We start from the raw sequence: 69,217 nt of genomic DNA, 5'->3' as shown, positions 1-69,217 counted from the left end.
GATGAATACAACAGGTGTAGTAGACCTAACCATGAAATGCTGAATACAACAGGTGTAGTAGACCTAACCATGAAATGCTGAATACAACAGGTGTAGTAGACCTAACCATGAAATGCTTACTTACAAGCCCTTAACCAACAATGCAGTTAAAATAACAATTATGTGGGTACCAGTGCCGAGTCAATGTGCGGAGGTACAGGTTAGTTGAGGTAATTTGTACATGTAGGTAAGGGTAAACTGACTATGCATAGATAATAAACAGGGGGGGGGGGGGGGTCAATGCAAATAATCCGGGTGGCCATTTGATTAATTGTTCAGCAGTCTTATGGCTTGGGGGTAGAAGCTGTTAAGGAGCCTTTTGGACCTAAATTTGGTGCTCCGGTACCGCTTGTCGTACGGTAGCAGAGAGAACAGTCTATGACTTGGGTGACAATGTTTTGGGCCTTCCTCTGACACTGCCTGTCATATAAGTCCTGGATGGCAGGAAGCTTGGCCCCAGTGACGTACTGGGCCGTTCGCACTACCCTCTGTAGCACCTTACGGTCAGATTCTGAACAGTTGCCATACCAGGCGGTGATGCAACCGGTCAGGATGTTCTCGATGGTGCAGCTGTAGAAATTCTTGAGGATCTGGGGACCCATGTCAAATATTTTCAGTCTCTAATTAACCTGCCATTATTTTTTGAGCCCATGTCCTGTGAGACACATGGTAATATCTCACCAAGGATATCATCACATCTCCATGTTCCATTGATCTCACATTATAAGTTACTAGTAGGCACACTGATCATTTGAAAGGATAAAAATGATGTACTTCCACACACAATAATGTACAGTAGTAGATTATTATTAAAAAAATACATTGGAAAATGTACTTACTTGTTTACTCAGCTGGTTTGCGGTAATAGTCATTGGCCTACTGCTTGACATTTCCACTAAAATTAATCTTGACACTGTTTTCCCCAATTTTGTTAGAAATGTTACATTTAAGGTAAGTCTTGTTTTTCTAAGGGGGGGGGACAGCACTTTTCAAAATTGACTGACGTTCATCCTCTAGTGGTCATTTGGTACAAATACAGTTTCAAGAGAAACCTGACATCCATTGACACTGGGATCATTTAACCCCCAGATAGGTTTTCTCCCTGTCTCTCTCATACTGTGATAATTAACCAAGTAAAATATTATCCACAGCAGTATTTTTGGCCCGTTTACCATTGTACATTTATGCATCACTTTCTCATAGAGAGGGAAGGATTGGGGGACAGGGCAGTGTCAGTAAAGGAATAGAATGAGAGATTGTGTAAGGCTGCTGAAGAGCTTTTCCTTTATCCCGGTGCTGATTTCTCTCACAATATGGAGCCTATATCCTATGGTACATTAATAGCAAATTCCTCAGAACAAACCTCTGCCCTCCACTGATTGTTTTAAACTGTTTTATTTCATACAGGCTGCAGTTTAATTCATGCAGGACATTTTCTAAATCTGATATAATTTGTCAGTTTGTGAATGGATCTGTTACTTGTATTTTCATGCTAAGAGTGAGTGTCAAGGTGAGGTGTTCAGATGGGAGGCACCCTATGTTTTCTGAAACAGACCTTTGAGGGGTAACTGTTAGTCCTGTGGCCCATATCACTCTGCTCCTACCAACTCACCCGACCTAAAACAAGAGCTATGTTGTGAGGGGCCCCCCTTTCATAGTAATATAAGTAAATACCACGTAAAGCATCCATCGTGTCAACCAGGGTGAGTCTCCATTCTGTGTCTAAGATAATGAAGGACCACACGCTCCTATATGCCACAGCTATGAGAACCATGTGAAACTGCTTAATGTCATGTGACCAGACCAGGCAGACAGGCAAACTAGAATAAAGCATGTGACACTGCGTTAGCTAACCCCATACACAAGAAGTCACTGTTTCAGATAGAAAGGGGGGTGAGGGTTTGGGGTGGATTGCTAGGCCTCCAACTTGAATTGACAGTCCACTATATCAAATCAAAGTTTATTTGTCACGTGTGCCGAATACAACAGCCGAATAAGTGAAATGCTTACTTACAGGCCCTAACCAACAGTGATCTTTAAGTAAAAAATAGGTATTAGGTGAACAATAGATAAGTAAAGAAATAAAAAAACAACAGTAAAAAGACAGTGAATAATAACAGTAGAGAGGTTATATAGAGAGGCTATATACAGTAGAGAGGCTATATACAGTAGAGAGGCTATATACAGTAGAGAGGCTATATACAGTAGAGGGGCTCCATACAGTAGAGAGGTTATATAGAGAGGCTATATACAGTAGAGAGGCTATATACAGTAGAGGGGCTCCATACAGTAGAGAGGTTATATAGAGAGGCTATATACAGTAGTGAGGCTATATACAGTAGTGTGGCTATATACAGTAGTGTGGCTATATACAGTAGCGGGGCTATATACAGTAGAGAGGCTATATACAGTAGTGAGGCTATATACAGTAGAGAGGCTATATACAGTAGAGAGGCTATATACAGTAGTGAGGCTATATACAGTAGAGAGGCTATATACAGTAGAGAGGCTATATACAGTAGAGAGGCTATATACAGTAGAGAGGGTATATACAGTAGAGAGGCTATATACAGTAGAGAGGATATATACAGTAGAGAGGCTATATACAGTAGCGGGGCTATATACAGTAGAGAGGATATATACAGTAGTGAGGCTATATACAGTAGAGAGGCTATATACAGTAGAGCGGTTATATACAGTAGTGAGGCTATATACAGTAGTGAGGCTATATACAGTAGTGAGGCTATATACAGTAGAGATGCTATATACATTAGAGAGTCTATATGCAGTAGAGAGGTTATATACAGTAGAGAGGCTATATACAGTAGTGAGGCTATATACAGTAGAGAGGCTATATACAGTAGAGATGCTATATACATTAGAGAGTCTATATGCAGTAGAGAGGTTATATACAGTAGAGAGGCTATATACAGTAGAGAGGCTATATACAGTAGAGAGGCTATATACAGTAGAGAGGATATATACAGTAGAGAGGATATATACAGTAGAGAGGCTATATACAGTAGAGAGGCTATATCCAGTAGAGAGGATATATACAGTAGAGAGGATATATACAGTAGAGAGGCTATATACAGTAGAGAGGCTATATACAGTAGAGAGGATATATACAGTAGAGAGGATATATACAGTAGAGAGGCTATATACAGTAGAGAGGATATATACAGTAGAGAGGCTATATACAGTAGAGAGGCTATATACAGTAGAGAGGCTATATACAGTAGAGAGGCTATATACAGTAGAGAGGATATATACAGTAGAGAGGGTATATACAGTAGAGAGGCTATATACAGTAGTGAGGCTATATACAGTAGAGAGGTTATATACAGTAGTGAGGCTATATACAGTAGTGAGGCTATATACAGTAGTGAGGCTATATACATTAGAGAGTCTATATACAGTAGAGAGGCTATATACAGTAGTGAGGCTATATACAGTAGTGAGGCTATATACAGTAGAGAGGCTATATACAGTAGAGAGGCTATATACAGTAGTGAAGCTATATACAGTAGTGAGGCTATATACAGTAGAGAGGCTATATACAGTAGTGAGGCTATATACAGTAGAGAGACTATACAGTAGAGAGGCTATATACAGTAGAGAGGCTATATACAGTAGAGAGGCTATATACAGTAGAGAGGCTATATACAGTAGAGAGGCTATATACAGTAGAGGGGCTCCATACAGTAGAGAGGTTATATAGAGAGGCTATATACAGTAGAGAGGCTATATACAGTAGAGGGGCTCCATACAGTAGAGAGGTTATATAGAGAGGCTATATACAGTAGTGAGGCTATATACAGTAGTGTGGCTATATACAGTAGTGTGGCTATATACAGTAGCGGGGCTATATACAGTAGAGAGGCTATATACAGTAGTGAGGCTATATACAGTAGAGAGGCTATATACAGTAGAGAGGCTATATACAGTAGTGAGGCTATATACAGTAGAGAGGCTATATACAGTAGAGAGGCTATATACAGTAGAGAGGCTATATACAGTAGAGAGGGTATATACAGTAGAGAGGCTATATACAGTAGAGAGGATATATACAGTAGAGAGGCTATATACAGTAGCGGGGCTATATACAGTAGAGAGGATATATACAGTAGTGAGGCTATATACAGTAGAGAGGCTATATACAGTAGAGCGGTTATATACAGTAGTGAGGCTATATACAGTAGTGAGGCTATATACAGTAGTGAGGCTATATACAGTAGAGATGCTATATACATTAGAGAGTCTATATGCAGTAGAGAGGTTATATACAGTAGAGAGGCTATATACAGTAGTGAGGCTATATACAGTAGAGAGGCTATATACAGTAGAGATGCTATATACATTAGAGAGTCTATATGCAGTAGAGAGGTTATATACAGTAGAGAGGCTATATACAGTAGAGAGGCTATATACAGTAGAGAGGCTATATACAGTAGAGAGGATATATACAGTAGAGAGGATATATACAGTAGAGAGGCTATATACAGTAGAGAGGCTATATCCAGTAGAGAGGATATATACAGTAGAGAGGATATATACAGTAGAGAGGCTATATACAGTAGAGAGGCTATATACAGTAGAGAGGATATATACAGTAGAGAGGATATATACAGTAGAGAGGCTATATACAGTAGAGAGGATATATACAGTAGAGAGGCTATATACAGTAGAGAGGCTATATACAGTAGAGAGGCTATATACAGTAGAGAGGCTATATACAGTAGAGAGGATATATACAGTAGAGAGGGTATATACAGTAGAGAGGCTATATACAGTAGTGAGGCTATATACAGTAGAGAGGTTATATACAGTAGTGAGGCTATATACAGTAGTGAGGCTATATACAGTAGTGAGGCTATATACATTAGAGAGTCTATATACAGTAGAGAGGCTATATACAGTAGTGAGGCTATATACAGTAGTGAGGCTATATACAGTAGAGAGGCTATATACAGTAGAGAGGCTATATACAGTAGTGAAGCTATATACAGTAGTGAGGCTATATACAGTAGAGAGGCTATATACAGTAGTGAGGCTATATACAGTAGAGAGACTATATACAGTAGAGAGGCTATATACAGTAGAGAGGCTATATACAGTAGAGAGGATATATACAGTAGAGAGGCTATATACAGTAGAGAGGCTATATACAGTAGAGAGGATATATACAGTAGAGAGGATATATACAGTAGAGAGGCTATATACAGTAGAGAGGATATATACAGTAGAGAGGCTATATACAGTAGAGAGGATATATACAGTAGAGAGGATATATACAGTAGAGAGGCTATATACAGTAGAGAGGATATATACAGTAGAGAGGCTATATACAGTAGAGAGGCTATATACAGTAGAGAGGATATATACAGTAGAGAGGATATATACAGTAGAGAGGGTATATACAGTAGAGAGGGTATATACAGTAGCGGGGCTATATACAGTAGAGAGGATATATACAGTAGTGAGGCTATATACAGTAGAGAGGCTATATACAGTAGAGAGGTTATATACAGTAGTGAGGCTATATACAGTAGTGAGGCTATATACAGTAGTGAGGCTATATACAGTAGAGATGCTATATACATTAGAGAGTCTATATGCAGTAGAGAGGTTATATACAGTAGAGAGGCTATATACAGTAGTGAGGCTATATACAGTAGTGAGGCTATATACAGTAGAGAGGTTATATACAGTAGTGAGGCTATATACAGTAGTGAGGCTATATACAGTAGTGAGGCTATATACATTAGAGAGTCTATATACAGTAGAGAGGCTATATACAGTAGTGAGGCTATATACAGTAGAGAGGCTATATACAGTAGAGAGGCTATATACAGTAGTGAAGCTATATACAGTAGTGAGGCTATATACAGTAGAGAGGCTATATACAGTAGTGAGGCTATATACAGTAGAGAGGCTATATACAGTAGAGAGACTATATACTGTAGAGAGGCTATATACAGTAGCGAGGCTATATACAGTAGAGAGGTTATATACAGTAGTGAGGCTATATACAGTAGTGAGGCTATATACAGTAGTGAGGCTATATACAGTAGAGAGGCTATATACAGTAGAGAGGCTATATACAGTAGTGAGGCTATATACAGTAGAGAGGCTATATACAGTAGTGAGGCTATATACAGTAGTGAGGCTATATACAGTAGTGAGGCTATATACAGTAGAGAGGCTATATACAGTAGTGAGGCTATATACAGTAGAGAGACTATATACAGTAGAGAGGCTATATACAGTAGTGTGGCTATATACAGTAGAGAGACTATATACAGTAGAGAGGCTATATACAGTAGAGAGGCTATATACAGTAGAGAGACTATATACAGTAGAGAGGCTATATACAGTAGAGAGACTATATACAGTAGAGAGGCTATATACAGTAGAGAGACTATATACAGTAGAGAGGCTATATACAGTAGAGAGACTATATACAGTAGAGAGGCTATATACAGTAGAGAGGCTATATACAGTAGAGAGACTATATACAGTAGAGAGGCTATATACAGTAGAGAGGCTATATACAGTAGAGAGGCTATATACAGTAGAGAGACTATATACAGTAGAGAGGCTATATACAGTAGAGAGGCTATATACAGTAGAGAGACTATATACAGTAGAGAGGCTATATACAGTAGAGAGACTATATACAGTAGAGAGGCTATATACAGTAGAGAGGCTATATATGGGTATTATTTGACATTACATTATAACTACATAATAATAACCATTTTATTGATTTTATAATTTCCCCCGTATGTAGTGGTACTCATTTCTACAGTATTTTTCTGACAATTTGCCATTTAGAACAGATCATTTCTCCCCTCATTTCACTCTCTCAGCATTTAATACATGGGAGAGATGCTGTTAGAGAAACCTCCCTGATAACTGCAACCATCCAACCACGAGTCAAATGATATATCCAGCTGCTTTCTTTATTATTTTACAAATTTGATTCATCATTAAAATAATGATAATAATCCCACATGAACAAACCAGCATGTTCCATATGAAACTGAAAGGGTGAAACAGGACCCTGCAGCACAACAGTTGAATCCTTTTGTTCCAGTAGTGGCACTCTGTCTCGTTGCTGTGAGATTCCTCTCCTCTGCCCTCCTCGGGTGTAACTTAACTGAAGGTACACAACACAGAGCTTGAACAAAGGTTCAGGGTTTTGTCAATGTCAGGGTTTTGTTTGTTGACTTTTTCTTCTGCCTTCAACACAATCCAGCCTTACCTTCTGGTACAGAGACTCATTCGGGACTTCTCCTTAGATGGAGGGCTGGTTTTGTGACCTCTGGCTCAGGAAGTCTGAGCCAGAGGTCACAGTGGATCAAGGTGGGTCCCCACGTGTGGGACATACGCTCCACCAACACAGGCTCTCCTCGGGGATGTGTTTTAGTCCCCACTCCTGCACACTAATAGTTGTACTAGTTCCCATCTTGACAAACACCTTAACTTTGCAGAAGACAGTGCCCTCATCAGGCTGTTGCATGATGATGAGGAACATCATGGCCCGGTCCTAGATGACTTTGTAGAGTGGTGTGATGAATCACACTCGGTCCTCAATACCAACAAGACCAAAGAGATGTGCATTGACTTCAGTAGTGTACAACACCTACCTCTGCAACATCTATCAGAGGTCAGCACATAGAGATTGTAGAGGAATACAAATACCTGGGTGTCCTCTTGGACAATAAGCTTCAGTGGAGTAAATGTACAGACCTGATCTACAAAAAGAGTCAACAGAGACTGTACTTTCTCAACAAGCTGGGATCTGTTAATGTTAATTGTACTATACTGACTCTGTTTTACAAATCTTTCATTGAGAGTATTTTAACTTTTTGTATTATATGTTGGTTTGGCAATGCCACTGTCAGCCAGAGAAATATGCTGAGAGGGATTATCACCACAGCAAGCAAGGTACTTGTAGTCAAACAGACAGGCCTGGATGAGATCTTTAAGGTCACAAGGCTCACAAAATAATTTTAGACCAAGCCCCCCCCCCCCCCCCTCCGGAAAAACACAACTAGACAATAATTTGTGCCAGGTGTGATATCCCTCCTAAATAGCTTGGGCTGATGTTCCTATCGACCCAGTAAGGCCAGCAGGCTAGTCTCTTTTTATTGGTATGTAACCATTATGAAAGTTGTATTGTTAGTTTTGTTTTGTTGTATTTAAACACCACTTTAAACGTATACATGACACTGCAACAAAATTTCCCCATGGGGACAATAAAGTCAGTAAAGTTCACACGTCCATTTTCCATCTACCCCAACAGCAGAGAATTTAACAGTCCCTTTCAGAACGTCAGAAGACTCCTCTTCATATGTGTCTATTACATGCAGTGTACCATGTTAACACACAGTGAATGTACAAACACTCTGTTCCTCTAGTTGAAGCTGAACCCATGATCCAGACATACCGTTGTCTGGATTTCCCCTCATAGCTCCTGTTACACTTCACCCACAGAGGGATCCAAAATTATCCCCAGATACGTCTTTCCCCATGGAATGGTGTTTAGTCCGCTAGCAATTACATACTATTTACATTATTCACGTGATATAGATTAGACATAGGGCGAATTATTCCCCTTGTAAACTGCAGCAGCTTTTCCATAATACAACTTTTCCACTGAATTATCCAGGAGTAACTCCTCCCTAGAAGCCCTTATTCCCACGCAGACAGTCACTAGTACTCCCTACTCTTCAAGAGGGGAGGGGACAGCGACAGTCTTTGAGCGAAGTGGTCGGACAGTGCACGGTCATAGAAAGCCATCCAGCCAGTAGGTATTGTAACTACGGAAACGCTAGTTAGCACACATTTTCGTCAGCGGTCGGCGAAACAACTCAGCGAGCAACCACTAGTCTCTCTCTCTGTTGCGTGCTATCTGGAAGACCGAGGAGGAGAGTTCATTCTGCTACACTCATCCATGGCTCTGTGCAACGGAGATACCAAGGTCAGTCCAACAACGGCCTATGTGCCGCGAAGGAAGCAACATATCCCGTTTCTCGTTCAATGTGTATCGGCTGTCTGTCGGTGGTTGTCGGCTGCGGGACATGGGCGCTGGGAGTCCCCGGTTAGCTACGGCCTATGTCGTGTTTTCAGCAAACTTGCGGCGTGCGTGCACCCCCGTCGGAGATGCCTGTCTTCATGCCTGTTGCCCCGTCTTTTAAATGTATGTTTTTGAGGGTTTTTATAAACCTCCGGCAGATAGTGAATTTAACTTTTATGCCACTATTGCATCTTTCATGATGTAGACATTGCTAGCAGAAGCCGCGTGTACATGTAGCTTAGCTAGCTGCAGCCGCACAGCTGGATATCGACTACTGTAGTTAGCCAACTAACGTTAGCAATAGCCCGATATTGTTAGCTCACTAGCATAATAGCTAGCAGTGTAGTTACAGATTATCGTGGACTTTATATTTCAACTTCGTAGCAACAGTGCGAGATTGTGTTACGAGCATGCATATTGTTTTTTGGTTATTTAACATAAACAATCGGGTTGGTGGCTAGCTAACTATGACTAGCCAGCTAGCGCCCGGTCTCGCGTCGGTCCACCCACCACACAGTTGTGCCAGCTGCAGCATAGGCCAACCATCGTACTGTTTTTTAAATATCCATAAGTACTCCATTTTACTTTTCTCCAGGAAAGCAGGCCCAGTATAACAACTCCACATCCAATATCGACGCGGTTTTATATGCAATGTGTGGTTCGCAGTTTTAGGTCTTTAATGGTGTCACTTGCAGTACTTGATACACGAGCGAATGCCTGTTGTTTTTCATTGACGGAAGTGCGGAGTGTCAGAAACCACGTGGGGACACGCTACTCAACTTCACAATTTACTACTAGAGCAGTGCATTTGATTTTTTCCCCCCCATATCTAATGCCCCAATGTATTGAATGAGAAATGTAGTTTTGATAGGAATATTAAGCTTGTAACCATAGTGACGGACTTAAAATCACTATCTCTCTTGATAACACTTGACTGCCATATCAATGAATCAATGGCTGTCTACATAAGTCACGCATAAGGGGCGGGCGTATAGATTTAACTGCAAAACAACTTGTTATGATATCTATCCTAGAGTAATGTCCACTGGCCTGTGAATCATGGCTTGAAGCATCTATCTGGTCACTAGAAATCTCAAAAGGCAGGTTAAAGCCCCTACTTGACTGAACAGTTTACTAAAGCTGGTCCCTACTGGACCATGCTCAGGTCCGTAGCTTCTGTGTGACTCGTGATTCTGCGTGTCCTCTTCTCAGTACTCAAATTGTGTTCACATGTCTCAAATTGTGTTCTGGCCTTAATGAATCCCGTTCCTCACAGTGAGGTTAGCGAAGTGGGGCCATTCACCATCGCAAATGGTTTTGTCTGTCTCTGAATTAATTTAATGTTTTGTAATGCGTTTTGAACACCCGTTGGTTCAACCATTGTGTTTGGAATATAGACTATTGTATCTTCATTAAAAACAACATGGTTGAAGGCTATTCCACACGTAGGCGTATGTGGTTATCCTGATTGAGTGTTCGTACGTGGTCAGGACAGTGTGTGTGGATGTGTGTTCTTTCTCCCCCAGCTGGACATCAGCAGCGTTGAGCCTCAGAATGGTTCATGTGAGGGGGCAGTGGTCATCCTGGACGCCGGGGCTCAGTACGGCAAGGTGATTGACAGGCGGGTCAGAGAGCTGTTTGTCCGCTCAGAGATCCTCCCACTAGAGACGCCAGCCTTCGCCATCAGAGAACAAGGCTTCAGGTGAGACTGACTGACATCACACTTGCACCTGGGTGGCATTTACAAGTCAATGAACCTGGACCAAACATTTTGAAATAAACAAGAACAATCATATCTACTGTAGGTGTGAGAGAGAGAACCTGTCAGAACAATGACACTGATAATTCCCAAGATCTCCTCTTTATCTGTCCATCGTCTGTGGAGGAACATAGTTGTCAGGACAGCCTGTGAGCGAGCCTGGAGCCCTATACAAAAGGAACACAAACCAGTGTCTAGACTAAGCAGGTCTTTGTAAATATATGAAATGTTACTGACCTTGGAGAGAGTGTGTGTGTGTGTTTACACTGCATTCTACTGCTTAGGAGAGGTCCCCATCTCTGCAGGGAGGGCTTTTTTAGGGGACACAATTTTTCCATTACAGTTTGCGAAATTGTCTCTCCACCCCTACAGAATAGATGCACACACACACCTTTTTGGAATGCTTCAGTATGAACGGACAATAGAGAATGTCTAAACTATGGGCACACTAGAGAGTGGTGGGGTTTTCAAACAGCTGTATACTCTGTCCATGTCTATGCTATTAGTATGAAATGACTACTCTGTTGTTGTGTATGATGACATTGATTGTTTGTCTTTTGCCTTTGAATATATATCCTCCTTCCTTCTACCTTTTTTACTTTTCTCTGTCTCCAGGGCGATCATCATTTCTGGTGGTCCTAATTCTGTGTATGCTGAGGATGCCCCCTGGTTTGACCCTGCCATATTCACCATTGGAAAGCCTGTCCTGGGTATCTGCTATGGAATGCAGGTAGGAGGGCCCTGAGAAATACACACGCAAGAAACCTCCCCCCAGAAAACCTTAGCATAAGACAGATCAATTGGATAAAACCCACTAAGAATCACGTTCTTATGTACACATCACATACAAATGAAAGGAGGTCTTTCAATCAGTACAAAATGCAGATATAAGAGGCTAATGATCAATTGTCCTCTCCACAGATGATGAATAAGGTTTTTGGAGGGACAGTACACAGGAAGAGTGTGAGAGAGGATGGAGTGTTCAACATCGGACTGGACAACACCTGTTCTCTCTTCAGGTGGGTTGGAAGAACTAAAGATTCTTTGGTGTAGGCAGATAGAAAGAGTGGTTTCACCATAACCACTCTGAGAAAATAGGTTAGAGGAGCAAAAACAGGTGTTTTTGATTGGTTTGTTCCAGACCCATGTGTTTGATGTGAACTGGATCAAAATTCCAACCGTCACATACTTCAGTTCTCTTTCAAGTATTCGTTTCGGTATTTCACTTATGAGATACGCCCCCAGTGTATTAGTCAAAAACCTTTATTACACTACGCCAGCCGTGATAGGCTGGATGTCGAGACTTGTGCGTCGGGGAGGGGCATCCCTCCTACCCTATAAAAAGGTCTGACGCAGCGTCTCTTGAGTCATTCAAAAAATAAGCCGCGCCTCTTCGTTGCTCGTGCAAGGTTGGTGGTCTGGTGAAATACCTCACTCATGCTATCAGAGAACCGGGGTTACGGTTGTAACCTAAAGTTCTCTTTCAGGTATCAGTATTTCCCTTATGGGATAATCTGACTCCCGTATTGCCAGACAAGCTTATCCTGACGACCGACTGCCCTGTGCAATACAGCACACAATGAGCCCTGCCCCTGAGAAGATCCTACACGTTAAACTGTATGCGCCAGGGTCTGTGCAGTGACATCAAGCCTATAAAACTACGCGGCAAAGCCCAACTCTCTGATAAATAAATATCTTGGATATGCCCTTAAATAAAGCCCGGGATGTAGCCATTTCTCTAGTGAAATGAGCCATAGGCCAGCAGGAGACCCTTACTTGTGTAGGCCAAAGCAATGGCCCCCACTATCCAGTGGGATAGGAGCTGTTTTGTGAGCTCTTCACCGTTGTAAGGTTTCATCCAGGAAATGAACATCTAATGACCTTTTCTAAACCCCTTAGTCCTGTCCATGTATATACGTAGAGTGCTGGGCACAACATGTGCACCCGGAGAGGAAAACGGTGGGGGCAACAAAAAAAAGCTATCAGGTCAAGGGGAAGACGCATCAAAGTTGGGTTAATAACCTTCGTGATAAAGGCAAGGGGTTAGGCCACAATGATACTATCGTTACTGGGTGCCAGCTGCACATGACGAATGCACTGAGAGTGCGTGAATGTCACTTACACGCTTGGCAGAGGGACAGTGCTAGTAATAGAGCTGTCTTTAATTAAAAGCATCTTCAGATCCAGCGGCTCAAAAGGCTATTGGCATAGAGCATCCAAAACGACTGTCCCACGAAGGGGCAAGCTGTTTGGACACTGGACACAAACAACATGCACCCTTCGTAAAAGTGTTGTGTTCCCAAAACCCACATGACAAGCCAAAGTATCTGCCTGATACTTTAATAGTAGAAAAAGCCTTTGTCTAATAATAATTCCTGGAGAAATTACATGATTATAGAGACAAAGCACTGGAATGACACAGTCTGTGACTTGTTGCACCATTCCTCAAACACGTGCCATTTACAATCATAAAGGGAGCTGGTGGATAAGGCTCCAGCACTCTGAATAGTCTAAATTACATTTTGGGGGAAGCCCGGCGGTGTTCAAGTTGAGCTGTTCACGGGCCAAGGCCAGAGGGAGAACCGTTCTGGGCGAGGATGGAACATCTCCCCGCACAGTAGGTCCCGACACAGAGGGAGGGGCAACGGTTGACCGCATAGTAGTTGACTGATCTCTGCTAGCCAGTGTTTCTCTGTCCAATGCAGCGCTATTAGTATGAGAGACCTACCCTGGCTAGGGTGAGGGAAATCGGGGCCAGTCGGGGGAATTCATACAGGAGGATGTGTGGCCACTCGTGCGCTAATGCGTCCAATCCTATCGGTGCGTCTCGATCCCTCAGGAACAGTGTTTATTCTCCATCGATGCATAAAGCTCCACTGCTGGGGTGCCGTAGTGCATCCAAACCTGATTGGCTACCTCTGGGTGGAGCTTCCACTCCTCATATGGAGAGTAAATCTGCCCCCAGATTCACTACTCCCGGTACATGAATAGGTCTCAGTGACTGGAGATGCAAACTGCTCCACATATTCAGTCAGTGTGTAAGTGAAGGGATCACAGTTCCCCTTGTCTGTTTATGTAAGTCACAACGGTGGTATTGTCTGTTATGACTAAGAACATGACGACCCTCCAGAAATGGGAGAGTAGACTTTAATGCTAGGGACACCCCAAGGAGTTCCAGGCTGTTTATGTGTAGAAGATGGAGATGGGGTCCCCATTCACTGTTCTGCCCTCGTGGGTCGCAAGAACGAGCTACATAAGGCCATAAGCAAACAAGAAAATGCTCATCCAGAAGTGGCGCTCCTAGTGGCCGGGGACGTTAACTTGTTATGGCTGCAATCCCCTTATTGGGAAAAGTGTCATCAACAACCGCTGAATAGCATAGCGCTACATTCAATAAATATTCCTACAAATATTTATATTCATGAAATCACAAGTGCAATATAGGAAAACACAGCTTAGCCTTTTGTTAATCCACCTGTCGTGTCAGATTTTGAAATGAAGCTTTACAGCGAAAGCAATCCAAGCGTTTGTAAGTTTATCGATTGCACGACAAAACATTAAGTACACTTAGCATCAGGAAGCTTGGTCACGAAAATCAGAAAAGCAATCAAATGAATCGTTTACCTTTGATCTTCAGATGTTTTCACTCACGAGACTCCCAGTTACACAACAAATGTTCCTTTTCTTAAAGATTATTTTAAAATCCAAAATACCTCAGTTTGTTTGTCGCGTTATGTTCAGAAATCCACAGGAAAGAGCGGTCACGACAACGCAGACAAATATTTTCCATAATGTCCACATAAACATGTCAAACGTTTTTATAATCAATCCTCAGGTTGTTTTTAAAATATATAATCGATAATATATCAACTGCAAATGTCTTTCACAGTAGGAGAGGGAAAAACAATAGCTGTCCAAATTCTGTTGCGTGAGCAAAACTCATGTGATCACTTGATGCGATGTTATCGTTCTTGCTCATTTTTCAAAATAAAAGCCTGAAACTATGTCTGAAGACTGTTGACACCTTGAGGAAGTGATAGGAAAAGGAATTTGGTTCATATCCTTTTAAATCCAGCAAAGGGAGGCTATGGAACATGGAGTTTTCAAAATAGAAGCCACTTCCTGTTTTGATTTTCCTCAGGGTTTCGCCTGCAATATCAGTTCTGTTATACTCACAGACAATATTTTGACAGTTTTGGAAACGTTAGAGTGTTTTCTATCCAATACTATATAATATATATAATATAATAATATGCATATATTAGCAACTGAGGCGGCAGGGTAGCCTAGTGGTTAGATCATTGGACTAGTAACCGGAAGGTTGACAAGGTACAAATCTGTCGTTCTGCCCCTGAACAGGCAGTTAACCCACTGTTCCTAGGCCGTCATTGAAAATAAGAATTTGTTCTTAACTGACATCTTAAGAGACTGAGGAGCTGGCCGTTTACAATAGGCACCTTTTCATCCAAGCTACTCAATACTGCCCCTGCAGCCATAAAAAGTTGAATGCAGGCAAACTTAAATCAGTTTAACCTAATTTCTACCAGCATGTCACATGTGCATCCAGAGGGAAAAAAAACTCTTGACCACCTTTATTCCACACACAGAGACGCATACAAAGCTCTCCCTCACTACCTCCATTTGGCAAATCTGACCATAATTCTATACTCCTAATTACAAACAAAAACTAAAGCATGATGTACCAGTGACTCCCTCAATACAGAAGTAGTCAGATGACACTGATGCTACGCTACAGGACTGTTTTGCTAGCACAGATATTCCAGTGCGGATGTTGCATGTAATCCATGGCTTCTGGTTGGGATATGTACGCACAGTCACCGTGGAGACAACTTCATCGATGCACTTATTGATGAAGCTGGTGACTGAGGTGGTATTGGACGCCATTGGATCACCAGCTTCATCAATAAGTGCATCGATGAAGTTGTCTCCACGGTGACTGTGCGTACATATCCCAACCAGAAGCCATGGATTAAATGCAACATCCACACCAAGCTAAAGGCTAGAGCTACCGCTTTCAAGGAGCGGGACACTAATCCAGACACTTATAAGAAATCCTGCTATGCCCTCAGACCAACCATTAAATAGGCAAAGCGTCAATAAAGGACTAAGATTGAATCCTACTTCACCAGCTCTGACGCCTGTCGGATGTAGCAGGGCTTGCAAGTTATTACAGATTACAAAGGAAAACCCAGCCAGCGAGCAGCCCAGTGACGCGAGCCTACCAGATTAGCTAAATGCCTTTTATGCTCTCCTCAAGGCAAGAAACACTGACGCATGCATGAGAGCACCAGCTGTTCCGGACGACTGTGTGATAACGCTCTCCGTAGCCTATGTAAGCAATACCTTTTAAACAGGTCAACATCCATCTGGCCGCGTGGCCAGATGGATTTCCAGGATGTGTACTCGGAGCATGCGCAGACCAACTGGCAAGTGTCTCAACTGACATTTTCAACCTCTCCCTGACCGAGTCTGTAATACCTACATGTTTCAAGCAGACCACCATAGTCCCCGTTCCCAAAAAAGCGAAGGTAACCTGCCTAAATGACTACCTCCCCGTAGCACTCAAATGAAGTGCTTTGAAAGGCTGGTCATGACTCATTAACACCATCATCCCGGAAATCCTAGACCCACCCCAATTCGCATACCGCCCCAACAGATCCACAGATGGCGCAATCTCAATCGCACTTCACTTTCCCACCTTCACTCTCCCACATCTCAGTGTTCAACATCATAGTTCCCACAAAAACTCATCACTAAGCTAAGGACACTGGGACTAAACACCTCCCTCTGCAACTGGATCCTGGACTTCCTGATGGGCCGCCCCCAGGTGATGAGGGTAGGCAACAACACATCTGCCACGTTGATCATCAACACTGGGCCCCTCAGGGGTGAATGCTTAGTTCCCTCCTGCACTCCCTGTTCACCCACGACTGTGGCCAAGCACAAATCCAACACCATCATTAAGTTTGCTGACGACACAACAGTGGTAGGTCTAAGGAGCTGATCGTGGACTATAGGAAAAGATGGGCCGACCAGGCCCCCATTAACATCGGCGAGGCTGTAGTCGAGCGGGTACCGACACTCCAAGTTTAGGTCCAAGGGTTTCTGTATCATCTCGGTGGCCTTTAGGGTCTACTGGAGCATCCAGGATCTTCAGCATTTAGCTGTCAGACACTGTGGATAGATTGAGCCATCGCACCCTCTCCTGGGATATCATTAGCCCCATCACTCTTCCTGACACCTGGATGGCAGCTTTAAGCAAACCCAGGTTGAGGTCTGTGGCAATGCAGATCTCGTCCCACAGACCCGGCACTTTCTAATCCTGTAGCTCAGCTTGGTATGCCGAGAGCATGGAGGCGGTGCTGAGAGCCTTCACTGCTGTGGCAACCGACCTGTAGACCTTCTCTGTTACGGAGGACGTACATGGTAAGGTGGGCCCAGTCGAAGTCATGGAGGACTTCTGGTTGGGGTGTAGATGGGAAGCATGTGGGCAAGCCCAATCACTTCCATGTCAGCACAGTCCAACACCGAACCCACATTGGACAGGGTTCTTGGGAGAAGAAAGGTGTACTGTAGGTACGGGTAACCTCCAGGCATTCTGGGAAGACTGGTAGTAATTGCCTTGCTGCCCGTTTGGCTTTAGGTAGTCTCTTACTTTGGTAGCTGGACGTGGTGGTCTCTGCTACTGCATTGGGAATCACCTGTTTGTCTACAGCGTGCTTGCACACATCATGCAGGTCCACGCCGGGAGCTGGTAGGGATCCCCCCCATCCTGCGTCTCCAGTTTCGGATTCCCTGGCAGGAGGCTTGGTGGCCTGGCCGGATGGGATGAAGGAGTCTTCGTCTCCATCCAACGATTTCAAAGGAGATCCTCATCCTTTTCACCTCCAATCAGGAAGCCTGGCAAGGAAGCCGTGAGGTTGTTGCTGGAGTCCTCCAACAGCGGGGCAATGGCGTGGAGCTGGTCGCCCAAGCTTGCGCTAGCCGCCGCTCCAGGATTCCCAGTGGGGATATCCATCGCCTCTGATGAGCCATTGTGGACACAAGCACCCATGTTAGGGTCCTGTTGGAGGACCCAGCTTGCAATGGAGACGTGCCAGCTTGCAACGGAGACTTTTCACAATGAAGTGGACAAAAGCTGGGGGAGGCTAACGCTTCCCTGGTATGTTGCAGCCCAAGGCAAGTGGAGCAGAACAAGTGGTTGTCCTTGGCCGATATCGTGTTTCCACAGGAGCAGATTTGTGCCGGCATCTTCTCCTCATTTGGAGTGGGAGATGGTTTTGTCGCCATGGCTGGGATGCTATGTTTTTAGCTGTCAGAAAAAAATAGCGTAGTAGGCTAGTCAGATAGCTCGCGATTAGTGGGTTATCTCGACGGTGGCCCTCGGTGTGATGGCCGGTTACCATTTCCGAAAATACATTAAGAAAAGAGAGCTTGGTGTAGCCAGTAAAACCACAAAAGCGAGCTAGCATGGTGGCTAGCTTGCTAACGATTAGTCGCTGTTTGGATATAGCTGAACGGGTACAGCCGTGTCACAGCTGTACCCGTTCCTTCCTCAAAGAATTTTCCTCTTACTATGGTGAAGAAAAAGGAAAATTGCCACCACCGCACAGTCCAGAGAATAGCGGCCGGCGAGCGAGTCGTTATTCAGACACACACAGTTAGACACGAGCACAATGTGGCTGCTGCTTTGTTCCCTCTGGTTCCAGATATGGGTGGAGTTACTTTAGGTTTCATTATGCCTGTGTGTGTGAATGTACTTCCTGTCTGACCTTTGACCCTGTGTGTGACTTGATGTTGTCAGGGGCCTTAAGAAGGAGGAGCTGGTGCTGTTGACTCATGGGGACAGTGTGGACAAGGTGGCCGATGACTTCAAGGTGGTGGCCCAGTCAGGGAGCATCATTGCGGGTAAGCATTCTGGGAAAGGGTCCTGGGCCTGGAAGAAATTATATTTTAGACTAATTTAGTCTACTGCCATACTTCCCTACGTTCAGTCAATTGCACAATATGATCATGAAGACCGTTGGCATTCCATCCCCTTCTTCCCTCCCCATCCTCTTCTTCTCTCCCCATCCTCTTCTTCTCTCCCCATCCTCTTCTCTCCCCATCCTCTTCTTCTCTCCCCATCCTCTTCTTCCCTCCCCATCCCCTTCCTCCCTTCCCATCCTCTTCTTCCATCCCTTCATTCACCTCGTCTTTGATCACCCACATCTCACCACCCTCACCACCACTGCCCCCCCCCTGTTGTTCTCTGACAGGTATTGCCAACGAGCAGAAGAAGCTGTATGGGACCCAGTTTCACCCGGAAGTGGACCTGACGGAGCGGGGAACAGAGATATTACGTAACTTCCTGTTTGAGATCGCCGGCTGCACCTCCAACTTCACTGTCCAGAACCGCCAGCAGTCCTGCATCACAGAGATTCAGGAGAAAGTTGGAAAGTCCAAAGTACTGGTGAGGAATCTGCAGTATGGTTAGATGCATTATGTGGGTGTACAACATGAGCCCCATAGTATAGATCATAGAGACATTGGGAGGGCGCAGTAAGTTAATCTGAGATATTAAACACTCAATTAGACAGTGAAATTACACTGTTTTCTCTGCTGAAACAATGTGATCAACTTCCTCTGCTCCCAGAAAGTAGGTTGTCCCTCCAGAGAGAGAGAAAAGGGAGGAGGGGGGGGGGGGGGTGGAGATGAAAGAATGTTTTTCTAGTCCTGGCGTTGTGTTGATTTGGCATGTCTGGTCCAATGTTGTTCCCAGGTTCTGCTGAGTGGTGGGGTGGACTCCACGGTGTGTACGGCACTGCTGAACAAAGCTCTGAACCAGGAGCAGGTCATCGCGGTGCACATCGACAATGGCTTTATGAGGAAGAGGGAGAGCCAGAGCGTTGAGGAGGCCCTCACCAAACTGGGCATCAACCTCAAAGGTGAGAGGTCAAGCCAAACTGGGCATCATCCTCAAAAGGTGAGAGGTCAAGCCAAGCTGGGGGGTCATCCTCAAAAGGTGAGAGGTCAAGCCAAGCTGGGGGTCAACCTTAAAAGTGATAGGTAAAGCTATGCTGGTGTGCTACACCTGTCCAGAATGGACTCAAATGTAGCATACATGTGCCTGGCTGAATAATTTTGCACGCCCAATTTTTTTGTTTTTGTTTTGTTAAAAAAGTTTGAAATATCCAATAAATGTCGTTCCACTTCATGATTGTGTCCCACTTGTTGTTGATTCTTCACAAAAAGATACAGTTTTATATCTTTATGTTCGAAGCCTGAAATGTGGCAAAAGGTCGCAAAGTTCAAGGGGGCCGAATACTTTCGCAAGGCACTGTATGAAAAAAATATCACTAACTAAACTATAATTCTCTCTCTTTCCAGTGGTGAACGCAGCACACACCTTCTATAATGGCACAACGACCCTGCCCATATCCGACGAGGACCGGACGCCACGGAAACGCATCAGCAAGACCCTCAACATGACGACCAACCCTGAGGAGAAGAGGAAGATCATTGGAGACACCTTCGTCAAGGTACTGTCTATGAGTGTGTCATGCGTGTTTGTCATCCAGGTTAAAGATGACAAGGGTTAAGACGAGAGAATACTAATATCCTATAACTATTTGGAACAATGGACCAGCTATGCTAGTTAGCAACGGAGCTGGTCCCATCAATCTGTTCATTTTTGAAAAGTTTCAAACCTGTCCTGGTTTGAAAAACCTGTCCATAACCTGTCCTGGTTTGAAAAACCTGTCCATAAGCTGTCCTGAACTTTATCTTAGTCCTAGTCTGTTGTCTGTCTGTCTTTCTGAGAGTCTGTCTGCGAGTCTCTTTCTGTCTGTCTGTCAAAAAAAAAAGACTATTGAATTGACTTCCTGTGTGTGTGATTGGTGTCTGTAGGTGGCCAATGAGGTGATAGGGGAGATGAACCTGAAGCCGGAGGAGGTGTTCCTAGCCCAGGGCACCCTGAGGCCAGACCTCATAGAGAGTGCTTCTCACCTCGCCAGCGGCAAGGCAGAGGTCATCAAAACACACCACAACGACACAGAACTCATCCGCAAGCTCAGAGACGAGGTACACACACACTGAAACAAACTTCAAACACAACATTGAAAGCATGTATCAGAGCTGTCTGAGCCAGAGGTGGTACCAAATCACTATTATTCAAGTCACAAGGTCTAAGTCTCAAGTCAAGTCCCAAGTTGAACAGGTCAAGTCATGTAAAACAAATCTATACAGGCAACTACTTGTTCAACAACAACAATCTATACAGGCAATGACTTGTTCAACAACAACAATCTATACAGGCAATGACTTGTTCAACAACAACAATCTATACAGGCAATGACTTGTTCAACAACAACAATCTATACAGGCAATGACTTGTTCAACAACAACAATCTATACAGGCAATGACTTGTTCAACAACAACAATCTGCTTATTTATTGATGTTACCAGAAAGGCATTTTTCATTGTTTTGTCTACAACACATTTTGATCTTGTAATAATTAATTAATGACAATATAGATGGGTGGGTGTTTGTAATTGTTGTTTGATGCCCCATTGCTGGTGAGCTTGCAAAGTAAACGGTTCATATTCTTATCACCAAACAATATTTACGTCAATCCCCCTTCTCTCTGTCTCTCTCTCTCTCTCTCTCTGTCTCTGTCTCTCTGTCTCTCTGTCTCTCTGTCTCTCTGTCTCTCTGTCTCTCTGTCTCTCTCTCTCTCTCTCTCTCTCTCTCTCTCTCAACGTTTGCACTGCACCTGATCCGATAACAAATCAGCCATCTGTTCGCTAGATCAGTGGTTTTGACCCACAAAAAGGAGTAGTTCAAAGCTTGCCAACCCACACACAGTGTGGTGATGCATTTTCAAAACCGCAAGATACAGAAGTAGTGTTTTCCACCTGCAGTTTGAGCTGAAAGGAATTTGTTAGCAGTCAATTTCAAATATCATAATTAATTCACTTTTTTATAATTTTTTTACATCTTCTTAAGAAACAAAGGTAGTGCAACGTCACAGCTATCTTCAGACAGTACCACCACTGAGGTATAGAATTATAACCCATGCAAACTAGGCCTATCTGAAATAGGAAAATGACGAAATCACCAGCTAGCCTATTGTTGTGGAAAAGATGCGTTCGTAGCAGATTGCTAAATGGTACTGTAATGAAACAGGCAGGGAGCAGGTCTCGACCCCTCGACCTTCTAGCCTGAAGTCCAGCGCGCTATCGACTGTGCCGCAAATACATGCTCGGGCGGCAGAGTCGATATCCGCGCTTATAAACACAGGGTCTTTACAGTACTTTATATGGGGAATATTAGCATAGGTAGGCTACTCTTTGCGCACCAATGCTAATGACTGGTAAACAGTCAAGATGCACAACTTTTTGGTTCTGAAGCAAAAATTGGACCATTTTGAAACAAGAATTTGGTGTAATGCTGTAGGCCTGTGTTAGTGACCAGATCGAATATGCCAAGTTATAAATAGAAATGTAGCCTATTAAAATACAATTCCCCCAAAACCTCACTATGCTAACTCACCCGACCTGTGTTGATTGACAGTTTGCTGGTCCAATCAGAGGGAAGAGTGCGTTTCATTAGGCAATCTTTTTTGTTTCTTTTTTAAGTCCGATATTGTCTCTGGCTGCGTGGAGAGTTATTCTCTTCGACTCTGTGCCACAAAATGAATGACAAAACATTACAAATCTAGGCCAGATAATTTGAAGTCATCAGTCTCAAGTCCAAGTCAATTCTGAAGTTATTTTATTTTCTGTCAAATCATGAAATTTGTGACTCGAGTCCAAGTCATGCGACTTGCGTCCACCACTCTGGTCTGAGCTGTCTCCTCTCTCACTCCCTCCAGGGAAAAGTCATTGAGCCGCTGAAGGACTTCCATAAGGATGAGGTTCGGGCACTGGGCAGAGAACTGGGACTGCCAGAGGACATCGTCTGTCGACACCCTTTCCCTGGTCAGTACCCCACCGTACACACAGGACAGAACGTTATATATAGTCATGGAACATTTAGAACCAACACACAATAGAATGTTCTATATATAGTCATGGAACATTTAGAACCAACACACAATAGAATGTTCTATATATAGTCATGGAACATTTAGAACCAACACACAATAGAATGTTATATACAGTTGAAGTCAGAAGTTTACATACGATTAGGTTGGCGTCATTAAAGTTTTTCAACCACTCCACAATGTTCTGGTTAACAAACTATAGTTTTGACAAGTCGGTTAGGACATCTACTTTGCATGACACAAGTAATTTTTCCAACAATTGCTTACAGACACATTATTTCACTTATAATTCACCGCATCACAATTCCAGTTGGTCAGAAGTTAACATACACTTACTTAGTTGACAGGGCCTTTAAACAGCTTGGAAAATTCCAGAAAATTATGTTATGGCTTTAAGAGCTTCTGATAGGCTAATGGACATAATTTGAGTCAATTGGAGGTGTACCTGTGGATGTATTTCCAGGCCTACCTTCAAACTCAGTGCCTCTTTGCTTGACATCATGGGAAAATCAGAAGAAATCAGCCAAGACCACAGAAAAAAAATTGTAGACCTCCACAAGTCTGTTTCATCCTTGGGAGCAATTTCCAAACGCCTGAAGGTACCACATTCATCTGTACAAACAATTGTACACAAGTATAAACACCATGGGACCACGCAGCTGTCACACCACTTAGGAAGGAGACACATTCTGTCTCCTAGAGATGAACGCAAATCAATCCCAGAACAACAGCAAAGGACCTTGTGAAGATGTTGGAGGAAACGGGTACAAAGGTATCTATATCCACAGAATAACGAGTCCTATATCGACCTAACCTGAAAGGCTGCTCAGCAAGGCAGAAGCCGCTGCTCCAGAACCGACATAAAAAAGCCAGACTACTGTTTGCAACTGCACATGGGGACAAAGATCTTACTTTTTGGACAAATGTCCTCTGCTCTGATGAAACAAAAATAGAACTGTTTGGCAATAATGACCACTTATGTTTGGAGGAAGCCGAGGAACACCATCCCAACTGTGAAGCACGGGAGTGGCAGCGTCGTGTTGTGGGGGTGCTTTGCTGCAGGAGAGACTGGTGCACTTCACAAAATAGATAGCATCATGAGGTAGGAAAATTCTGGATATATTGAAGCAACATCTCAAGACATCAGTCAGGAAGTTAAAGCTTGGTCGCAAATGGGTCTTTCAAATGGACAATGACCCCAAGCATACTTCCAAAATTGTGCCAAAATGGCTTAAGGACAACAAAGTCAAGGTATTGGAGTGGCCATTACAAAGCCCTGACCTCAATCCTATAGAACATTTGTGGGTAGAACTGAAAAAACGTGTGCGAGCAAGGAGGCCTACAAACCTGACTCCGTTACTCTGTCAGGAGGAATGGGCCAAAATTCCCCCAACTTATTGTTGGAAGCTTGTGGAAGGCTACCCAAAACGTTTGACCCAAGTTAAACAATTTAAGGGCAATGCTACCAAATACTAATTGGATGTATGTAAACTTCTGACCCACTGGGATTATGATGAAAGAAATAAAAGCTGAATTAAAATCATTCTCACTACTATTCTTCTGACATTTCGCATTCTTAAAATAAAGTGGCAATCCTAGCTGACCTAAGACGGGGAATTTTTTACTTGTGAAAAACTGAGTTTAAATGTATTTGGCTAAGGTGTATGTAAACTTCCGACTTCAACTGTATATAGTCATGGAACATTTAGAACGAACATGGCAGAACGTTTTGCAGAATGTCTATGGCTTTAATGTTAACCCCATCTTCTCCTGTAGGTCCTGGCCATCAGAGTGATCTGTATTGTTAACCCCATCTTCTCCTGTAGGTCCTGGCCTGGCCATCAGTGATCTGTATTGTTAACCCCATCTTCTCCTGTAGGTCCTGGCCTGGCCATCAGTGATCTGTATTGTTAACCCCATCTTCTCCTGTAGGTCCTGGCCTGGCCATCAGTGATCTGTATTGTTAACCCCATCTTCTCCTGTAGGTCCTGGCCTGGCCATCAGTGATCTGTATTGTTAACCCCATCTTCTCCTGTAGGTCCTGGCCTGGCCATCAGAGTGATCTGTATTGTTAACCCCATCTTCTCCTGTAGGTCCTGGCCTGGCCATCAGAGTGATCTGTATTGTTAACCCCATCTTCTCCTGTAGGTCCTGGCCTGGCCATCAGAGTGATCTGTATTGTTAACCCCATCTTCTCCTGTAGGTCCTGGCCTGGCCATCAGAGTGATCTGTATTGTTAACCCCATCTTCTCCTGTAGGTCCTGGCCTGGCCATCAGAGTGATCTGTATTGTTAACCCCATCTTCTCCTGTAGGTCCTGGCCTGGCCATCAGAGTGATCTGTATTGTTAACCCCATCTTCTCCTGTAGGTCCTGGCCTGGCCATCAGAGTGATCTGTATTGTTAACCCCATCTTCTCCTGTAGGTCCTGGCCTGGCCATCAGAGTGATCTGTATTGTTAACCCCATCTTCTCCTGTAGGTCCTGGCCATCAGTGATCTGTATTGTTAACCCCATCTTCTCCTGTAGGTCCTGGCCTGGCCATCAGAGTGATCTGTATTGTTAACCCCATCTTCTCCTGTAGGTCCTGGCCATCAGATTGATCTGTATTGTTAACCCTCTCCTGTAGGTCCTGGCCTGGCCATCAGAGTGATCTGTGCAGACGAGCCCTACATCTGTAAGGACTTTGCAGAGACCAACAACATCCTCAAGATCATCACAGACTTCTCTGCCATGGTCAAAAAGGTCAGAGAGCAGAGTGTCACTAGTCTATGACAGGAACACGGTGCTAATATAACAGAGTTTTGGACATGGAGCTCTGCAATGGATCCCAACTGTCCTCCTTTGTGCACCAACATGCTGATAACTTACTCTAGTATGTCAGACTAGCTAATAATAATAATCGTAACTTGCCCCTCCAGCCCCACACGTTGCTGCAGAGAGTGAAGTCGTGTATATCAGACGAGGAGGAGGAGAAACTCCTGCAGATCACAAGTCTACATTCACTCAATGCCTTCCTGCTGCCAATCAAGACTGTGGGAGTCCAGGTAACACGTCTTACAGTATATTCACTCTAGGCACTGCTTGACATGAGGTGCCTGTCGGAATGTGACCTCTGACTTATATACATCCATACGTACATACAGTAACAGTCAGTTTTGGACACACCTACTCATTCAAGGGTTTTTCTTTATTTGTACCTTTTTCTACATTGTAGAATAATAGTGAAGACATCAACACTATGAAATAACACATGGAATCATGTAGTAACCAAGAAAGTGTTGAACAAATCAAAATATATTTTATATTTGAGATTCTTCAAAGTAGCCACCCTTTCCCTTGATGACAGCTTTGCACACTCTTGGCATTCTCTCAACCAGCTTCATGATGTTGTCACCTGGAATGCTTTTCAATTAACAGGTGTGCCTTGTTAATTTGTGGAATTTCCTTCCTTCTTAATGCGTTTGAGCCAATCAGTTGTGTTGTGACAAGGTAGGGTATACAGAAGATATCCCTATTTGGTAAAACACCAAGTCCATATTATGACAAGAACAGCTCAAATAAGCAAAGAGAAACGACAGTCATTACTTTAAGACATGAACGTCAGTCAATCCAGAAAATTTCAAGAACTTTGAAAGTTTGTTCAAGTGCCGTCACAAAAACCATCAAGCTCTATGATGAAACTGCCTCTCATGAGGACCAACACTGGAAAGGAAGACCGAGTTACCTCTGCTGCAGAGGATAAGTTCATTAGTTCCACACACCCAACTAGAGAACATGACCAACCCCTACGCTCTGTATTTTCCTCTGGCTGCCCCACCACAGAAAGCACTGCGCTTGGCTGGAACACCTGTTTTATATGCAGCTTTAATAACTCAATGATTATTTTATTTCATTTTGCTAAACAGGTGGGACTCTGAATGACGGGTCGCCACTGCGTATAGCTCGTTAGCACGCGGGTCGCACCGATTGGTGTCACCTCGTTAGTCAGTATGTGTTACACCTTTGCTGGCTTGTCCATCTCGTTACTGGGAAGGTGTTTCACCTGTCCTGGCCCAGGTGATATTTAATTGTGGCTGGCCCACTGCTGCAGTTGTCTTGATAGATGTGGAGGGTCAACACCTTTAGTTGTCGCTCCCTATTTGATTTCTAAACAAACAATCTTCCCTGTTTTTGCTCAACTTTTTGGTTTGCTTCCTGTCTTTAAGTTTGGTGTGGGTTTTTCTTTTGTTTGCCTCTTCTTGGGTAAATTTAGTGGGTCTCATGGTGGGTGTCTTAGTTCGCAATTGTTGTGGCTATGCAACTTTCAGTGGATGCCAACCATGAGTGTCTTTCAGAACCCCTCCTAAAACTTCACCTGTTTAGATGTGGTGGTGGTCGTCAGTGTTTTAGATGTGGTGGTGGTGGTCGTCAGTGTTTTAGATGTGGTGGTGGTGGTCGTCAGTGTTTTAGATGTGGTGGTGGTGGTCGTCAGTGTTTTAGATGTGGTGGTCGTCAGTGTTTTAGATGTGGTGGTGGTGGTCGTCAGTGTTTTAGATGTGGTGGTGGTGGTCGTCAGTGTTTTAGATGTGGTGGTGGTGGTCGTCAGTGTTTTAGATGTGGTGGTGGTGGTCGTCAGTGTTTTAGATGTGGTGGTGGTGGTCGTCAGTGTTTTAGATGTGGTGGTGGTGGTCGTCAGTGTTTTAGATGTGGTGGTGGTGGTCGTCAGTGTTTTAGATGTGGTGGTGGTGGTCGTCAGTGTTTTAGATGTGGTGGTGGTGGTCGTCAGTGTTTTAGATGTGGTGGTGGTGGTCGTCAGTGTTTTAGATGTGGTGGTGGTGGTCGTCAGTGTTTTAGATGTGGTGGTGGTGGTCGTCAGTGTTTTAGATGTGGTGGTGGTGGTCGTCAGTGTTTTAGATGTGGTGGTGGTGGTCGTCAGTGTTTTAGATGTGGTGGTGGTGGTCGTCAGTGTTTTAGATGTGGTGGTGGTGGTCGTCAGTGTTTTAGATGTGGTCGTCAGTGTTTTAGATGTGGTCGTCAGTGTTTTAGATGTGGTGGTGGTCGTCAGTGTTTTAGATGTGGTGGTGGTGGTCAGTGTTTTAGATGTGGTGGTGGTGGTCAGTGTTTTAGATGTGGTGGTCAGTGTTTTAGATGTGGTGGTGGTGGTCAGTGTTTTAGATGTGGTGGTGGTCGTCAGTGTTTTAGATGTGGTGGTGGTCGTCAGTGTTTTAGATGTGGTGGTGGTGGGAAAATTCTGATTAAATGACTGAACAAATCATTTTAAATGGAACTGTAACTAAGTAAACCATATACTCTGTTTTATTATATCTGATTAACAATATGAGTTCATAAGAAGGGATTGTGAGACACGGACAAGGAGTAATTTAAAGTTAATGAACACCATTCCAACTAGGAAGAAACGAATGGGTTGTGGATTAAGTAAACAGATAAGGAAGTTAACCTATGGTTGAACCAACGAAACTGAGCTCTGGGGTTTTTAGATAACCTAGGAATGCACTCACTGTCTTTTCTGTTAATTAGAACTGTCAGCTAAGTGGTGATCGATAATGTTGAGGGGTCAAAAGTTACCTTGGGAGTGTGTTAGTAAGTTAGAATGAACTTTTCACCTCACTTTGTCCCTGTCGAGGGGTTTCTGTTAAGCAATGAAATGACGTTATGTTATTGTATATAAACTGTTGTTCGTGGTAACGCGCTCCGAGAATAAATTCTGTTACCTATTATTGAAATGGCTGGTCTCCTTCTATTTTATGTAAACAAGAATCTTACAAATTCTCATAAAATAGATTAAGGGTTTTCAATTAATGAAAACACATTGGCATAATTAAATTACAGTAACAGGTTGTTGTCAGTGACCCTGTTTGTTTCCCCTTCTGTTTGAGCGACCATTATTTGGTTTTCTTGCTGGGGAATTTAACAGGTCACCTGACTGAGGCCTCTTGTCATGTTTGGCTGCTCCTCTATAGTCGAGCATGAATAGATTGGTTTATCTGATTCTCGGTGCTGAGCGACGTGGATGTTCAGGTTCCGTAAAAAAAAAAAAAAAGTTTTTGAATGTTTTAATTTTTTTCAATAGGCTAAATGCATTGTGGGTGGAATGCTGTAAAAAACACCTAAAACAATTGATGGTAGTGACTGCCCATTAGAATCAGTTATTAGACTAAACATCATTTATTTACTTTAATAAAATATTTTGGTTCTGTATATTTCGTATTTGTTTTTAGTATGTGATTTAAAAACATTTACAATGATGGTGGACTGGTGACTGCCCAGTGACGGTGGACTGGTGACTGCCCAGTGACGGTGGACTGGTGACTGCCCAGTGACGGTGGACTGGTGACTGCCCAGTGACGGTGGACTGGTGACTGCCCAGTGACGGCGGACTGGTGACTGCCCAGTGACGGCGGGCTGGTGACTGCCCAGTGACGGCGGGCTGGTGACTGCCCGGTGACGGCGGACTGGTGACTGCCCGGTGACGGCGGACTGGTGACTGCCCGGTGACGGCGGACTGGTGACTGCCCGGTGACGGCGGACTGGTGACTGCCCGGTGACGGCGGACTGGTGACTGCCCGGTGACGGCGGACTGGTGACTGCCCGGTGACGGCGGACTGGTGACTGCCCGGTGACGGCGGACTGGTGACTGCCCGGTGACGGCGGACTGGTGACTGCCCGGTGACGGCGGACTGGTGACTGCCCGGTGACGGCGGACTGGTGACTGCCCGGTGACGGCGGGCTGGTGACTGCCCGGTGACGGCGGGCTGGTGACTGCCCGGTGACGGCGGGCTGGTGACTGCCCGGTGACGGCGGGCTGGTGACTGCCCGGTGACGGCGGGCTGGTGACTGCCCGGTGACGGCGGACTGGTGACTGCCCATTACGGCGGGCTGGTGACTGCCCATTACGGCGGACTGGTGACTGCCCATTACGGCGGACTGGTGACTGCCCATTACGGCGGACTGGTGACTGCCCATTACGGCGGACTGGTGACTGCCCGGTGACGGCGGGCTGGTGACTGCCCGGTGACGGCGGGCTGGTGACTGCCCGGTGACGGCGGACTGGTGACTGCCCGGTGACGGCGGACTGGTGACTGCCCGGTGACGGCGGACTGGTGACTGCCCGGTGACGGCGGACTGGTGACTGCCCGGTGACGGCGGACTGGTGACTGCCCGGTGACGGCGGACTGGTGACTGCCCGGTGACGGCGGGCTGGTGACTGCCCGGTGACGGCGGGCTGGTGACTGCCCGGTGACGGCGGGCTGGTGACTGCCCGGTGACGGCGGGCTGGTGACTGCCCGGTGACGGCGGACTGGTGACTGCCCGGTGACGGCGGACTGGTGACTGCCCGGTGACGGTGGACTGGTGACTGCCCGGTGACGGTGGACTGGTGACTGCCCGGTGACGGTGGACTGGTGACTGCCCGGTGACGGTGGGCTGGTGACTGCCCGGTGACGGTGGGCTGGTGACTGCCCGGTGACGGTGGGCTGGTGACTGCCCGGTGACGGTGGGCTGGTGACTGCCCGGTGACGGTGGACTGGTGACTGCCCAGTGACGGTGGGCTGGTGACTGCCCAGTGACGGTGGACTGGTGACTGCCCAGTGACGGTGGGCTGGTGACTGCCCAGTGACGGTGGGCTGGTGACTGCCCAGTGACGGTGGGCTGGTGACGGTGGGCTGGTGACTGCCCAGTGACGGTGGGCTGGTGACGGTGGGCTGGTGACTGCCCAGTGACGGTGGGCTGGTGACGGTGGGCTGGTGACTGCCCAGTGACGGTGGGCTGGTGACGGTGGCCTGGTGACTGCCCAGTACGGTGGCCTGGTGACTGCCCAGTACGGTGGCCTGGTGACTGCCCAGTACGGTGGCCTGGTGACTGCCCAGTACGGTGGCCTGGTGACTGCCCAGTACGGTGGCCTGGTGACTGCCCAGTGCGGCTTCTCCCAATAAACCATCCTTTATTTACATTGATTTAATTTCATGTGTGTGTGTGTGTGTGTGTGTGTGTGTGTGTGTGTGTGTGTGTGTGTCTGTGTGTGTGTGTCTGTGTGTGTGTGTCTGTGTCTGTGTGTGTGTGTGTGTGTGTGTGTGTGTGTGTGTGTCTGTGTGTCTGTGTGTGTGTGTGTGTGTGTGTGTGTGTGTGTGTGTGTGTCTGTGTGTGTGTGTGTCTGTGTGTGTGTGTGTGTCTGTGTCTGTGTCTGTGTCTGTGTGTGTGTGTGTGTGTATATACTGTAAGTGTTGCTTCTGACCCTCTTCCCCAACCTGGGCTCTAACCAGGGACCCGCTGAACACAACGGTCTCCCACGAAGCGCCGTTACCTGTCGCTCTTGCAGAGCAAGGGAACCAACTACTTCAAGGTCTCTGAGCGGGTGACGTCACCGATTTGACATGCTACTAGTGTGCACCGCTAACTAGCTAGCCATTTCATACCAGTTACATGTAGACTTATTTTTTATATTTAAAAACATAAACTAATCTGAAATTTCAGCTCATCGCTCAGCACCTCTGATGCTGGAGTCTCTTTAGTCATATCTCCCCTTTTCTGAGAGCATCTCCCTGACCATCCCTCTGTTTCTCCCTTGATGAAGAGAGTATGAGTCAGGGCAGTAGCTGACCAAAATGCTCCCTCTGGTACTGCTGAAGTAGGCCTCTTCTCACACACACACCTCGCTCTCTTTCTCCCCCCCCAATAAACTGGGCTCTGTGGTCAACATGTCTGGCTACCCAAACTCCTTGCTCCGTCCAAATGCTATGCCACGGCCACAGACGTTAGGTCCAGACGCATTGCTGAGAAGAAACTGAGTACCTCCCTGATGATTTCTAGAACAGAAACACATTCTGACCGTACTGATTGGTCCCAGACACAGAGGGGTTGGACCAGAGCCAGAACACACATGGGTAAAGCAGCATTTAAAAAATCGTTTTTGGCTTGGATACTCTGATTTGGTTAGAGATTATCCAATCACTGATGACTTTGTTTGGTACAACACCGCTCATTTTGAGTCTCAGACTAAAGTATTTAGCAAACAGAGCAGCGGAAGAATTCTACTACATTACCCAATGGGCACTATGTATGTCTGCCTCACTACATTACCCAATGGGCACTATGTATGTCTGCCCCACTACACTATATGGCTCTGTCTGCCCCACTACATTACCTAGGCTATATGGCTCTGTCTGCCCCACTACATTACCTAGGCTATATGGCTCTGTCTGCCCCGCTATATGGCTGTCTGCCCCACTACATTACCTAGGCTATATGGCTCTGTCTGCCCCGCTACATTACCGAGGCTATATGGCTCTGTCTGCCCCACTACATTACCGAGGCTATATGGCTCTGTCTGCCCCACTACATTACCTAGGCTATATGGCTCTGTCTGCCCCACTACATTACCGAGGCTATATGGCGCTGTCTGCCCCACTACATTACCGAGGCTATATGGCTCTGTCTGCCCCACTACATTACCGAGGCTATATGGCTCTGTCTGCCCCACTACATTACCGAGGCTATATGGCTCTGTCTGCCCCACTACATTACCTAGGCTATATGGTCAACAGCCTTTATGACCTAGTGGTCTACATGTCTCGGTCTGTTTTTCCATTGGTTTATTTCTCAAATTCATACAAGCTTTGTTTGCATTAAGAGATCCATAGTGTCTACACACTGTAGAACAGACAACACAGTACAGTCTTTATTTCCTTTTCTGTCCCTCTCTTCTGACAGTGTGTGGTGGAGCTCGGCCTAATGTTAGGCTGTGGTTTGGTCTCTGACGTCAGGACTAGACGCTCCCTGTTATTCCTCGACTCAGCAGCCACGTCAGGACTAGTTAGATGCTCCCTGTTATTCCTCGACTCAGCAGCCACGTCAGGACTAGTTAGACGCTCCCTGTTATTCCTTCACTCAGCAGCCATCTCCCTCTCTCACTATAACAGGATGGCACTGCTACTGCCAGGGCTGAGTAGGTAGACCTCTTCCCATAATCGCTGATACCGGGTCAGATATATTTGTTTATCCAGCTAATGGTTAAGGTTAGTTTTGGGGAGGGGGTAATCTGATCCTAGATCTATGGCTAAGGGGCAATGTCTGTCAACGGGTATTTTGGAGATTTTACTGCTCTGTCTGTTAATATCCTTCAGGCTGTGGTTAAACAATGTCTGTCTGTTGACAAGTGCGTGGTAATGGAATGATGACACAGATGGCTCCGCCCATTCAGTGGTGGATGTCTCCTCCACCCTTCCTGCTGAAAGCCACTGAGGGATATATTTATCCCAGAAACAGTGAATGTGTGTTGGATAAGGGAGGCAGGAGAGACGGAGTGCTATTTTTACCTCAGAAAGTGTGACTGTGTTTTGGTAAGTGGACCAGGAGAGAGACAGGAGTGTATTAACAGAGAGGGGCTTATTGTTCTCTGTGGAGTTTGTCTGGGAGAAGAGAAAGTCCTCAAATAACCCCAGAGTCTCATAGTGAAGTCTAAATGTGAAGGATGAACCCGATAGATCACTTTTGATTAACTAATCATCACAATAATGAAGTGTTGGTCAAGTGAACCTCTACAGTGTATATAAGTGATCATAGCGGAAGCTTTAGCGTGTGTTCTCTCTCTCTCTCTCTCACACTCTGTGTGTGTGTGTGTGGGGTGACTGTCGGTCCTATAGCTATGTGTGTGGGGTCACCAGTAAAGAGGCTGCTAACCTGTTTTCTCTCTCTGTCTCTCTCTCCATGTCTCTCTCTGTGTGTGTGTAGGGTGACTGTCGTTCTTATAGCTATGTGTGTGGGGTCACCAGTAAAGAGGCTCCACACTGGGAATCCCTCATGTTCCTGGCCAGACTCATCCCTCGCATGTGTCACGCCATCAACAGGTAACACACACAGTACACAGTAGAAGAAGTAGAACCAGTTACTGCTACCAGAATGCCACATGGACCGTCCTTCCTCTCTCCTGCCTCCCTCCAGAGTTGTGTATGTATTTGGGTCCCACGTGAAGGAGCCCCCTACAGACGTCACCCCCACCTTCCTGACCACGGGCGTTCTCAGCACACTCAGACAGGCGGACTTCGTGGCCCACTCCATCCTCAGAGAGTCTGGTGAGTGGTTTCCTGCTTCAGGAGGGGAGCAGAAGGGCTGGATAGAAATGTTTATAGGATTCAGTGTAGAGCAGGGGACAGAGTATAGAAATACAATGTGTAGAACTCTAGGGATGTGCACCGGTTATTCCAATATTTAAACAGACGTTAGTATTGAAATACTTGTGTCAGTGTTCATTTTGGCGAGAGAGAAATTTATAGGCCTATAACACAAATGCTTTTTCGGAATTAAATTAAAACATCAATGTGACTTTGTTACATACAAGGACACTTTCAAATGATTAACGTATTGGAAACGACACACTTTCAAGGTAGTTTTTATGATGTGCACGGTGCGCCCCATGAAGACGGGTAACTTGAGAAGCCGAGAGGCTCAATGTGGAGTGAGTTCAGTAATGCAATGCAAGGTGAAATAAAATGACGGATTTAAAAGTTATCGAAATGAGAAGGAGGCTACAAAGAGCTACCGACAGGTTGTGTGGAAAAATAAGATTTGCTTTGATAGGCTGCTGTTTTATGGGGTTGGGAAGAAAACACCGCATGCAGCCTTAATTAGCCTAGCTAGCTATTATATGGGATAATAAATAACATTGTGGCTGCTACATGTTAGCTTGGTGTCTCGCTCTCCCTCTGTCTGGTCGCTCCCAACACACACACCAGGCTGTCCCCCCCGGTAGAACCAACTTCCCTTTATGAGGTGCTCGTTGCTAACCCTGTCTGGTGTGGTGATTCTGAACCCTCTATCTCCCAGGTTACTCTGGGAAGATCAGTCAGATGCTGGTCATCCTGACCCCTCTGTACCCTCTTTCTCCCAGGTTACTCTGGGAAGATCAGTCAGATGCCGGTCATCCTGACCCCTCTGCACTTTGACCGTGATTCCTCACAGAGGCAGCCGTCCTGCCGACGCTCTGTGGTCGTAAGAACGTTCATCACCAGCGACTTCATGACCGGGATACCTGCCACGCCCGGAAACCACATCCCCGAGGAGGTATTACGAGTCACCACGAGATGGGGATCAGACATTACTCTCTGTATAAACCACAGTCTCCAGCTCTAACCCTTCTCTTTCTCTCTTTTTCTCTCTCTCTTTCTCTCTCGCCTCCCCAGGTGGTGCTGAAGATGGTAAATGAGATCAAGAAGATCCCTGGCATCTCCCGGGTGATGTTTGACCTGACCTCCAAACCTCCTGGCACCACAGAGTGGGAGTAGAGCTCATGAAGAGAGGAGATGTGAGCTCCTCTTCTCCTCTTCTTTCCCTCTCCTAACACCTATCCCCCCATCTCACCTCTCCTTTCAGATCACCCCCCCCCTCTCTAGAACATTCCCATGGAAAGCAGGCAGTACTGTGACCAGCACACACCTGAAGCCGCTACTCTGCCCCCCTCCCCCCCCGCTCAGTTTTTGGGAAGTGTGTTTGTATTATTGTTATTATAGATATGATGACTATTCATCCTTATTTTTGGATCAGTTTCTTCATGCGTGACAATGCATAATTTTTTTCCTTTGGCATAAGTGCTGCTTCCTGTTTTTGGAAACAGCCAGTTGAGATTCAAAGGTTAAGAGAGCGAGAGTTCAGGAAGTGGATTGTGTAAACGGCGTGCCTCAGATTCCAGCGTGAGACCAACGACAGAAGAGAGAAAACAACATACTTGTATGACTTACAGGTTGAAGGAAGAGCAGCAACTAGCCCGTGGCTTAAAGTCTTCCATCGCATTTTGGCTTTTTTATGTTCCACTTCTGATGAGTCTTTTTGTCCCAAGATGATTTTTACTCAACCATTTCCGTTCCAACTGTATACTGTGCAAAGAGACAGACGGGCTGCCTGTCTCAAAGTCATTTAGCAGAGAAACTGTGACCAATATCACATTATTATTATTTTTTTTAAACTTTTTTTTGTTGCCAAATGTAGATTAAGCTGTGGTGAAATTAGATTTGGGTTTTTGTTGATGGTCCACTTAAATGAAAAATGTGATGTTAAACTACCAACAGCGGCCAAAGGAAAAATATGAGTTAATTTTCAGAGATTGGTAACTGTTTGGGAAGCCCCCAAAATGACGGGGTGTCCTTTTCTGTGCCTGTTTTTTATTCTTTTTCTCTTCCCCTTTGTTTGACACGCCCCCTGCCTGGTGAGAACTGTTACTTCATGCTGCAATATATGCTATTTAAGAGAAACAAGATGACAAAAGGACTGAGAATTAATTCAAATGTTACTATAGTCAAAACAACAATTGTTGTGTGAACACCTTTGTCGTTATCGTGATCATGCTGGCACGTGGCACCTCCTACAGTTGTGTAGGAGCAACTTTTGCACATAAAGCCTTGGTGCTTTCCTAACGCGTTTGGGAAGTTCTAGTACTTACAGCTGATGGATTTTAAAACCCAATCACGAAAGCATCCCCCCCCTTTTTTTTATAGGGTCAAATTGAAAACTGGCAGTGACCATCGTGACTAGAGGACTCCTGAGTAGGCATTGCCAGTAATCTGGCTCTCAGTTCAATGTTTTCAACACTAATTTACTGAGAGAGTCCTCAGCTAGACCAGGACTAACTGTTTTACAGGACCTGAAGCATGTCTTTTTAAGGACCCCTGTCTGCCCCATGTCCAGCCTGTAGGTAATGTTTTACTGTGTGATAATACTGATTTACATGCCTCTGTGTTTGACTTTGTACCCCTCACCTTCAATATTATTTTGTTATGACAGCTGAATACCCAATGCAAAATGAATCTGTTCCTTAACGGTCTTAATTGCAACTTGTCGTTAGCGTCTCTCCCTTTGTGTTGCCTTTAATTGTGTATTTTATGATGCATATGTCTACTTGGAAAACAAAAACCGCTTAATTAATGGATGTTTAATTTTTGTAGTTGGATTTTACTGCAATATTGAAATAAGATTAATTTATGCAATTCTGTGTTTGATATTCTTTTGTTTGTTTTGTTTAAAACAGCTCGTTCATCCTTGGTAACGTGCCTCAAACCAAGGCCCTGCATGCAGTTTCAACTATGAAATGTGTATAATGGAAAACCAAGCTTTTAGTAAAGAAGTCTCAGTTCAATCTTCTCACACTCTTTACCAACTAATCAAAATGTCTAGATTTACTCTATATGACCAAAAGTATGTGGACACCTGTTCGTTGAACATCTCATTCCAAAATCATGGGCATTAATATGGAGATGTCTCCCCCCCCCTTGCTTCTATAACAGCATCCACTCTTCTGGGAAGGCTTTCCACTAGATGTTGGGACATTGCTGTGGGGACTTGCGCCCATTCAGCCGCAAGAGCATTAAGTGAGGTCGGGCACTGATGATGGGCGATTAGGCCTGGCTCATAGTCGGGATTCAATTTCATCCCAAAGGTGTTCGATAGGGTTGAGGTCAGGGCTCTGCAGGCCAGTCAAGTTCTTCAACACCGATCTCAACACACCATTTCTGTATGAACGTCGCTTTGCACGGGGGCATTTTCATACTGAAACAGGAAAGGGCCTTCCCCAACCTGTTGCCACAAAGTTAGAAGCACAGAATCGTCTAGAACGTAATTGTAGGCTGTAGCATTAAGATTTCCCTTCACTGGAACTAAAGGGCATAGCCTGAACTATGGAAAAATAGCCCTGACCATTATTCTTCCTCCACCAAACTTGACAGTTGGCACTATGCATTCAGGTAGGTAACGTTCTTCTGGCATCTGCCAAAACCAGATCCGTCCGTCAGACTGCCAGATGGTGAAATGTGATTCATCACTCCAGATGTGTTTCCACTGCTCCAGAGTCCAATGGCTGCGAGCTTTACAGCACTCCAGCTGACTCTTGGTATTGCGCATTGTGCTCTTGTGTGTGTGGCTGCTCGGTCATGGAAACTCATTTCATGAAGCTTCCGACGAACAGTTATTGGGCTGGCGTTGCTTCCAGAGGCAGTTTGGAAATCGGTAGTGGGTGTTGCAACCGAGGTCAGACAATTTTTACACGCTTCGCGCTTCAGCACTCGGTGGTCCCGTTCTGTGAGCTTGTGTGGCCTACCACTTTACAGCTGAGCCATGGTTACTCCTAGAGGTTTCCACATCACAATAACAGCACTTAAGAGTTGACCGGGGCAGCTCTTGCAGGGCAGAAATTTGAGGAACTGACTCGTTGGAAAGGTGGCTTCATACCACGTTGGGTCACTGAGCTCATCCTCAGGACATTCTACTACAAATATTTTGCTATGGAGATTGCATGGCTGTGTGCTCGATTTTATACACCTGTCAGTAATGGGTGTTGCTGAAATAGCCGAATCCACTAATTTGGAGTGTCCACATACTTTTGTACAGTGCCTTTGGAAAGTATTCAGATCCCTTGACTTTTTCCTCGTTTTGTTATGTTAGTCTTTATTCTAAAATTGATTTAATTAAATAAAAATTGTCAGCAGTCTACACACAATATCCCATAATGACAAAGTGAAAACAAGTTTTTATTTTTTAAATGTCTACAAATTAATTACAGATAAACTGATACCTTATTTACATAAGTATTCAGATCCTTTGCGATGAGATTCAAAATTGAGCTCCTGTCCATTCTGTTTCCATTGATCATCCTTGAGATGTTTCTACAATTTGATTTGGAGTCCACCTGTGGTAAATTCAATTGCTTTGGAAAGACACACACCCGTCTATATAATGTCCCACAGTTGACAGTGCATATCAGAGTAAAAACCAAGCCTTGGTGTTGAAGGAATTGTCTGTAGAGCTCTGAGACAGGATTGTGTCATTGTACAGATCTGGGGAAGGTTACCAAAACATTTCTGCAGCATTGAAGGTCCCCAAGAACACACTGGCCTTAATCATTCTTAAATGGAAGAAGTTTGGAACCACCAAGACTCTTCCTAGAGCTGGCCGGACGGCCAAACTGAGCAATCGAGGGAATGACCCTTAGCAGGAAGATGACCAAGAACCCGATGGTCACTCTGACAGAGCTCCTCTGTGGAGATGGGAGAACCTTCCAGAAGGACAACCATCTTTGCAGCACTCCACCAATCAGGCCTTTATGCTAGAATGGCTAGACAGAAGCCACTCCTCGGTAAAATGCACATGACCGCCCGCTTGGAGTTTGACAAAAGGCATCTAAAGGACTCTCAGACTGCGAGAAACTAGATTATCTGGTCTGATGAAATCAAGATTGAACTCTTTGGCCTGAAAGAGAAGCATCACGTCTGGAGGAAACCTGGCACCATCCCTACGGTGAAGCATGGTGGTGGCAACATCATGCTGTGGGGATGTTTTACAGCGGCAGGGACTGGGAGACTAGTCGGGATCGAGGCAAAGATGGACGGAGCAATGTACAGAGAGATCCTTGATGAGAACCTGCTCCAGAGTGCTCAGGACCTCATACTGGGTGTGGCCCAGCCAGATCCCGGACTTGAACCCGATTTGAACATCCTCAGGAGAGACCTGAAAATAGCTGTGCAGCAACGCTCCCCATCCAACCTGACAGACCTTGAGAGGATCTGCGGAGAAGAATGGGAGGAACTCTCCAAATACAGGTGTGCCAAGCTTGTAGCATCATAACCAAGACGGCTCCAGGCTATAATTGCTGCCAAAGGTGCTTCAACAAAGTACTGAGTAAAGGGTCTGAATACTTATGTCAATGTGTTATTTCTGTTTTAGTTTTTTTCAAATAAAACTGAAAGATTAAATTCAATAACACCTTTTTTGTTTAAGCAGAAAACTGGAGAAAAACCTCTGTCCAGTGAAGTCCACAAAGCATATTGCATGTACAGTAACCGACAGTTACATGACCTACAGCGTGGTCAAGGAGGTTCATGTTTCTGACATTTTCAGACCACTGAACTACTATTGGTGTAGAACCACAGAGTTACCACAAGTTGAAAGGAAACTCTACTATTTCAGCACCATTTCAACATCAAATAACCTCTGATTAGTCTCATACAGTGACGAAAGATACCAAAGAAAAAAAAATACCCAAAAATGTAGTCCAATCAACGTTAGTTAAATGTGTGTGTGTGCAAGTAGAAAAACAAACATGTTGACTCACTCTACTTGAAGAGAAACAACTCCTCTCTTTCATATTGATGAAATAGTCTCTCACTCTACTTGTAGAGAAACAACTCCTCTCTTTCATATTGATGAAATAGTCTCTCACTCTACTTGTAGAGAAACAACTCCTCTCTTTCATATTGATGAAATAGTCTCTCACTCTACTTGTAGAGAAACAACTCTTCTCTTTCATATTGATGAAATAGTCTCTCACTCTACTTGTAGAGAAACAACTCCTCTCTTTCATATTGATGAAATAGTCTCTCTCTCATACAGTACAGGCTTTTATATTTAGTTGTCCCAGGCTACTTGGCTGAAATGATTACTCGCTAGTCTAACTTCCATTCATGGGCAACGTTAGCTAGTTAACATTATCCTTCTACATCTAACTACCGTACATATTGACCTTCCGTACATATTGACCTTCCATCCTCTCAGGCCGGGGACACAACAAGGTATGAATTAATGATTGGATCAAAATCGCCGTTGTAATCATTGGCCAGTATGGAGAATTAAGGAAAACCACAAGTCCAAATCCCTACCTACATCCATGGCTAATTTAGGAAAGGGCCAGTTTTAGCTAGCTAGCTACCAACACAACGAGATGCAACAAATCAAGTTTTTCTGTCAATGACGTAGGCACTCATTGGGATTGGATAAGAGTAACGGCAAATCCAAACGGACTTCCCTTGACATGTTTTGTTGTTGGTACGCCAGGACTGTTCCGTTGAGCTCGCGCAGTTTAGCTCAACTCTGTTTGGCAAATTTTGTTTACTTCTTTTTTTGTCAAGGGAGGTCAGATGCTCGCTGGCTTCCCTTGAATTAAATGCTACAGGCGGCAACAATATCATACTCGTTTGGACCAGACAGCATCAGATAGATGGCCTGCACCTGCATTGTTTGTGGTTTTAGGCTGGGTTTCTGTACAGCACTTTATGACATCAACTGATGTAAGGGCTTTATAAATACATTTGATTGATTGATTGACGTAGAGAGACAGAGGGTCGCTGTTTCGCTCGCTCGGATGCTTTTCCCTGTGAGACTGTATCACATCTGGTCGTGATTGGGAGTCCCATAGAGCGGCGCACAATTGGACCAGTCTCGTCCGGGTTTGGCCGGTGTAGGCCATCATTGTAAATAAGACTTGTCTAGTTAAATAAATACATGTGAATTTAAGGAAAGTTATGAAACACAGAGACAAAATAAATAATTTTGTTTTTATTTTTGAGTTGCAAACCACCAAAACAAAGAGTCACGCACTCCAAACATAAACTCCCAGCAATCTACTGGGCATTCACCAACGTTTCGGCATCACCTACCTTCTTCAGGGTTTATTTTTGGGTTGGTCATTTTTGGGGGGAGGAAACATTGCTTCCCTTGGCATCCATACATGCCACTGCTCATCACGAGTGAGTGTATAACCTTTTTACGTGCCTTGGGGTTGGAGAGGTCATGAGAGTTCAATTTCCATTGACTCTTCAGTCTACATCCGTATAGTCTACTCGCCAGCTGGTTAGGATAGTAGATGTGATAGGCCTCTCTGTAAATCTAGACTAACACTCCATGCAGCTCTCTAGGACCCAGGTTGGAGACTATTGGTTATGACGATACATTTTCAGAACAAAAAATATGCCCTGCTTATGTAAGCCCATTTCATGAAATATGGATGGTAATGGTGTACGTTTCATTACAAGAAATTATACATTTGGGTTAAATTGCTGTCAGGAGTCAACACGTGAAGCCACCTGTTTGTGGAAACCGAGCACCGCCAGCGATCCTATCCCATGGGCGTCTCCACTGCGGGGGTTCAGGTGTTTCTCTCCTCTCCCGGATGATGAAAGACAAGTGTCGACAAGCTCAGACTCACAACAGCGAAAGACCCAGAGGATACTTCGGAATAAACAATTACAGTATCCGATGTTGATTATTGAGCATTAAGGCCAATGTCCCATGAGCGCTCACCCGCGTCGCCACATGCTATTGCCAATTAAATCGTAGCCTTGAGGCGCTTTGTGCTATGTCATTAACATGAATACACACCGACATTCACATGCCAGGGAATTTACCGCTTCTGACTAATTTACTACATGTATTTTTAATTTGCCAGTTCATTGCGCGTGCACTTCACACAACGTTATTTACTATTCTACTGTCATTGTCTCCTTAATTTAAAACTATAATTTTGATTACAAGCCCTACAATTCTAAACCCTATAGGCTATTTTAAAGTAATGCAATGCGCACAACGTATATTAAAACACTACGGTGCATATAGCCTAGGCCTGTACTCTGCTCAATTCTTAATTTTGTTTTAATTTGTATAATAAAAATAATAACTATGTCAATTTATTACATTTATCATAGTCAATCATTTCCATAATCTATAAACCTTTACGGTCCTGTTTATCTCACGTCTCTGTGAGGAGGCTGTTTTGTGAGGTTGTTTTGTGCGACATGGCTCATTTCATCCCCTGAGATTTGGCAACGGTACCTGTTGTGGATGCTGTTCCGTAAAGAGTCTATCACTGTGAACACTTTATACCACACATTCACATCATGATGTGACTGGATTCAATTGAAAAAAAAAAACCGGTTACTGTGTAGATTATGTGCTTTTCTCCACTTTTACGCGTCCATCTCGGCGAGTCCAACTGTAAACGGAAGGCCAAGTATAACCTGAGCGGGTACAAGAACGTGGAGAAGAAAACGGTTGTTGTGGGAGGGATGTTTCCCGTTCACCACCGCATCGCCTCAGCCGATACCAACACCTCCCCGGTGCCGGTATTCCTGGGATGCGAGAGGTGAGTAAATGTAATGTCATGGGATGCAATTATTACTCGGGAGTTTAAGGCAGTGAAACTAGAGAAATGGAGAGAATGAAGTTGTCAATGTGGGATTTCTTTAATTTTATTATAATAAATTAGCCCTATTGTGTTTTCAAATATTATTTGAATACAATTTAGAAACAGAACATTATAGAATTGCTTCTCTACTCAGTCGCCTCTTTCTGTCAAGGTCCTGCTCCCTCATCCAATCTGTGACTCAACAATCACCCATCCCATCAGCCCCTTGGACCTGTTTTATATTAGCCAATAAACTAAGCGATGATGATGATTTGGGCTCGTCTATCTGAGAAGGTACATATTGATCTTTGTCGCCCTCAAGTGGCAGTTTAATGCAATGTTATGCATTGCAGGTACTACTCGAGATTACTTAAAAGTAATGTCAGGATTTTACGACTACTATTACTATTTACCAACATCATCATCACTTCTCATCCAGGTTTAACTTCGACGTTCCGCCGGACTCTGACGATGCTCTTCGCCATTGATGAGATCAACAAGCAGACAGACCCCCTCTTCCCCCTGATACAGACCTGGGCTATGTCATCTATGACTCCTGCGTCACCATCTCCAAGGCTGTGGAGGGCACCCTCACCTACCTGACAGGGCAGGACAAGGCAGTGCCCAACTAACGCTGTGGCCGCTCTGGTGGGGGTTGGGGGGGTTAGACCTGTCTAGCCTCCGCATATGGGGACTCTACTATTTCCACCAGGTATCTCTGTCCATCTACATATCCTCATTAATACATGTACTATCCTCTTCACTACAGCTCCTATATCTACCTACCTAGGTGCAGTGTGGCCTAATCTAGTGGGCTTTTTCCTCTCCCTCCCTCTCTCCTCTTCTCTGCTCTCTCTCCTCCCCCTGTCCTCTGCTCTCTTCTGCGCTCTCTCCTCTCTCTCCTCCCCCTCTCCTCTTCTGCTCTCTCCTCTCCTCTGCTCTCTCTCCTCTCTCTCTTCCCCCTCTCCTCTGCTCTCTCCTCCCCCTCTCCTCTCTCTCTCTTCTTTTCTCTCTCCTCCCCCTCTCCTCTGCTCTCCTCTGCTCTCTCCTCCCCCTCTCCTCTGCTCTCCTCTGCTCTCTCCTCCCCCTCTCCTCTGCTCTCTTCTGCTCTCTCCTCCCCCTCTCCTCTCTCTCTCTCTTCTGTTCTCTCTCCTCCCCCTCTCCTCTGCTCTCCTCTGCTCTCTCCTCCCCCTCTCCTCTGCTCTCCTCTGCTCTCTCCTCCCCCTCTCCTCTGCTCTCCTCTGCTCTCTCCTCCCCCTCTCCTCTGCTCTCTTCTGCTCTCTCCTCCCCCTCTCCTCTTCCCTCTCTCCTTTGCTCTCTTCCCTCTGTCCTTGTCTCTAGGTGAGTTCCTCACTTCCTCACTTCAGCAGGACCTGGGTGGGAACCATCGCCGAGGACGACGACTATGGGAAGTATGGCTTCAAGGAACAGGTGGAGGAGGCTGAGGTCTGCATCTCCTTCTCTGAGACCCTGCCCAAGGTGACCGGTTTCCATTACAACACGCCTCTCAATGTCTCTCTCTCCACAGTATGTCTAGCTCTTTCTGTCTCTCTCTGTCTGCTTCTCTACTCTCTCTCTCTTTTCCTCTATTTCTCTCCATCAGTTTGCTTGTACCATAAACAGGTTAACAGTTTGCTTGTACCATAAACAGGTTAACAGTTTGCTTGTACCATAAATAGGTTAACAGTTTGCTTGTACCATAAACAGGTTAACAGTTTGCTTGTACCATAAACAGGTTAACAGTTTGCTTGTACCATAAACAGGTTAACAGTTTGCTTGTACCATAAACAAGTTAACAGTTTGCTTGTACCATAAACAGGTTAACAGTTTGCTTGTACCATAAACAGGTTAACAGTTTGCTTGTACCATAAACAGGTTAACAGTTTGCTTGTACCATAAACAGGTTAACAGAGTGTTGGAACCTCCTGTGCAGGTGAGCTCTCCAGAGGACATCCAGTGTACTGTGGAGTCATTGTGATGTTGTCCTCTGAAGTGGACCTGCGCCCTGTGATCCAGGAGCTGTTCCAACACAATGTCACCAACCGCACCTGGATCGCCAGCGAGGCCTGGGTCACCTCCGCACTCAACCAGCCTGGGGTGAGGGGTCAACTAGGGGTTAGGGTTCAACCTGGGGTCACAGGTACCATAGAATTAGTCAGCAGAGTGACCGTTTTATATTCAAAGCAGTGTTCCCTGATTTGTTGGGTGATGTGGGGTTTTCTGTGTCCAGGTGAGTTCAGTGCTGGGTGGTACTCTGGGATTCGGCCTCCAGCGTCACCTGCTAAACACAACCCCTATGATGATACGCTCACTGAGGAATTCTGGGAAATGGCCTTCAACTGCACACTGGACTATGGCCAGGCTCTGAGGCTGGCGAAAGAAATGGCCTGGGCAACATTGGGACAACACAACCCTTTCCAGGGCAGCATTGGGACAACACAACCCTTTCCAGGGCAGCATTGGGACAACACAACCCTTTCCAGGGCAGTCAGAGGGGAACCTGAGGGGCTGTATTGGGGTAGACGTCCCTTGAGAATCTTTGTGATACCTACTCTGACGTGACCCAGCTACACCTCACATACAGGTAGATATGATGATACCTACTCTGACGTGACCCAGCTACACCTCACATACAGGTAGATATGATGATACCTACTCTGACGTGACCCTGCTACACCTCACATACAGGTAGATATGATGATACCTACTCTGACGTGACCCTGCTACACCTCACATACAGGTAGATATGATGATACCTACTCTGACGTGACCCTGCTACACCTCACATACAGGTAGATATAATGATACCTACTCTGACGTGACCCTGCTACACCTCACATACAGGTAGATATGATGATACCTACTCTGACGTGACCCTGCTACACCTCACATACAGGTAGATATGGTGATTCTGATTCTGATATTATGCATTGCAGTGTGTAAAAGGCTGTGTCTAATGTGGCCCATGCCATGCATAACATGGAGATCTCTGAGCCTTGCCAGAGGCCCTTCAACAACAGCTGTGCTGATGTCACCAGCATTGAGCCCTGACAGGTGTGCGTGTGTTTGTGTGTGTGCGTGCTCATCTCAGTCGTAACTGCTGTATGTTTTAATATTGTCCATCTTCTCCTTTCTCCTCTAGTTGATGTACTACCTGAGGAATGTGTAGTTTGACGTCTCCCACACCAAATAACCTTTATTCTTCCAGAACGGCTACTATGAAATCCGATTGGCCAGTTCAGCAGCCCCAGAGGCCATGATGACCATCAACAAGGCATCCATAGTGTGAGATACTGAGGATACAGACAGGGATATGTGTACCCTGTCTGCCTGACAATCTCCCTCCCTGTCTGTCTGTCTGACAGTCTCCTTCCCTCCCTCCCTCCCTGTCTCCTTCCATCCCTCCTTCCCTTTCTGTCTGTCTGACAGTCTCCCTCCCTCCCTCCCTCCCTCCCTCCCTCCCTCCCTCCCTCCCTCCCTCCCTCCCTGTCTGTCTGTCTGTCTGTCTGTCTGTCTGTCTGTCTGTCTGTCCGACAGTCTCCCTCCCTCCCTGTCTGTCTGTCTGACAGTCTCCCTCCCTCCCTCCCTCCCTCCCTGTCTGTCTGACAGTCTCCCTCCCTCCCTGTGTCTGTAGCCCTGTGTAGGCTACAGGTGGCAATCAGGTGGCAATCAATGATTTTCTGCACACAGGATGACATATGGGACGCTATGTTGAAGCCACCATGCCTCCATCTTGTCACTCCCCCACCAAAATATTACATTTATATTAATGTCGACATTAGTTTTAGCCATGTTTATTCTATTACAGACACCTTAATGCGTACTTTTACATGTATATTATGTGTTGCACCAGACTGTTTAGGTTTTCACTTTTCTTGTTTTGTTTAGTCTGTTCATGTATAGTCGTCTTTATTAAAAACATGAATAACCACCACGCTGCATTTTGGTCCGCCTCTCTTTCACCAGAAGAAAACCCTTACCAATCAGAGACAATGACTAACACCTGCCTCTGATTGAGAACCATATCAGGCCAGACATAGAAATAGACAAACTAGACATGAAACATAGAATGCCCACTCAGCTCACACCCTGACCAACCAAAACATAGAAATATACAAAGTAAAAATACATGCAATTGTCCTTGAAACACTGTAGGAATTCCATGTATTCCTATGGAGGACTGCTCCTACTGGGGAGAGCCAATAGAGGACCACAGTATGAGTCATAATACCCATAAAACCTAGCGGTCGGTCAGAGAGATTTACACCGTTATCAAAACGTCCTGCACAAAAACACCGCCCTTATTTTACGTGTTTCTAAAAATCCACCATGGGAGAAATCTATGGCGGAAAAACGATTGGAACCATTTCCCTGCTAGGTTTTATGGGTATTATAACTCATACTCTGGGGCTCTATATGGCCAACCATGACTTCAGTCTCTCAATGGCCAATACATAGCATCAGCAATCATTACCCACAGGAAGTAGGGGGTACTACAGCACCCCCTGAAAAATCAGACTGAAAAACAAATATATATATATCTCGGTGCCTTCTGAAAGTTCAGACCTCGTGACATTTTGTTACGTTAGCCTTATTCTAAAATGGATTACATTCATTTCATTTTTGTTGTTGTTACACAATGACAAAGCAAAACCAGGTTTAGACATTGTTGCAAATGTATTAAAAATAAAACACAAAGACCTTTATACACATACGTATTCACTCTTTGCTATGAGACTCACATTGAGCTCAGGTGCATCCTGTTTCCATTTAACATCCTTGAAATGTTTCTACAACTTGGAGTCCACCTGTGGTAAATTCAATTGATTGGACATGGTTTTGGAAAGGCACACACCTGTCAATATAATGAAAGGCAACTCAAATGTGCAGTTTTGTCACACAACACCAAGTTTTGAGGGAGCGTGCAATTGGCATGCTGACTGGAGGAATGTCCACCGGAGAATTGAATGTTCATTACTCTACCATAAGCCGCCTCCAACATTGTTTTATAGAATTTGGCAGTACTTCCAACTGGCCTCAACCGCAGACCACGTGTAACCATGCCACTAGTCCTGTATTAACAGGCCTTTACTAGTCCTGTATTAACAGGCCTTTACTAGTCCTGTATTAACAGGCCTTTACTAGTCCTGTATTAACAGACCTTTACTAGTCCTGTATTAACAGACCTTTACTAGTCCTGTATTACTAGTCCTGTATTAACAGACCTTTACTAGTCCTGTATTAACAGACCTTTACTAGTCCTGTATTACTAGTCCTGTATTAACAGACATTTACTAGTCCTGTATTACTAGTCCTGTATTAACAGACCTTTACTAGTCCTGTATTAACAGACCTTTACTAGTCCTGTATTAACAGACCTTTACTAGTCCTGTATTACTAGTCCTGTATTAACAGACCTTTACTAGTCCTGTATTACTAGTCCTGTATTAACAGACCTTTACTAGTCCTGTATTAACAGACCTTTACTAGTCCTGTATTACTAGTCCTGTATTAACAGACCTTTACTAGTCCTGTATTAACAGGCCTTTACTAGTCCTGTATTACTAGTCCTGTATTAACAGACCTTTACTAGTCCTGTATTACTAGTCCTGTATTAACAGACCTTTACTAGTCCTGTATTAACAGGCCTTTACTAGTCCTGTATTACTAGTCCTGTATTAACAGACCTTTACTAGTCCTGTATTAACAGGCCTTTACTAGTCTTGTATTAACAGGCCTTTACTAGTCCTGTATTAACAGACCTTTACTAGTCCTGTATTAGCAGACCTTTACTAGTCCTGTATTAGCAGACCTTTACTAGTCCTGTATTAACAGACCTTTACTAGTCCTGTATTAACAGACCTTTACTAGTCCTGTATTAACAGACCTTTACTAGTCCTGTATTAACAGGCCTTTACTAGTCCTGTATTAACAGACCTTTACTAGTCCTGTATTAACAGACCTTTACTAGTCCTGTATTAACAGACCTTTACTAGTCCTGTATTAACAGGCCTTTACTAGTCCTGTATTAACAGACCTTTACTAGTCCTGTATTAACAGACCTTTACTAGTCCTGTATTAACAGACCTTTACTAGTCCTGTATTAACAGACCTTTACTAGTCCTGTATTAACAGGCCTTTACTAGTCCTGTATTAACAGACCTTTACTAGTCCTGTATTAACAGGCCTTTACTAGTCCTGTATTAACAGGCCTTTACTAGTCCTGTATTAGCAGACCTTTACTAGTCCTGTATTAGCGGACCTTTACTAGTCCTGTATTAGCAGACCTTTACTAGTCCTGTATTAACAGACCTTTACTAGTCCTGTATTAACAGGCCTTTACTAGTTCTGTATTAGCAGACCTTTACTAGTCCTGTATTAGCAGACCTTTACTAGTCCTGTATTAACAGACCTTTACTAGTCCTGTATTAACAGACCTTTACTAGTCCTGTATTAGCAGACCTTTACTAGTCCTGTATTAACAGACCTTTACTAGTCCTGTATTAACAGGCCTTTACTAGTCCTGTATTAACAGGCCTTTACTAGTCCTGTATTAACAGGCCTTTACTAGTCCTGTATTAGCAGACCTTTACTAGTCCTGTATTAACAGACCTTTACTAGTCCTGTATTAACAGGCCTTTACTAGTCCTGTATTAGCAGACCTTTACTAGTCCTGTATTACTAGTCCTGTATTAACAGGCCTTTACTAGTCCTGTATTACTAGTCCTGTATTAACAGGCCTTTACTAGTCCTAAACAACCTCTCCCCCGTGACTTGTATGTACTGACATGTAACAGAGACATGTTTTTGTAAACAACCTCTCCCCCGTGACTTGTAGGTACTGACATGTAACAGAGACATGTTTTTGTAAACAACCTCTCCCCCGTGACTTGTATGTACTGACATGTAACAGAGACATGTTTTTGTAAACAACCTCTCCCCCGTGACTTGTAGGTACTGACATGTAACAGAGACATGTTTTTGTAAACAACCTCTCCCCCGTGACTTGTATGTACTGACATGTAACAGAGACATGTTTTTGTAAACAACCTCTCCCCCGTGACTTGTATGTACTGACATGTAACAGAGACATGTTTTTGTAAACAACCTCTCCCCCGTGACTTGTATGTACTGACATGTAACAGAGACATGTTTTTGTAAACAACCTCTCCCCCGTGACTTGTATGTACTGACATGTAACAGAGACATGTTTTTGTAAACAACCTCTCCCCCGTGACTTGTATGTACTGACATGTAACAGAGACATGTTTTTGTAAACAACCTCTCCCCCGTGACTTGTATGTACTGACATGTAACAGAGACATGTTTTTGTAAACAACCTCTCCCCCGTGACTTGTATGTACTGACATGTAACAGAGACATGTTTTTGTAAACAACCTCTCCCCCGTGACTTGTATGTACTGACATGTAACAGAGACATGTTTTTGTAAACAACCTCTCCCCCGTGACTTGTATGTACTGACATGTAACAGAGACATGTTTTTGTAAACAACCTCTCCCCCGTGACTTGTAGGTACTGACATGTAACAGAGACATGTTTTTGTAAACAACCTCTCCCCCGTGACTTGTATGTACTGACATGTAACAGAGACATGTTTTTGTAAACAACCTCTCCCCCGTGACTTGTAGGTACTGACATGTAACAGAGACATGTTTTTGTAAACAACCTCTCCCCCGTGACTTGTATGTACTGACATGTAACAGAGACATGTTTTTGTAAACAACCTCTCCCCCGTGACTTGTATGTACTGACATGTAACAGAGACATGTTTTTGTAAACAACCTCTCCCCCGTGACTTGTAGGTACTGACATGTAACAGAGACATGTTTTTGTAAACAACCTCTCCCCCGTGACTTGTATGTACTGACATGTAACAGAGACATGTTTTTGTAAACAACCTCTCCCCCGTGACTTGTATGTACTGACATGTAACAGAGACATGTTTTTGTAAACAACCTCTCCCCCGTGACTTGTATGTACTGACATGTAACAGAGACATGTTTTTGTAAACAACCTCTCCCCCGTGACTTGTATGTACTGACATGTAACAGAGACATGTTTTTGTAAACAACCTCTCCCCCGTGACTTGTAGGTACTGACATGTAACAGAGACATGTTTTTGTAAACAACCTCTCCCCCGTGACTTGTATGTACTGACATGTAACAGAGACATGTTTTTGTAAACAACCTCTCCCCCGTGACTTGTAGGTACTGACATGTAACAGAGACATGTTTTTGTAAACAACCTCTCCCCCGTGACTTGTATGTACTGACATGTAACAGAGACATGTTTTTGTAAACAACCTCTCCCCCGTGACTTGTATGTACTGACATGTAACAGAGACATGTTTTTGTAAACAACCTCTCCCCCGTGACTTGTATGTACTGACATGTAACAGAGACATGTTTTTGTAAACAACCTCTCCCCCGTGACTTGTAGGTACTGACATGTAACAGAGACATGTTTTTGTAAACAACCTCTCCCCCGTGACTTGTATGTACTGACATGTAACAGAGACATGTTTTTGTAAACCACCTCTCCCCCGTGACTTGTAGGTACTGACATGTAACAGAGACATGTTTTTGTAAACAACCTCTCCCCCGTGACTTGTATGTACTGACATGTAACAGAGACATGTTTTTGTAAACAACCTCTCCCCCGTGACTTGTATGTACTGACATGTAACAGAGACATGTTTTTGTAAACAACCTCTCCCCCGTGACTTGTATGTACTGACATGTAACAGAGACATGTTTTTGTAAACAACCTCTCCCCCGTGACTTGTATGTACTGACATGTAACAGAGACATGTTTTTGTAAACAACCTCTCCCCCGTGACTTGTATGTACTGACATGTAACAGAGACATGTTTTTGTAAACAACCTCTCCCCCGTGACTTGTATGTACTGACATGTAACAGAGACATGTTTTTGTAAACAACCTCTCCCCCGTGACTTGTAGGTACTGACATGTAACAGAGACATGTTTTTGTAAACAACCTCTCCCCCGTGACTTGTAGGTACTGACATGTAACAGAGACATGTTTTTGTAAACAACCTCTCCCCCGTGACTTGTATGTACTGACATGTAACAGAGACATGTTTTTGTAAACAACCTCTCCCCCGTGACTTGTAGGTACTGACATGTAACAGAGACATGTTTTTGTAGACAACCTCTCCCCCGTGACTTGTATGTACTGACATGTAACAGAGACATGTTTTTGTAAACAACCTCTCCCCCGTGACTTGTATGTACTGACATGTAACAGAGACATGTTTTTGTAAACAACCTCTCCCCCGTGACTTGTATGTACTGACATGTAACAGAGACATGTTTTTGTAAACAACCTCTCCCCCGTGACTTGTATGTACTGACATGTAACAGAGACATGTTTTTGTAAACAACCTCTCCCCCGTGACTTGTATGTACTGACATGTAACAGAGACATGTTTTTTTTATTTTATGTAAATTGTAAAGTCTTATGTGATCTCTTTCATGTGTCGGACCCCAGTAAGACTAGCTGTCATTGGCTAATGGAGGATCCTAATAAATCAGGACTAGTCCTAGTTTTTCCATCTGGGCTACACTTTGAGCCAATCATATTTTAAAAGGGGCCATCAGTCACAACGTCCATTTGACTTCTGCACCCATTGATTCTTGAAGAATGACTTATGGTCTTAGTACAACTATCATACCCTGGCAGAACCCAAAATATAACCAAAGTAAAACACGTACACCAACAGTCAAAACTATTATTTATACATCATGATCCACCCTCCCCTCCGTATGAATAAGGGGTTCCTGTCGCCAGCCACATCCCTCAGCTTTTTACCGAATCAGGTGTGGAGGACACGGTTTCTACTGCTGATTACAACTAATGGCCCCTGAACAATGTTTTACAACTCAGAGCCAGACGACTAATGGGAATGATTGTTATAGCACAGTAAAATAAAGATGCTGAAGACATTGGTTTTAGTAATCATTTTGTGCAATAGCAAACATCAATGCAGGTTGTGTAAGCTTTTGTTGTAGGGCAGAACACCCAATTAGTTCCTAACAGGTCAACAGGCAAAGTTGAAACTGATAATCCTGTAAATAAACATTGAGTTACAAGTTGTAAAAAAAAAAAAAAGTTTAATCAATCGTTGTTACAATAGTCAGAGACAAAATGTGACACTTAAGATAAAACTGGTCTCCTGATTTGAAGCAAGTAAAGCAGATGTAGAAAGCTAGCAGAAACACGCTAAACAAGTTCATTTTCAGTTGAACTGAAATCACAATCAAGGAACTGTTTCCCCAGTAGTTGATTACTTTGCCATGTAGCCAACTACTAGGACACCTTTCAACAAAAACAGTGAAACGGCCCAATCACACCGGCCCAATCAGACCGGCCCAATCAGACCTGCCCAATCAGACCGGCCCAATCAGACCTGCCCAATCACACCGGCCCAATCAGACCGGCCCAATCAGACCTGCCCAATCAGACCGGCCCAATCAGACCTGCCCAATCAGACCAGCCCAATCAGACCTGCCCAATCAGACCTGCCCAATCAGACCTGCCCAATTCTTTAGTAGACTAAAGTAGACATTAACATGTCACCCTAAAATAATCTGTTCTCACAATTTGTGATTTGTGACACTTCAGATTTAGCCACACACACACACACAAAGTAGTTTGGATGTAGAGAACTACTTTTTCAAAGTAACTAAGTCAGTTTAACTTCTTCCAGTGTCAAGTAATTGGTAATCTTGGTAAACTATTTGCCAACACCGCAAGGATGTGGTGGTCTGGAAGGGAGACATTAGGAACATTTAAAAAAAAAAGTTGCAGACATGAAAGTAGTGCCAGGTGAGTTACTACAAATTAAGGAGAGCAAAACATAAAAAGGGGCCAACTGAGGACCTGGGTAACATATGCTATGGCTACAGGGCAGCACATGGTAGGCACTTACGTCCCCGGTACGATGTAGCCTCCCAAAGGCATCACCAATCAAAACTATACCAACGTGTAGGAAGGATCATACTGCTTACAAAGGGAACTGAAAGGAACGTTGATTAGTGAGTGGGAACAGGTGTGGAGGGAAGGGGCGTGGTCTGGTGTAATTGGAAGCAATTGGGAGTCCTGTTAGAGTGCTATGACCTTTCACAACACTTACTCTGTCAAGCAGGATAGCATGGAGCACATCTCACTCTGGGGAATTCTTTGTGAGTACTGTGTGCTTGCTTGCTTGTGTGTGTGTCCAGTAATATCCATTGTAGTGTCAACAACAGTTTTTTTTTTGTTTTAACAAAAGTGAGTTAAATGTAATATAGAGACCAATCCTTAACTCAGATGTAGCCTACATGACAGGCAGGCTCTTACAATGGCTGTACTCTGTCCTTGGACCAAAAAAAAGGATGCTAGGGGGGGTTGAATTATCAATATTGGCGCAAGCATTTGTGCATAGGAGTCCTCTGGGATTGGAACATTTTAAATTAATGACATACAGGTTGTCCAATGATTCTTGAGGAATAGGCTATAACTTTATAATGGCCTCATGAGCTTAGTTCAACTGTTATACCCAATCAGAGCCCATTAATATTGTTTTACTCCATTGTTTGTTTGTAAACAAGGTAAATGTCAACAATCAATTAATCAAATTATTGGGAAAGAAAGTTAGATTTTTGCAATGTTACGAAGATGGGAAAACAAGCTGCCCTTGAAGTATTCTTGATATGTTTGTCAAAAGAGCGATCAGGGTCCAGAGTAATGCTGCGGTCCTTCCGTTTTGTTTGAGACGACTGTACAACTATCAAGATGAATTGTCAGATCAAACAGCAGATCATTTGATCTCATGGATGGTCAGTCCCTGCAGCCATGGCTTTGTCTATGGATTTGAGGTGTTACATTTCTCCATCCCCGAGTTGTTAATTAAAATGTTTTTGATGTTTATCAAATCCCGGATTGCCCCTTTAATTGCTGCGGTTAGGTTGTTATGTGATAGTGTGACGTGATGGGTTTTCTCTCTCTCTCTCTGTGTGTTTTAGTGCTGAGTGCTCTCACCTGCTATGAACAAAGCCAAGGTGAGTCCCATTCTTCTCTCCACACCAGTAGACAACATGAAGACTCACACCAGTAGACAACATGAAGACTCACACCAGTAGACAACATGAAGACTCACACCAGTAGACAACATGAAGACGCACACCAGTAGACAACATGAAGACGCACACCAGTAGACAACATGAAGACGCACACCAGTAGACAACATGAAGACTCACACCAGTAGACAACATGAAGACTCACACCAGTAGACAACATGAAGACTCACACCAGTAGACAACATGAAGACGCACACCAGTAGACAACATGAAGACGCACACCAGTAGACAACATGAAGACGCACACCAGTAGACAACATGAAGACGCACACCAGTAGACAACATGAAGACGCACACCAGTAGACAACATGAAGACGCACACCAGTAGACAACATGAAGACGCACACCAGTAGACAACATGAAGACGCACACCAGTAGACAACATGAAGACGCACACCAGTAGACAACATGAAGACGCACACCAGTAGACAACATGAAGACTCACACCAGTAGACAACATGAAGACTCACACCAGTAGACAACATGAAGACTCACACCAGTAGACAACATGAAGACTCACACCAGTAGACAACATGAAGACTCACACCAGTAGACAACATGAAGACTCACACCAGTAGACAACATGAAGACGCACACCAGTAGACAACATGAAGACGCACACCAGTAGACAACATGAAGACGCACACCAGTAGACAACATGAAGACGCACACCAGTAGACAACATGAAGACGCACACCAGTAGACAACATGAAGACGCACACCAGTAGACAACATGAAGACGCACACCAGTAGACCACATGAAGACGCACACCAGTAGACCACATGAAGACGCACACCAGTAGACCACATGAAGACGCACACCAGTAGACCACATGAAGACGCACACCAGTAGACCACATGAAGACGCACACCAGTAGACCACATGAAGACGCACACCAGTAGACCACATGAAGACGCACACCAGTAGACCACATGAAGACGCACACCAGTAGACCAATACCAATAACATTTAAGTGCATTTTATTTGTGAGCTCACATGTAGTTACTCAATGTGTTCAGTTAGTTTTTATGGTTTGATTAATGATAATAACTTGTTTGTGTGTTGTAAAGTAAGACTGTTTGTGTTACATTGATGCTTATTGTCTCTGTTTGTCCAGAGCCGCCCAGAGCTGTTTTAACTCTGCAGCCTAAACGGACACCGACGGGGATATACCAAGGAGAGACCGTCACTCTCCGATGTGACATACAGGACGACGGAGTCACTGACTGGGAGTACCGGTGGTACAGAGGTCTTAACGGCCTCGTTTCCTCCTCTAGTCAGAATGAATACAGTCTCGGTCCTATTGAACCGTCTCATAATGGTGTCTACAGCTGTATGGGAGTACGGAGGAGTAACTCACAGAAGTCCAGCATCAGTGATGACGTCACACTAACCGTGTCATGTGAGTGTGTATGTCTGCGTTGTTGAGAGAGAAGTGGTGAGGTAATATTAGATGTAGTGTCAGAACATGAGAATGGCTTCATAAAGTGACTTCAATATGAATGTTTGGTGACTATTCAAGTATAAAATATATATATTTTTAAACTGTAACAACAGATCACTGTGGTACAAATGATCTCCCCTCCACTTCAGGGATGGTTTCTCCTCACCTGACCATGTCTCCTTCATGGTGGGCGAATGCTGGAGACTCAGTAACGCTGAGCTGTGAGGTTGGAGATTCGTATACAGGCTGGAGGTTCTCCTGGTACAAGGCTGTACCCTACAGGGAAGGGTTCCCCTCTTATCCAGACAAGGACTTCTTTCCAGAGCTGCTACCGGACAGTGACGGAGCGGCTGGAGGCTCCTACTCTCTCAGCCTGGTTGGTCTGAGTCACAGAGAGAGATATTTGTGTAGAGCTGAGAGAGGAGACCCAGTCTATTACACACACTTCAGTGAACTCCAGTTTCTCTGGGTAGAAGGTGAGTCACTCTTTCTGTGTCACAGTCTGCACCCTGACCTCAGTCTCATCTCTCTCTCTCTCTCTGTATTTCTGTGTGTTTCAGGTCAGTCTCCTTCAGCCTCTCTGACTGTCAGTCCCAACAGAGTTCAGTTTTTTTACAATGAGTCTGTCTCGCTGGGCTGTGCTGTGCAGGGGGACTCTAATAGATGGAGAGTGAAGAGGTACTTACGATGGGAAGAACCCAAAGTATTGGAGTGTCCTACTGACTGGGGATCAGTGACCGGATCCACGTGCATCTTCACAACTACAGATGTCTGGTCAGACACTGGCGTGTACTGGTGCGAGTCTGAGTCAGGAGAGTACAGTAATGCCGTCAACATCACAGTGACCCTTAGTAAGTCTAACCCTTTAATAAGATGAATTACAACCCAGCATCCACCAATGATATGATGACGAGTTGTTTCTTCAGTCTGATAAACTGTAACTGTACTGTGCTGTGATTGGTGCTGTACAGAGGGTGTGGCCCTGGAAAGCCCTGCTCTTCCTGTGACTGAGGGAGATTCTGTGACTCTACGCTGTAGATATCAGGGGTCCCCATCAAACCTCAGTGCCGAGTTTCATAAATGGATGGACAATGGCTACCTCACTAAGACTGAGCTAACAGGAGAGATGACCATCCCTGCAGCAACACAGTCAGATGAAGGATGGTACCGGTGTAAACAACTAGACCAGGGAGAATCACATGGGAGCTGGGTGTCTGTGAGAGGTGAGAGATAAATGCACCTTTAGCATTTGTATGTTATTTCTAAGGTGTGTGTGTGTGTGTGTGTGTGTGTGTCTGTCTGTATACAGTGTGTCAGTTTGTATGACCAGTAGATCTCAATTCCTCATCTCTTCCTCTCCATCATCTCTCGCTCTCTATCCTCTCGCTCTCTATCCTCTCTCTCTCCTCCATCCATCGCTCTCTAGCTCCAGACCCAGTGTGGTCCATCTCTTTGCTCATTCTGCTGTGTAGTTTACTGGTGGTTTCTATCTTCCTGCTGGTGACCATTGCACTGGTGGTGAAATGCTGTAAGGCTAAAGGTAAGAACCCCTAACCAGTACACAGCGTACAGAGGTATCCCCTGTACCCACAGCGTACAGAGGTATCCCCTGTACCCACAGCGTACAGAGGTATCCCCTGTGCCCACAGCGTACAGAGGTATCCCCTGTGCCCACAGCGTACAGAGGTATCCCCTGTGCCCACAGCGTACAGAGGTATCCCCTGTGCCCACAGCGTACAGAGGTATCCCCTGTGCCCACAGCGTACAGAGGTATCCCCTGTGCCCACAGCGTACAGAGGTATCCCCTGTGCCCACAGCGTACAGAGGTATCCCCTGTGCCCACAGCGTACAGAGGTATCCCCTGTGCCCACAGCGTACAGAGGTATCCCCTGTGCCCACAGCGTACAGAGGTATCCCCTGTGCCCACAGCGTACAGAGGTATCCCCTGTGCCCACAGCGTACAGAGGTATCCCCTGTGCCCACAGCGTACAGAGGTATCCCCTGTGCCCACAGCGTACAGAGGTATCCCCTGTGCCCACAGCGTACAGAGGTATCCCCTGTGCCCACAGCGTACAGAGGTATCCCCTGTGCCCACAGCGTACAGAGGTATCCCCTGTGCCCACAGCGTACAGAGGTATCCCCTGTGCCCACAGCGTACAGAGGTATCCCCTGTGCCCACAGCGTACAGAGGTATCCCCTGTGCCCACAGCGTACAGAGGTATCCCCTGTGCCCACAGCGTACAGAGGTATCCCCTGTGCCCACAGCGTACAGAGGTATCCCCTGTGCCCACAGCGTACAGAGGTATCCCCTGTGCCCACAGCGTACAGAGGTATCCCCTGTGCCCACAGACACTCTATCTCAGGCTGCTTTAATTATTGTCTAAAACTTAACTACGCCACGTATATTAGTTACTATGTTGAACAGATTATTGATATTTTAGTCATTTAGCAGACGCTCTTATCCGGAGCGACTTACAGGAGCAATTAGTGTTAAGTGTCTTGCTCAAAGGCACATCGACAGATGCTTCATCAAATTGGCTCATGGATTTGTTTTGGGCCCAATGCTCTTAAACACTAGACTACTACTTCATATCTGTTACCTGGGTCCATACCATTCATTCCTCATGGTTTATTTCTGTGTTCAGCAGCTCGATCAAGAGACAAGAGAAATGACAGAAACACCACTGACCAAGTCATCAGTATGGAATTACCATGAGAGATGGGTGGGGGGGGGGGCTGACCAGGTCATCAGTATTGAATTACCATGGGGGGGGGGGCTGAACAGGTCATCAGTATTGAATTACCATTTGGGGGGGGGGGGGGGGGGGGGCTGACCAAGTGATTTGTAATTAACATGAGACGAAGCTGCGCTTCCATCTTCACCTACATGTGTTCAATATATATGTTCGAGCTTTGAGTAAGACATTTTATTTAATTTTTTATAAATGAATGTGGACATGCAGTATTTGATTTTCAATGACCGAGAGTGATATGAAATGTAGGGTAGACACAAAGTAGGGCTCGGTGCCAGCATTCGTACCCACCCAGCATGGGAATACGCTGTGATGGTAACCAGGAAGACTTCAAGAAGACCAATGTACTCCCTCGCCCTTGTAGGTTTTCAACTTTTGTCTTTTTTTTTTTTTATGGGCAAAAACGAAATAATATGCATCTGGTAGAAGTATATTCATCCACAACCACATTTATTTGACATTTATCTTAAATGCGTTTTCGTGAATTTGATGATTAGCTTGAGGCCCATTCAGTACACATGGACATGATTGGACAGTAAAGGGGAAGTTACTTTCGCATTGGATTGGTTATGTGCCACAGCCACCCTCAGCCACACGGAACACCTTTTCTATTATTTTTAGTCATTTTTTTTAAATTTTCTTATTTTTAAATTTAATTGATTGGTTTCTTTTACTAAATATTCAGGCTGTAGCTCTTTCCATGATACTATAACAGGCCTGTAAAATGTTGTAAAAATCTATTTGTATTAAATATCAGTCTAAATGGATTGGCAACTTTTCTTGGTTTTAATGTACGTTTGTTTTAGAATGACAGGAGCTGTGGAATTTAATGTTAAATAGAAATACTTTATTTGATGTTTTTGCCAATAAAATATATTTTCAGTCTGACTTTGCTTGACTGTCACATGAGAGGAACTAGTATACTATTGTTAGGAACTGATAAGTTGTAAAATCGTATAGTGTTCAGTTGGCTGAAATGTTTTAGTCTGTCTATTGCACATTGGTGTGTGAACAATGATTCATGTTAAGTATTATTGATTATGTTACGATTCCTCTTTGTTCCACCGAGAGACTGACACGTTAAAGTCCTTCTTGGAATCTTTCTACAAATATATTAGTCATGCAGTAGAGGTCAGTATTGCCCGATACTAAATCTAACTCGCATGAGACGCCTAAACTAACCAAAAGAGGGGTGTGTTAACAGTTTGGGGTTGCGTGGGTTACGGGGAGGGGGGTTGATTAATACGCAGATAAATTACAATATCCATCTGGACCTTTGCCACCTAGGAGATTGAGTGAGTTGGACCTTCTGAAATAGTACTTGAGTACCCCTGGCCTAGCCCAATAATGGACTAGAGGAGCCTAATGTTACTCCATAGTCAGAGGACCTTGTGTCTCAAAGTGAATTGGCTCTGGAAGCTGAAACAGCCAAATAGACAGTGGTGTAAAAATACCCAAAACAACTACTTAGAATGTATCAAGTACTTTACAATTTTATATTTTTGACAACTTTTAGTTTTACTTCACTGCACTCCTAAAGAAAATAATGTACTTTTTACTCCATACATTTCCACTGACACCTGAAAGTACAAAAGTTACATTTTGAAAGCGTAGTAGAACAGGAACATGGTCTAATTCACACACTTATTAAGATGTCCTCCCTACTGCCTCTGATCTGGTGGACTCACTTACCAAGAAAACATCCCTGGTCATCCCTACTGCCTCCGATCTGGTGGACTCACTTACCAAGAGAACATCCTTGGTCATCCCTACTGCCTCTGATCTGGAGGACTCACTTACCAAGAGAACATCCTTGGTCATCCCTACTGCCTCTGATCTGGAGGACTCACTTACCAAGAGAACATCCTTGGTCATCCCTACTGCCTCTGATCTGGAGGACTCACTTACCAAGAGAACATCCCTGGTCCTCCCTACTGCCTCTGATCTGGAGGACTCACTTACCAAGAGAACATCCCTGGTCATCCCTACTGCCTCCGATCTGGTGGACTCACTTACCAAGAGAACATCCCTGGTCCTCCCTACTGCCTCTGATCTGGAGGACTCACCAAGAGAACATCCTTGGTCATCCCTACTGCCTCTGATCTGGAGGACTCACCAAGAGAACATCCCTGGTCATCCCTACTGCCTCCGATCTGGTGGACTCACTTACCAAGAGAACATCCCTGGTCCTCCCTACTGCCTCTGATCTGGAGGACTCACCAAGAGAACATCCCTGGTCATCCCTACTGCCTCTGATCTGGAGGACTCACCAAGAGAACATCCCTGGTCCTCCCTACTGCCTCTGATCTGGAGGACTCACCAAGAGAACATCCCTGGTCCTCCCTACTGCCTCTGATCTGGAGGACTCACCAAGAGAACATCCCTGGTCCTCCCTACTGCCTCTGATCTGGAGGACTCACCAAGAGAACATCCCTGGTCCTCCCTACTGCCTCTGATCTGGAGGACTCACCAAGAGAACATCCCTGGTCCTCCCTACTGCCTCTGATCTGGAGGACTCACCAAGAGAACATCCCTGGTCCTCCCTACTGCCTCTGATCTGGAGGACTCACCAAGAGAACATCCCTGGTCCTCCCTACTGCCTCTGATCTGGAGGACTCACTAAACAGAGAACATCCCTGGTCCTCCCTACTGCCTCTGATCTGGAGGACTCACTAAACAGAGAACATCCCTGGTCCTCCCTACTGCCTCTGATCTGGAGGACTCACTAAACAGAGAACATCCCTGGTCATCCCTACTGCCTCTGATCTGGAGGACTCACTAAACAGAGAACATCCCTGGTCATCCCTACTGCCTCTGATCTGGAGGACTCACTAAACACGCATGCTTCATTTGTATATTGTTGGAGTGTGCCCCTGGCTATCTGTAAATAAGAATGGTGCCATTTGGTGAGTAGAAAATGTATGACAATTTAGTACTTTTTACACCACTGCAAATACTCTATCTAAATGTGAATTGATTGTCAATTGCTGTATGGTTCTAGTGGTTTTTAGAAATATAAATCCCCGTACTTTCAAATCGCATCAAAATAATTTCACCTATTTATACACTTACCGTGCACAATTTTTATCAGGTTTTCACACAGTTGCAGCAGACAGTATTTTGTTGTTGCAAAAACACATTTGTGGAGTCCGTCGGAAATAGCTAATTAGCACAGGTACACCTCTGTCTTCTGTAAACAGGTGCTGTAATGTGGAAACATGGCCGTGTGGAAACCCTAACCCTATAAAGGTGTGTAGTAATTTAACCTTTTTTTAGACAATTTCTCGCTGATATAAAAGATACATTCCTTATGTCTCCAAAACCGTACCGCGAGCGTTTTAACATTCAGAACGAGTTGGGGCTCTTAACAAATCTCCCCCAGGCCAGAAGATATTATCGTTATTAGACGCTTAAGGTAGTTGGCGTCCATGAATGGATGACCCCTGGCCTAGGATTTATTCTAACATTGTGGTTTCTATTGACACCGGTGTAATCGACAAAAGCAATGTCGCAAAAAAACACGTGTGAAACGCTTCAACATTTTTATCATTTTTATCCGTTTGACAGGTGTGGATTTTTATTTTATCTAACTTTATTGTGAGAAATGAGGATTCTCACATAATTGCTGAATAATTTTGAAGGTACACAAGGCGCTTGATGTCAACGCAATTAATGAAGCTCCACTCCACATTTAATTCTAAGTGCCTGCTAAATCTATTTTTCTACAACAACAAAAATGTTTATTTGTTTCGAGTTGTTATTCTGATCAGCTGGATTGGATGCAAGTTTCATAATCCAATTATTTCAGTTCTACAAGAGGTCAAGTTTCACCACGACACAGACCATGGGGATTTTCTATTTGAACTTTCTAAATGTCACTGGACAATTAATGGAAACAAAGCTACTGATATCAGTTTACCACACATACATGAATCAATTCTAAACAATGACTTATTTACTATTTGTTTCTGCTCATACAGGAGCAGTAAAGGCCTAGTTCACCATTTTTGGACTTGGGCTGATAAATCAGGATTCTGCTCCTTGCAGGCAGACTAGCTGTCAGCACTTTATAAGCTGATGCATATCATCCAGAGGGGGCGAGCTCTATTCCTGGCAAGCTGAGCAGATTTAATAGTAGCCTTGGGCTGATAAATCAGGATTCTGTCTTGTAGGCTGTTTTGTAGGTTAAGCTCCTTGCAGGCAGACTAGCTGTCAGCACTTTATAAGCTGATGCATATCATCCAGAGTGGGCGAGCTCTATTCAAACTGAGCAGATTCAATAGTAGCCTCGGGCTGATAAATCTGGATTCTGCCTTGTAGGCTGTTTCGTAGGTAAAGCTCCTTGCAGACAGCCTACAAGGCAGCATCCTGATTCATCAGCCACTGAGGCTGCTATTAAATCAGATTAGACTGTCAGGAATAGAGCACACCCACTGTTGATCACGTACATAATGCACTGACTTCTAATCTGCCTGCAAGGTGCTTTGTCTATGAAAGAGCAGAATCCTGATTCATCACCCTCTGAGGCTGCTATTGAATCTGTTCAAGCTCGGAAATTGAATCTGATCAGCCTGTCAGGAATGGAGCTCACCTACACTGTAAATATTATCCATAAAACATGAAGTGTCCCTTACAATTATGCACATATCAGGCATGCAAGCTAACAACCAGCATAGACATCTTGCTCGCTCACAAGACTAAGTTAGCTATGTTTGCTTGCATGCGATTGGCTGTGGTCTTGGGGTGGCACACAGCCTGGGAAACAGAGCTGCCGGTCAGGCATCGTTCAGTGCTTAAATACCCCATGAGGGATTATCTCCCCCAACAAGCTTTTAGCTCAAGGTAAGACACATTTAGATTGCTAAAATTCTGACTTAGAAACTAAAAATGAGCTCCAAACACAAATGAAAGCATGATGTTAGCATGAAATGTACCATCCCTTAGTGGAGCAAGTCCCAGGGTCCTTAGCTTGGTGATGAGCTTTCAGGCACTATGGTCTTGAACACTGACCTGAAGTCAATGAATAGCATTCTCACATAGGTGTTCCTTTTGTCCAGGTGGGAAAGGGCAGTGTGGAGTGCAATAGAGATTGCATCATCTGTGGAACTGTTGGTGCGGTATGCAAATTGGAGTGGGTCTAGGACTTCTGGGATAATGGTGTTTATGTGAGCCATGACCAGCCTTTCAAAGCATTTCACGGCTACAGACGTGAGTGCTACGGGTTGGTAGTCATTTAGGCAGGTTACCTTAGTGATCTTGGGCACAGGGACTATGGGGGTCTTTTTGAAACATGTTTGTATTACAGACTCAGACAGCGAGAGGTTGAAAATGTCAGTGAAGACACTTGCCAGTTGGTCAGCGCATGCTCGGAGTACACATCCTGGTAATCCGTCTTTCCCAGCATCCTTGTGAATGTTGAACTGTTTAAAGGTCTTACTCACATTGGCTGTGGAGAGCATGATCACACAGTCATCTGGAACAGCTGATGCTCTCATGCATGTTTCAGTGTTACTTGCCTCGAAGCGAGCATAGAAGCTATTTAGCTAGTCTGATAATCTCGCGTCACTGGGCAGCTCTCGGTTGTGCTTCCCTTTGTAGTCTGTAATAGTTTGCAAGCCCGACCACATCCGACAAGTGTCGGAGCTGGTGTTGTAGGATTCGATCTTAGTACTCTATTGACACTTTGCCTGTTTGATCAAATCAAATCAATTTATATAGCCCTTCATACATCAGCTGATATCTCAAAGTGCTGTACAGAAACCCAGCCTAAAACCCTAAACAGCAAGCAATGCAGGTGTAGAAGCACGGTGGCTAGGAAAAACTCCCTAGAAAGGCCAAAACCTAGGAAGAAACCTAGAGAGGAACCAGGATATGTGGGGTGGCCAGTCCTCTTCTGGCTGTGCCGGGTGGAGATTATAACAGAACATGGCCAAGGTGTTCAATAATCACAGGCAGAACAGTTGAAACTGGAGCAGCAGCACGGCCAGGTGGACTGGGGACAGCAAGGAGTCATCATGCCAGGTAGTCCTGAGGCATGGTCCTAGGGCTCAGGTCCTCCGAGAGAGAGAAAGAAAGAGAGAGCATATTTAAGTTCACACAGGACACCGGATAGGACAGGAGAAGTACTCCAGATATAACAAACTGACCCTAGCCCCCCGACACATAAACTACTGCAGCATAAATACTGGAGGCTGAGACAGGAGGGGACAGGAGACACTGTGGCCCCATCCGATGACACCCCCGGACAGGGCCAAACAGGAAGGATATAACCCCACCCACTTTGCCAAAGCACAGCCCCCACACCACTAGAGGGATATCTCCAAGGGGGGGCGCCAACCAAGACAGGAAGATCACATCAGTGACTCAACCCACTCAAGTTTGATGGTTCGTCTGAGGGCATAGTGGGATTTCTTATAAGCTTCAGGACAGAGTCCCGCTCCTTGAAAGCAGCTGCTCTACCCTTTAGCACAGTGTGAATGTTGCCTGTAATCCATGGCTTCTGGTTGGGGTATATACGTACAGTCACTGTGGGGACAAACCAGTGACTGATGTGGTGTACTCCTCAATGCCATCAGAAAAATCCCAGAACATATTCCAGTCTGTGCTAGCAAAACTGTCCTGTAGTTTAAGTTTAGCATCTGCATTAGCATTAGCATCTGACCACTTTTTTAAAGACCGAGTCACTGTTGCTTCCTGCTTTAATTTTCGCTTGTAAGCAGGAATCAGGAGGATAGAGTTTTGGTCAGATTTGCCAAATAGAGGGCGAGGGAGAGCTTTGAATGCTTCTCTGTGTGTGGAGTAAAGTTGGTCTAGAATTTTTCCCCCTCTGGTTGCACATTTAACATGCTGATAGAGATTTAGTAAAAACAGATTAAAGTTTCCCTGTAATAAAGTCCCCGGCCGCTAGGAGCACCGCCATTGGTTGAACGTTTTCCTGTTTGCTTATGGCAGAATACAGCTCATTGAGTGCGGTCTTAGTGCCAACATCGGTCTGTGGTGGTATGTAGACAGCTACTAAACATACAGATGAAAACTCTCTAGGTAGATAGTGTGGTCTAAATCTTATCATGAAATACTCTACCTTAGGTGAGCAAAACCTTGAGACTTAGATATCGTGCACCAGCTATTGTTTACAAATATGCATAGGCCCCCGCCCCGTGTCTTACCAGAGGCTCCTGTTCTGTCCTGCTGATAGAGTGTATAACCCACCAGCTGTGTGTTCTGAATGTCGTCATTCAGCCACGACTCGGTGAAACATAAGATATTACAGTTTGAATGTCCCATTGGTAAGATATATGTGCTTTCAGTTCGTCCCATTTATTTTCCAGCGATTGAACGTTAGCTAGCAGAACAGAAGGCAAGGGCAGATTAGCCACTCGTCGCTTGATCCTCACAAGGCATCCTGATCTCTTTCCACGAAACCTAAGTTTACTTTTCTTGCTAATCACGGGCATCTGGGCCTGGTAGGGTGTCCGTAGTATATCCCTCGCGTCCGACTCATTGAAAAATAACTCCTTGTCCAATTTGAGGTGAGTAATCCTAGTTCTGATGTCCAGAAACGCTTTTTGGTCATAAGACACTGTAGCAGCAACACTATGTACAAAACAAGTTACGAACTATGCAAAGAAATGAACAAAATAGCATGGCTGGTTAAGAGCCGATAGAGTGGCTTTGATGATAACCTGCTCCAGATCACTCAGGACCTCAGACTGGTGCGAAGGTTCACCTTCCAACAGGACAACAATCCTAAGCACACAGCCAAGACAATGCAGGAATGGCTTCAGGACAAGTATCTGAATGCCCTTGAGTGGCCCAGCCAGAGCCCGGACTTGAACCTGATCGAACATTTCTGGAGAGACATGAAAATAGCTGTGCAGCGACGATCCATATCCAACATGACAGAGCTTGAGAGGATCTGCAGAGAAAAATGGGAGAAACTCCCCAAATACAGACGTGCCAAGCTTGTAGCATCATAACCAAGAAAACTCGAGGCTGTAATCGCTGCCAAAGGTGCTTCAACAAAGTACTGAGTAAAGGGTCTGAATACTTATGTAAATGTGATCTTTACATGTGATGTAATTATGGGGTATTGTGATGTAATTATGGGGTATTGTGTGTAGATTGATGTGGGGAAAAAATATTTAATCAATTTTAGAATAATGCTAACAATGTGGAGAAAGTCAAGGGATCTGAAAACGTATCTAATGCACTGTATTGATAGACCGATATGGACTTCTGTAGAGCGGGCAAACACTTTATTTCAGCATCTCCATTTGGCAAAATAGGTAGTTGTATAATTAAGAACAATATTTTGAAAGATTCAATAGTTGGAATTATAAGATTTGTTGTCCTGTCCTTTTCTCTGTGATGTCATTCTAATGGAATCCAGAAAGAACAAAACCCTGTCCCTTTTTCTGTGATGTCATTCTAATAGAATCCAGAAAGAACAAAACCCTGTCTCTTTCTCTGTGATGTCATTCTAATAGAATCCAGAAAGAACCAAACCCTGTCCCTTTCTCTGTGATGTCACTCTAATGGGATCCAGAAAGAACACAACCCTGTCCTTTTCTCTGTGATGTCATCTCTAATGGAATCCAGAAAGAACAAAACCCTGTCCCTTTCTCTGTGATGTCATTCTAATGGAATCCAGAAAGAACAAAACCCTGTCCCTTTCTCTGTGATGTCATTCTAATGGAATCCAGAAAGAACAAAACCCTGTCCTCAAACATTTACATGAAAAGGTGTAGTTATGGGCAAAGATACGAAACATACACATTAAATTAAATATTTTCTTGATCAAATAATATGGAAAACAACTACTTTTTGTGTAGTATTCATTTACCATCCTTAAAAAGCACTTAATGTAAATGTACATTATTCTATTGTATATAGGCTGGTCATCTGGGTTTGTACCTGTAAACTTTCCATCACCATTAATAAGAAAAACATTGCACAATACAGCAATTGAGTGCACTGGAGGCATGAAGTGGTATGTGATGATGTGGCTCATTTGGTAGAACATGGCACTTGCAAAGCTAGGGTCGTGGATTTGATTCCCACGATGGACCAGTATGAAAAAGTACGAAAATATATGCGTTCACTACTGTAAGTTGCTCTGGATAAGAGCATCTACTGTACTAAAATGGATAAGGATTTAATAGACCATTTCAGTTTTCACCGAAATAAAAATATATTTTAAAGTATTTTACGAAACTGGAAAATATATATCAAGCAAGTCTTTTTTTATATTCCTGTATTAGAGGACCTATATAGACGTCTGTAGCACTGGGCAATACACTCGGCAAAACCAGCACCCCCATCCCAAAATACTTCCTACCGCTATGGATATTAGATCCAATATGGCACAACTGTCTTCACCAACATAACAAATGAGACACCAAAATATTCTGGACATTCCTCCACGAACACCTTTTTTTTCCTGCACTTGGGCTGTTTTTGCATCACAACAGCTGTTCATCACTTGACCGTTATTCAGAAAATTCCTTCCTGGATCAGACGATGATGTGTGAAAATATATCACAGCTTAACTAATCAGTGTGTGTAGAAATCTTAAAGAGACCGCACGTATGTAAAGTGTGAATACGATTGGTGCAATATCCGCTGATGCCATCACATTTGGGTTTCCCTTCTGAACTGGCTCCACTTTATTAAACCGCACAACCTGGAAACATAAATTATTACTTAGCAATGGCTATGGAAGAGAAATGGCTGCCCCGGGGGCAGTTGACTACTTTAAATGACCTTTTGTGCTTGAAGTATGCCCTTATGGCCGCAAGTGATATTGACCCAAACTAATATTTCAACTAAACTTTTAATAAAACGAATGTTAACTGCCCTGTTGGCAGATTTGAGACCTAACTTGCTAGCTATTTCTATTTATAATTCAACAGTACTAGGAGGTAGCTTTCTGCTCAGTTAAGCTACATTTGATGTTTTTGTCCCACAGGGAAACATAACAGTCCTTTACATTATG

General features: G+C 44.5%; 2 protein-coding genes and 1 pseudogene across 4 annotated transcripts; all 3 read left to right on the top strand.

Annotated features, from left to right (window-relative positions):
- The first annotated feature begins 8,595 nt into the window (after nucleotides 1-8,595).
- Nucleotides 8,596-37,050, top strand: LOC109905884 (GMP synthase [glutamine-hydrolyzing]). Its single transcript, XM_020503537.2, has 16 exons — nucleotides 8,596-9,028; nucleotides 10,651-10,826; nucleotides 11,499-11,613; nucleotides 11,805-11,902; nucleotides 18,709-18,812; nucleotides 19,163-19,356; nucleotides 19,666-19,831; nucleotides 20,274-20,425; nucleotides 20,793-20,966; nucleotides 22,761-22,866; nucleotides 25,558-25,673; nucleotides 25,850-25,975; nucleotides 33,657-33,772; nucleotides 33,867-33,997; nucleotides 34,813-34,985; nucleotides 35,105-37,050. Exons 1-16 carry the CDS (start codon nucleotides 9,002-9,004, stop codon nucleotides 35,204-35,206), a joined length of 2,076 nt encoding a protein of 691 aa, XP_020359126.1. The 5' UTR covers nucleotides 8,596-9,001; the 3' UTR covers nucleotides 35,207-37,050.
- Nucleotides 37,051-43,607: 6,557 nt separating this feature from the next.
- On the top strand, nucleotides 43,608-46,242 carry LOC109904916 (vomeronasal type-2 receptor 1-like; annotated as a pseudogene).
- A 7,309-nt stretch (nucleotides 46,243-53,551) lies between these two features.
- On the top strand, nucleotides 53,552-59,990 carry LOC109904917 (uncharacterized). Of its 3 annotated transcripts, none has more exons than XM_031791216.1 (8): nucleotides 53,552-53,733; nucleotides 54,912-54,947; nucleotides 56,144-56,428; nucleotides 56,620-56,946; nucleotides 57,031-57,321; nucleotides 57,442-57,693; nucleotides 57,897-58,010; nucleotides 59,116-59,234. In XM_031791216.1, exons 1-8 carry the CDS (start codon nucleotides 53,718-53,720, stop codon nucleotides 59,184-59,186), a joined length of 1,392 nt encoding a protein of 463 aa, XP_031647076.1. In that variant the 5' UTR covers nucleotides 53,552-53,717; the 3' UTR covers nucleotides 59,187-59,234. The 3 variants fall into 3 exon arrangements, with proteins under 3 accessions (XP_031647076.1, XP_031647075.1, XP_031647074.1); XM_031791215.1 differs by lacking the exon at nucleotides 53,552-53,733 and adding an exon at nucleotides 53,814-54,089 and having other exon boundaries at nucleotides 59,119-59,990; XM_031791214.1 differs by lacking the exon at nucleotides 53,552-53,733 and adding an exon at nucleotides 53,814-54,089 and having other exon boundaries at nucleotides 59,116-59,990.
- The last annotated feature ends 9,227 nt before the right edge of the window (nucleotides 59,991-69,217 follow it).

The sequence above is a fragment of the Oncorhynchus kisutch genome, linkage group LG15, assembly GCF_002021735.2.
Source record: "Oncorhynchus kisutch isolate 150728-3 linkage group LG15, Okis_V2, whole genome shotgun sequence".
Classification (NCBI taxonomy): Eukaryota; Metazoa; Chordata; class Actinopteri; order Salmoniformes; family Salmonidae; genus Oncorhynchus; species Oncorhynchus kisutch.
Note: the sequence above shows the minus strand (reverse complement) of the source record. Positions and strands in the feature narration are given on the sequence as shown.

Bases quoted from the DNA above. Each gene is read 5' to 3' on its own strand.
- LOC109905884 (XM_020503537.2), top strand. From the start codon at position 9,002: ATGGCTCTGTGCAACGGAGATACCAAG. The intron at 25,674-25,849 runs GTCAGAGAGCAG...TTGCCCCTCCAG, and splicing joins TCTCTGCCATGGTCAAAAAG to CCCCACACGTTGCTGCAGAG. The intron at 33,998-34,812 runs GTGAGTGGTTTC...TCTTTCTCCCAG, and splicing joins CTCCATCCTCAGAGAGTCTG to GTTACTCTGGGAAGATCAGT.
- LOC109904917 (XM_031791214.1), top strand. From the start codon at position 54,020: ATGACCTTTCACAACACTTACTCTGTCAAGCAGGATAGCATGGAGCAC. The intron at 56,429-56,619 runs GTGAGTGTGTAT...CCTCCACTTCAG, and splicing joins CGTCACACTAACCGTGTCAT to GGATGGTTTCTCCTCACCTG. The intron at 56,947-57,030 runs GTGAGTCACTCT...TGTGTGTTTCAG, and splicing joins CCAGTTTCTCTGGGTAGAAG to GTCAGTCTCCTTCAGCCTCT.